Source organism: Heteronotia binoei, chromosome 21 (genome assembly GCF_032191835.1).
Source record: "Heteronotia binoei isolate CCM8104 ecotype False Entrance Well chromosome 21, APGP_CSIRO_Hbin_v1, whole genome shotgun sequence".
In the NCBI taxonomy this organism is placed as follows: Eukaryota; Metazoa; Chordata; class Lepidosauria; order Squamata; family Gekkonidae; genus Heteronotia; species Heteronotia binoei.
The window spans coordinates 101977100-102049188 of record NC_083243.1 but is presented as its reverse complement, the minus strand read 5'-3'; the positions used below and the strand labels follow the sequence as shown (position 1 = coordinate 102049188).

Below are 72089 nucleotides of genomic sequence, written 5' to 3'. Positions count from 1 at the left end.
TGGGGCAGACAGGCAGGCCATCCATCAGGACATAGAGCTGGGTGTCATCAACATACTGGTGGCAACCCAGCCCATATCTCCTGGCAATCTGGGCAAGGGGGTGCAACATCGGAGAGAGCACCATCCCCTGAGGCACGCCACAATTAAGGGAATGTCTCTGGGATGACTGCCCCCCCCCCGATTGCCACCCTTTGTCCCTGACCATGGAAAAAAGAGGACAGCCATTGTAAGGCCAATCCCTGAATCCCTGCATTGGCGAGGCAGTGGATCAGCAACTGATGGTTGACTGTGTCAAACACAGCTGACAGATCCAACAACATCAGTACCACCAAACCACCTTGATCTAGATGACGCTGGAGATCATTCATCAGGACGACCAGCACTGTCTCCACCCCATGACCTGGGTGAAAGCCGGACTGATGGGGGTCTAGGATGGAAGTGTCCTCCAGAAAACTCTGTAACTGTAACGCTACAGGCCTCAGTAATTTTGCCCAAAAAGGGTAAATTCGAGACCGGCCAATAGTGGGCCAGTTCAGATGGATCTAATGTTTTTTTCAAGAGAGGGCGGACCACTGCCTCTTTAAGGGGCCTTGGGAAAAGCCCCTCAGAGAGGGATCTATTTACCATATCCCATATAGGATATCATAGCTCTCTCCGGCATGCTTTAATCAGCCAGGATGGGCAAGGGTCCAGATCACATGTCGTTGGGCGTATAGTACAGAGAATTCTGTCAACTTCCTCCAGACTGAGTGTTGTAAAACAATCCCAAGCCAATCTGGAAAACAGGCACGGAGCCTCGAGTTCACATACTGTTTCAAAAGTGGCAAGGAGGTCATAATGGAGCGACGAGATCTTATCTGCAAAATAAGTCGCAAAAGCCTCGCAGCCAATATCCAATTCCCTACAGTTTGGTCTGCTTTGTGGCAGAGTTGTAAGAGTCCGAACAATACTAAATAATGGTGCCAGGCGTGAATTGACAGATGCAATCTTAGCCGCAAAGTAAACTTTTTTTGTGGCTTTGACTGCCATCTCATAGGACCTCATAAACTCTCTATAAGTTGTTCTAGTTGCTTCATCTTGAGTATGCCACCACCGCCTCTCTAGCTGTCTGAGCCTTTGTTTCATCAGCCGCAGTTCCGGGTTGTACCATGGCGCCAGCTTAGAACGAGGGCACAGAGGATGCTGTGGAGGGATCTCATCAATGGGCATAGTGAGCTGATCTTGCCAGATCTCAACCAGGTCATCTAGAGAGTTGCCAGGAAGCGAGGGGTCCCGCAGGGCCATCTTGAACTGTACTGGGTCCATCAGGCTTCACAGGCAAGTTAAAATATGCTCACCACCTAAACAGGTTTGGAGTGGCACATCCATACGAGCCTTCAGGACATAGTGCTCTGACCATGGCACTGCTTTCGCAGTAACCCAGTCCACTGATATTCCCATCGCAAAGATCAAATCCAGCATGTATCCGGTCTGATGCGTGGGCATTGTAACAAATTGGGAGAGTCCTAGTGTTGCCATGGATGACACTAGGTCCACCGCCTGACCGGAGTTCGCGTAATTGGCATGGACATTGAAATCACCCAGGATTAAAAGCCTCGGGTGTTCCAATGCCCCAGCCTGTTATGGCCTCCAGCAGGGATGGCAAGGCACTTGCTAGTGCGTTAGGCGGTCAGTACACCAGCCAAATTAGCAAACCCTCCCCAACATCCCATGCCAGACCAGCACATTCAATGCCCTTGATCTCTGGAGACAGGAAAGCCCAGAAGTAAGCCTCTCGTATGAATAGGGTCACTCCTCCCTCCCGCTAGTCCGTGATTGGTGAAAGACTGAGTATCTTGGGGGAGCCATTTGGGAGAGAGCTACTATCTCCCCATCTCTCACCCAGGTCTCAGTCACGCAAGCCAGGTTCATTTCCTGTTCACACAGGAAATCCTGAAGGACTGAGGTCTTATTATTTATGGACTTGGCATTGCATAACACCAATGATGGAGGTGAGTAATTCGACCTGACCCCACAACCTGCTACCGTTGGGATGAGATACAGACTGGAAGGGGGTCGAGCACCTTCATGTCTCAGCCGCCTTCCCTTACATCTATGTCTGTTTCCATCGTCATACCTTCTCCTCCCCAGGAGTACTGGGATCCCTAGGCCGGTCATCCCCTGTTGGTCTCCGCAGCAGTCTCAGGACAATATATGGGATACACAGCTTACGACCCTGTGTTATTCTATTTACCTTCCCACTCTGCCCTTGCTGGCCAAGAACCACCCTCCCCGATCCAGTCTACGCTCCCCCTGACAACTAATCTTCCCTAAATAATTAATGTTAAATCCCACCCATCCCTGATTCCTACCAAATTAATTAGCTAATAAACCACTCAATTTATCCAATGGCCAATTAATTCTAAAACGCACCTACCTGTCGTAGGTAGGTGTTAATCAAATAGCCAATAGTACAATCAATTCAGGTAGCCAATTAATTCCAATAAACAATTTCTAACCCAAATTTCTCTACCCAATTAATTAACCACAGTTCTTTTGTCAAGGGTCTAGGCTCCCTCCTACCTCCTTCCTGCCCGAAATACTACTACTACTACTACTACTATTACTACTACTTCTTCTTTTTCTTCTTCTTCTTCTTTAGTTTTACCTCTGGCTACTAGTTTCCAGAGTACTGCCTACTTTTATCTCACTTCTTATAACCATCCTATCTCTTGACCAGCCTCCCTAGCACTTCCCACCTAGCATTTCCCACACAGTCCTTCTTACTTTGATAGTTATCCTCTATCCTTTGATAGTTATTAAGTTATCATTGCATTAGTTCTCTGTCTCCTTTGAACATTTCCCTCAAGCTTCATTCTCAACCCACCTTTTCATCAGATTTTTCTTTCTCAGGTCATAGTTTTATGATGTCTGCTCTGTCCACTTGCTTCTGGGCACCTCCCTTCCCAGCATTTCCTGCCAACCCTTAGCCGTTCCTTATGTGAAGTTCTCCCATCTAAGCTGGCAACCTTCTGCTTCATCACATATACTGAACTGCACGTTTTTAGTATGTTGAGCAAATGAACATTGGGAACTGTCACACTAGCTCAGCCAGTCTCTGGGGTGGATCTTTCCTCTATCCTATCACTCCTCTGAGCAAAAGTTGCAACCTTTGCCACTTAAGATGGAGGAAGGCCAAATCCGTACCAGAGTCAGTGGCTTTGTGTGCATTTTTTGAGTCCTTTAGAAGGGTGGTTATCAGTCAGTGTGGCTTTTTTAGTCCTATGTGATAAAGCTGCATCTACCCAACTCCCTCCTTTCTTGCATCTGGTATGTCTAGCTCAACAAGCAGTGGAAGGATAAATAATCAGGATAATCTTGTTTGTTTCCCCCTGCTCTTATATAATGACCTGAATTGAATACATGAGCTGTGCAGAGAATGGGATGTATTGTACTGGGCAGAAGGTTGGACAGCCTGGTCTTTTGGTCTCTTCCAACTGATGCTATGAATTCCTAAAGTTACAGCAAGGTTCCTGGGTCTGCTAATAGTCATGGGTAGCTGGAAGTGTGTACATTAGAGAAAGGGTGTCAAACTCATTTGTTATGACATAAATGAGATCTTGTCAGGCCGGGCCATGTGTGTCATAAAATGTAATGCCAGGTAGCAGAGATATAAACTTTATAAAGGACAGAGACAAACAAAAGATTTTTTAAAAAACTTAAAACATGCTTAAAATATTAGCACTCTGTCTTAAAGGTGCTTTCTTCATTTCCCTCCCATGCGATCCAGGGAATTGGGTAAAGGAAGCTCTGGCTCTTTCCTTCCTTCCCTTGGGGATGAGGAGGGGGAGGAGCCTCAGCCAATAGAAGGAAGAGAGGCTTGGCTCAGTAGCTCTGCTGTGTGATTGAGAGAATCTGCTGTCAAAGCAAGCTATTCCTCCCCCCCTTCCTCCCCAAGGGAGGAGCCTCAACCAATGGAGAAAACAGAGGCTTTGCTCTGTAGCTCCTGTGTGACTGAGGAAGCCTGGAAAAGCAAGCTGTGATGCAGAAGGAAGCAAGAGAGAGCGAGAAGGAAACAGATGACAGCTATTTGCTTGGGGGCCTAATAGGAGCCCTCAGCATTAGAGCAAGGATTCTGTAATGTATACATTAGAGCAAAGATTCTCTAAGGAATACTTGCTAAGATTGAGATTTTCCAGGGATAAAAGGTACCTGTCCACACTAACAGTTTGAGGTACATCTGTTGATAATGTGTGGTTCATCGGCAGCAGCATAATAAAAACAAGTACTCTTTATATGTATATTGGGAATCTGTGGACCTGGATTAGTACATTATCCATATTTGCAGTATGAATGTGTTTTAAAGTGATGAAAATGGGCTTTCATGAACTCTTTAGACCTCTTTAGAGTATCTGAGAAAAGGGGCAGAAGAAGAGTCATGCATGCCTAAGCTAGTCCAGTTCTCCTGGCATAGTGACTAAAGTATGGGGCCAGTCTCGGATGAGAGCAGATGAGGATGTACATAAGCAAAAGCAATTGTACTGGAAGCCATGGACATGGCATATTGCCTGCAAGCAACATTTCAGTTTGCCACTTCTTTTATCACATGACTGTGATCAGCCAGCTGCTAGGCATTAAAGTTAAAAATTGTGTGTTTTGGTGTATCTTTATGCCTCACTTTCTTTCTGGCTGAATGTTTCAGTGTAAAAGATTAGTTATGAGTGGGTGGTGGGGGGAGATGCTGGAAATCTAAAGAGGGAAATGATAGAGAAATACATGGGTGCCCCTCATGAACTTTTAAACATTTTTTTGAGAATTTCATCTGAGAAGGAAACAATCTAGCAGTCTCCTACCAATGTCATTGAAGTCTGTTTGAAAAGTGGCAATTTCCTCAATATAAGGAGGGAAAAAACCCTGTTTCTCTCTCATTATGGCTCATTGTTACTCTAAAAGGTTAAATTCCTCTAGATCACAGTAGCACACAACTGTGTCCTCCCAAGAGGACAAATTTGAAATGACAGTATCTTAAAGCAATTGTTGCAGCATGGTTTCTGTTTTAGTACTATCAACTCACATTTAATAGCATCTCTCTCACACACGTTTTAAATGGAACATTCTATGCCTCCAGTTTGCACACCTAGTGACTGCCAGTGCAACTCTTTATATAAAAGCCTGTTCCAAAAAATTCTATTGTGCATGCCTTGCATGACCAAGAAACAGTGCCAGGGTCATGCTATGGAGATCAAGGACCAAGCTTGATTTTCATTGGTTGGGATCAATACAATGGACAACAGATCTTTCAATTACTCTCATTCCAATAGAATTCTCAAATGTGATTTTATAGCCAGTTGGCTGGATCCTAATCCTGTCCCATTATTCCACTGAGCAAAGTTTGAAACCTTCTTTCTTCCTAAGGAGCCTTTTGCCAAACTGAATTGCTCTTCTAACAAAGGAGAAATACACCAAGAAGCCTTCCTCAAACATAAGTGGCCTTTCTTCCAACCAAAGAGCCACTTAAGTTGGAGGAAAGCTCCTTGAAGGATGTTTGAATCAACTCCACTGTTGTTCCAAGGCCAAAATGGGCTTTCTGCCCCTGACGCAGTATGGCCTGGCCTTCACTAATAGAGATCCCCTGGAGGGTACATTAATATCTTGTGTGCAAACCACACCATGTAGCTCCTCTCCTGCAGTCTGCAAAGACACATGCTGCACATCACAATTGTGGGCTTTTTGCTACCTGCTTATAATAGTGGGCAGGAGCAGGAAGCTTTCCCCAACACTTTATTTCCATGCAAGACAGTGCTTTACCTATTGATTTCTATCTTTTATGCAAGGTATTCAAGACATGGAAACTTTGCCAGTAAAAATAAAGTGAATGCATAGGGAGCACATGGTCCCAGGAGGAAGAGGAGGAGGAGGTTAGATTTATACCCCACCCTTTGCTAGCCAAAGGAGTCTCAGAGCAGTTTACGATCTCCTTTCCCTTTTCCTCCCCACAACATACACTCTGTGAGGTAGGTGAGGCTAAGAGACCTCTCCCAGAAATGCTCTTGAGCAAAACAGCCATGAGAGAACTTGTGGCTGACCCAAGGTCACATCAGCAGTTGTATGTGGAGGAGAAGGAAATCAAACCCGGTTCTCCCAGATAAGAGTTTGTGCATTTAACTATTACACCAGGTGATGAATCCTCTTTGTAACTGCCTGATCTTTCCCAGGAAAATCAGTTCCACTTTGAAACTGGGGTGTTAAACTAGCGTTGACTAATGGGTAGAGATGGCAGACTTGGTTTGGATTATTTTTGTATAAGCATAGCCTCTCTGTTCCCTGTCTGCAGAATGGGAGCTTTAATGGCCTGTCCTGCAGTGCTGTTATTAAAATGAAAAATTATAAACTGTAACTCTTTTTGCATACCAAAAGTACAGTTGATATGATTAATTATTATACTAAACTTCCATCCAGACAGAATTCTCTCATACTTGTATAGTGCTCTTTGCATGTAGCAGCAAAAACCCAAACCATAGAAACTGAACATTTATCAGGGTGTCAACCCCCCTTCCCCTCCCCCCCAGTATGACGTATTGGTGTTTTCCAGCGGGAGAACCATAGATAGGAGTGGGTGGCAAGCGTTATGTAACCAGCTTGCAATGTACCCACATATGAGTAGAGGTGGGGGAATCATCATGTGTGACTAGGGAGGTGTTTGACAAGCTGTGTGTGAGACTGACTTTACCAAGGACAGTATTTTCCTAGCACTGGAAAGGGCTGGGCTGCTTGCACTGATACACTAGAGCCTGCCTCTTTTCTTGGACAGGCAATGGAAAGAAAATTGTCCCAGACAATATTTTAGTGAAAGACACAAGACAAATCTTTTTTTTTTTTGTCTGGTGCATGCAGGAGCAAGTCCCCTCTGTCACTGTAGTCATGTTTTGTAGGTTCACGAAAGTACACAGGCTTGATTCCATCTTGATCCATTATCTCAGCCATTTATGCTAGTTAAGCTGTGCACAAGTTGTTCTCCATCCCTTCTCATATCTCTAGCCAGCTCCTGGCTCTGCTAATGCAGAGATAAGAGTGCCTGTTTGATCTGAAGAAATATCTTCAATTGCTGTAAAAAAGAGCACCTTTGGAGCTGGGACAGCAATGGGATTTCTGGCATTTCTGTTTTTCTTCCTTGTTTGCAAGCATTGGTTTTGCACTAACCTTTCTTGGGAAGTGCTCAGTTAGATGGCTGTTCTTACTGGCTTTAACTAACCAGACTTACCCTTCTTAAGGTGGGATTGGTTTCCACAGTATTTACAAGCAGGGGTTGTATTGTAGAAAAATAGGTGCTGGAACTCATTAGCATAACTCATTAGCATATGTGGCCCTCCTCCCATCAGCCAAAAGCAACCTGACTCAAGAAAGAAAAGCCCCGGGCAAGCGAGGCCTGCTTGGGCTAGCTAGAGATCCAGCCAGCCCAAGCAAGCCTCACTCATCTGGGGCTCTCCTTGGCCACCCTTTCTCCCAGTCAAAAGGCCAGCAAGCCACACACCACCCAAAATCACATAAGTGGAGAAAGGGGGTGTGGGCTTTTCCAGGGATTAATGAGGGCTGCTGGGGGCATGGCAAAGTTCCTGGTGGCTGGCTGGCTGCCTGCTCTCCTAGTCCAGGGATTGTTATGGAGCTGCACCTACTATTCAATGGACAAGGTAGGTGGGGAGGAAGAGGGGGAACAGTCAGACAGGTTCAGGAGCTGCGCTCTTGTGAGCTCCTACTGAATTCAAGGCCTGCTTATAAGGGATGATGGTCAACTGTGACTCTTGGAAGATACTCCCTCACAACACCTAACATCTCAAATCACTTTCATACATTAAGCTAAACACACATGTCCTGATTTGTTTTCATCTTGAGTCTTGATGTTTTATTTGTATCTGGATTTCCTGCTATTATGCTAGTGTTGTTTTATTGCCTCTGGCTGCTTTACTCTGGTTAATATGGTAATTCTGGTTTTATTGTATGCTTTGTGCACTTTTTCTTGGAAAAGTGTTTTTTTATTATCAAAATGAACAAAAGAAATAAGATCTGCCTTCTAAAATCCTTTGACTGGAAATATCAGAAATTAAATATGAGATGCATGCAAAGCAAATGTTGTACCACAGAGGCCATCCCCCAACAACTCTGCCTATAAGAGAGGGTGGCCCCAGGTACATGTTCTGGTTACTAGATTAGATTATTGAAATTTGCTGTACATAGGGCTGCCCTTGAAGACTGTCTGGAAGCTGCAGTTGGTACGGAATGCTGTGGCCAGGGTGTTGACTGGAGTGGGTTGTTGGGACCATATCACTCCAGTCTTGTTCCATTTATACTGGCATCCAGTTTGCTTCCAGCCTCAATTCAAGGTGCTGCTATTGAAGACCTCTACAGCCTGGGACTCACAAACCTTAAGAGCAACTTCTCCCATATGAACTTACCAATTCACTCTGGTCATCTTCGGAGGCCCTGCTTCAGTTGCCTCCACCATCTGAGGCAAGATTGATGGGCAACTTGAAAAAGGGCCTTTTTGGTTGTGGTTTCAAAACTTTGGCACTCCCTCCCAATGGAGATTCATTTGTCTTTCTCAGTCTGTCTTCCATCAGGGGGTGATGACATTTTTATTTCAGTTGGCATCCTTCAATAACTGTTACTGGTACTCTTCTGTGCTTCTAGTATTGTTTATGTGTTTTTATTGAATTATAGTTTTAAATATTGTTTTAACTGTTCAAATGTTTAGTTGCTATTATCTTGGGGACCTTGGGTGGAAAGGTGTCATTAAATATTTTAAATAAAATAAATAAGATCATGCAGCCAGCTTGGTTGAATATGGTTATATATATATATATCTGGGTTTTCCCAGACCAAATCCAAACACTATCCATCTGCACCTATGTTACATCATACTTTAAAACAAGCCAAAACAAAGCCAAATGATTGATAATCTAATCCAGGGGAGTTAATTCCTTCTTTGCCCCCAAATACAGCAAGTGTGTGCTGTATCCACTCATTACTTCTGGCAACATTTGAATCAGTTCTAACAAGACAGAAAACTGCTTCCATGAGCTGTCAATTTGCCTGAGCAGTCCAAAGTCAGAGTCCAAATAAACACAAGATTAGCTACTGGTGTATGACTGGAACCTAGTCCTACTGGGGTAGGGAGACTGAACAAACAAATCTGTGTTTAATACAAAACAATGCATATAAACTGGCCCCTTAACCTATATTGTCTTAAACATGGAGGCCATCTCGAGGGCCAAGAAGAAATCCATCCTGTAGCTGAATTTTCGGCTTTGTTCTTTACTACCAGATGTGATTCATCTTTGCTAGAGAAGATTGGTAAAGAAAATACAATAATAGTTTTTGATTCTGCTATTACCACTAAGTACTATGACACTGTCTTCTTCCATGCAAGAGAGCCTGTTGTTGTTGAACCATGATGATACTTGGATTTGGTGATTGATAGCAAACAACATTTTAATAGAGCAAAATATTTTATAGCCAAGAACACAGCATTAGTTCTGTCTGATAGAACATTTTTAACAGCTCTATTGCAATGCTGACAGTATCTAATTGTATGGAAAGCTTTCTGGGCCGAGTGCATTTTAATGTCATCCTGTCTGCCAGAGTTGGGTTTTGGCACTGATTAGTTTTTATGGAGAAATGAAAGGCTGGTGAAGGAATAACTAAAAATCATTTAAAGACAAGACAGCTTGTGTAGAATTCCATGTTACCTTTGGGGCAGATTAACCTTGAAAATGTTTTATTGCAATCAGATAGCAACTAAAGTAAACAAGGCAAATTTTCTTCTGGCAAAACCTGTTCATTTGTACAGAAGTTACACAAAAGGATTGAATTTACATGCTGAAGGGGGTTTTTTTAAGAGCCATTTTTAATTAGATTCTATTTATGAAAATGAGGCACTTGCATACAAAAAATTGCAAAAATCTAAAAGATGGATGTTGGCAATCAAGCTGAAAATTGATTGGCAGCTTATTAAATATCAGTAAATTCATCTCATGACTTATGCCTGAATCAAAATGCTGAAAAAAATAATAATTCATTTATGCTTTGTATCAATATTATACCATTCTAAGAGATACGATTGGCTGAGCTCAGCATTCCTAATACCAGAGAGGAAGACGGTATCTGGCAAGCTGCTTTGAACAAGGCCAGCAAAAGGGTCTAGGAAAGGAGGGCCAGAAGTAGTTTTGGCCTGTGGTAGTAGGGAGATAATAAGGTGCCAGGGTAAGGGTAGTGAAGGGAGATGGATGCTAAGGCAGGAAGCTGTAGAAGGAAGCTGTCCAATACAACGATGTGGTCAAAGAGTGAAGGAGTACTTGCAAAGCTGGAGAAGAACAGTTGTTAATGTTATTACACAAGTGGGGAGCAGCCACAAAATTTATGTTTGCTATTGTTTAGGGAAGGGCAGGAAGTAGGCTTGCCAGTCCCCAGGTCCCAGCAGGTGATCCCTGGTTTTGCAGGCTCCTCCCCACTGCCAGCCAGCTGGTTGCGGGGGGGTGGGTGAACCCTGCCCCACTGCCACAATGTGCCTTTCCACCTGGGAAGGCTTTAAAGAAGCTTGGAAACTTGGAAGGTGTGCATGCCTTTAAATTTCACTATAAGCAAGGCTGGATGGGAGTGGGGTGAGCTGGCAGAGCCACGTGGCTGTTCCCAGAATCTGTGAAGCTGTGCAAAAAGAAGGGAAGCCATCCCAGTTCTCCCATTTGTTTTACATTCCTTTTAAGAAGCCGTTTGCATAGTAAAGAATAGACTGGAACCTTTTGTATTCCTGTGTTAGTCTGAAGAGGTTGGTGGGAATACAGCAGATGGTTACATTCAGCAGCTTGTGGGTAAATTGTCCCAGTGAGATCACAAGTGTGCTTACAAACTGTATTTATTTTGGTTACTTTGTGTGTGTGTTAACTTTCAATTAGTGGAAGTGTAGCCAGCTGCTGAGGGACAAAGAAATGAAGACTGTATTTAGGGGAACTGCACTGTATTTTTATTTATTGGTTTTAGGGAATGAGAGAGTCTCCTGGCTCCACCTCCAAGGTCCCCATTTATTTTCTGAGTTGGACCTGGCAACACTAGTGGGAAGCAAGTTTCCTAAAGTCTGGCTAAGGTCTAGGTAGCCTAGATGGGGCTGTTTGAGAGGGTATAACAGAGCCTCAGTACAGTCCTCTGCAACCTTATGGTTCCATAGTGCTGCTGTTGAGCACAGTTCGTTTCTGAAAGCCCATGTTGTGCAAATGAGAAGAATGCTTCCTGTTCATTGCAATTGTGACCTCTGGATGCTAACAGCTTCCACACCAGTTTTTCTTTAAAGTGACTAGCTTCTGGGAACCCTCACATAGAAGATCCTATCCAATCAAGAATGTTGGTTTGTAGCTCTCCAACCAAATAGCACCATGCAAAAATCTTACCATGCACAAAATTCACAAGGATGGCCACATACATACATATATTGGTCTGCTGAAACTGTCTTACCATCATGGTATAAACTTGGGGTTGCGAGGTGGAAATCTGCCTAGCAGAACTAACTAAACAGGTTCTTTCTTTGTCAATACATTACAATTATGTGGGTTACAACACAACCAGATTTTCTTCTGTCCCATTGAGTGAAACATTTTTATGTATCAGACATCACTTCAAATATTACCAGATATAGACAAGAAGTGAGTGCTTGTTTCTTCCACTCCTGGCCATCCATTGCCTCTGTGTACATGCTATATTGAATTTGCCCTATGCAAGGAATATACTTACTTAGAGCAGCCACATGGAATGAAATATCAGTCATCTATATGTCAGGCATCACATTTCAGATACCAAAGAAGACCTAGATTAAAGCAATGACTTAAGCCACTGAAACAAATATAGATATTAGTGCACTTTGCAAGCTCAAATTGGGGGATTATGTCATTGCATGTTTTCACTGAATTGTCTCCCTAAATCTTTAGGCTTCCTTGGGCAACTAGCTGGTCTCAGCTGCTATTCATTTCAAGTATGGTTTAGAGGGTATTCCTACATGGGGCCCTATGGGAGTAGTTTTCTGCAGCACTATTGCTTGGAGAATTGAATTGCATACTGTTACCAAGGTGATGGTACATGACTCAATAGAAAATTATCTACAGCTATTTTTTTTTATCATAATGGTAACAAATGAGAATGCTTATTTCAGATGAAGTGAGAACAGTTGCTCTGATGCAAAAACTCTTTGTTCCAAAATGTCAAGGAAGTAATGAGAAAAATAGCCATGCACATTTGATAAATACCTAATTATAGGTTAGCAATCAAGTATACTTTATACTGAGCCTGTGTGTTTTCCTGGTAGGGCTGTTGCTAAGGTAGGTAAAACATCTGTTTTTACAAGAAGAAAATTGTTCTTTTTAAGCACCCTCCCCCCCAAATTAGAAATCCATTTCCAACTGGTTAGGAATGCTCAGCAGTTTTAAACATGGAGTGTGATCTTCTAAAGCAGACAATATTATGGATGCACCACTCCATTGTGTCTTCAGAAAGAGTCTGATTTAATTAATGTATTATGGATGCTGTAAAATGGAGTCTGCTCATTTGGTTTAACAATCTGGTAATGTCTCAGTGTGCTAGTAGCTACTGTCTGTGAAAGCCAAACATAATTCCTATGCTTAGAGATATCCAGCAGTTGCAGATGGATAGCATCACTATCACATGAACATACTCAAGGCCAATGTTCCCTCTAAGCTGCAGAGTCTTGTGAGCAAAAACTCTACTTTGTGAGCTACTGGCATTAAAATTGTGAGCTACTGCATAACTTATTGTGCTCTAGGGCCATTTTTACTGAGCTAAGACAAAAATGTGTAAGCTGGAGGCTAAAAATCTGTGAACTAGCTCACACTAACTCAGCTTAGAGGGAACACTGCCCAAGGCACATCAATAGTTGCTGGAGAAGACTCAGCACAGACCTGCATGGACTTTGTCTGATACAGTAAAGAGGTTTTATGTTGGAGTCTGACCAGCCATGTGATTCATTTCATGTATCCAGAGTGTTTGGGGGCCTCTGTTGAATAGCAACTCTCCTTACCACATAGCAAATCTCTTTTGAAACTGATAGAGATTTCAAAACATTGTGATACTGCATGGTGGATGTGATTTAAAGGAAATCAAAATCCTATTAGCATATCAAAGCTTCTTGCATGCCTCATCTAGCTCTTTGGATCTAGCCTACATCTTTCATTCTAGAACAAAATTCAGAACAGCTTTTGCTTACAAATCTGGAAAAAGACTATTGTAAAGAAGTTATTTCTGTGGCATGAACATCACAGTCTCTGTGTTTGGTGCATGTATACATACACATTTTACATTGGTGTCACGTTCTCAGGGTGCAGGCAGGCAGGAGTCCAAAGCCAGTCCAAGGTCAAAGTCCAGGAAGTCAAGCAGGAGCCAAGTCACCAACGCAGAATCACAAACCAGAATCAGAAGTCAATGTCCAAAAGCCAAAAGGTCAGGGTGCCAAGGAAATCAAGCAGGTCAGGATCAGGAAGGAGTGTGGATGCAAGCCAGAGAATAGACTTGTTGCTTCCACAAGGTTACCAGGTCCTGGGTAGGAGCTATATGGGAGTCTCAATCAGCCTGCTTCCTGGGTGGCAGTGACTCTGCTAGAACTCGGGGCTGAGAGATCTGAAGCATCGGCGTGCCTCATGTCTTTGCTCTGAAAGTTCTTTCTGGAGCCTACTTCGAACTTGAGATGAGAGGAGGAGAGCTTGGAGGAGATTGATCGTCAACAGCTGACACTGGTGCCTGGAGAGTGATTAATGGGCCAGCTGCTGTTTGTTCAGCTGAGGAACTGGCTGGCAACTCTTCCAGGTCTGTTAACCCTTCCAGCTCCTCCTCATCAGGGCTCATGACAATTGAGGCCGATAATACTGTATATAGCTGCAGTTAATCTGAGATTTATATCAGACTAAATTTCTGCCCCATTTGTAAGTGTCCTTGTGCTGCTAAATTTTATGGTAACTGGTAGAATTTCTTGTGATTAAATGCCATTGTGGATAACATATTATTGCATTTTGGAAAGAACGTGGACTCATTCCATCATTAATTTTACTGTATCATCTGACAGAAATAGTTTTGCATTGATTTTGGCTCAGGATTGTATTTGAAAGCCAATGAGCTTGGAGACTTTGGTAAAGGGCCTTAATAATTCATTTCTCATACTGGCAGATAATGCAATAGGCATATTTCTAGAAACAAGACAGTGACTGCAGTCTCCTTTTTGTTTAAACACTGCATATATTTTTCTATACATTTTAAATTTTCCAAGGAACTCAGGGCAGCATACATAGTTATTCCTCCCTGTCCAAAATCTCATAGCAGCCATGTGAGAGCAGTTGGTCTGACAGTGGTTACCCCTGAGTCAAAAGCTAAGAATACAATCCATGTAACATTAAGACCAACCAAAGTCATGTAACACTGTGAAGCTTTTGAGTTCCCCAGAACCCTTCACCAGGCTAGATGCTACAGTATAATATGGCTTTAAATGGTTTGCGATTTTTCAGGCCACTCTCATCTTAAGACACTTTGATGCTAGGATATGGTGGAATTTCTGGCAGGCAAAGATTCAGGTTTCAGGTTGCTGCTGGCCAGGGGCCATAAAAGCAAGAGGCAATAAAGCAAACTCCATAGCAACAAGTTCCCTCATTCCTAATTTCCCCATTTACTACTGAGTCTTTTCTAGGGAGACTCACTAAATCCGCCAGTGAAGGCTGTCTGTGAAAATTTGAGCCCAGCTGTGACATTGTAGCCACTACATCATATCGGGTTTTGCAGTGAGCTGTGTATGATAAAATATGGCATTAAATGGTAAAAATGAGTTACATAAGAGAATGCAGATAATGGTTAAGAGACTTTCTGATCTTCATAAGAAATCTCCCCCTTAAAGTTTGGATTACTGCAGAAGCTTCCTATGCTGCCTGAAACCTGGGTTTAATTCCAACAGGGCACACAACTTGGTCCATTTTTTTTTAATGGAGGCAGGTGCACATGGGCTTGGCTGTATACAGAATTATAAGGTAAGCAAGTTCCCCTCATATTAAGCATGTCTCAGCTGGAAGCTGGCGTATGGCTAGAAATGTATTGTATTAGAAAAAGCAACAACCAACAGAATTATCTCCTAGAATAAGAATAGGAACAAGGCATTTTTAACCAATAAAAGATGGAACTGCAAAACTGGGCAAAGTGAGAGAGAATGATAATTTGTCAATCAGAGAGGACTAGACTAAGGGCATCAAATCTCAGCCAAATGGTGGATGGGAATGACATTTCATACTGGTAACTGAAGACATGATCAGAAGTGAATATTAATTGGGGGCATCTGCTAAGCTAAATTCCTGAAGGTAGACAGGAATGTAAAGACTGGCTATTCTTCTGAAAACACGCCCACACCACAACCTCCAAAAGGAACTGTGGTAAGTCACAGTATTCAAACAGGAGACATGCTCTCCATATGCTTGATTGGGGGAGCAATGAACACTAATGAATGGTAAGTCAGTCCAGCAAATCTTCTCCACCAGTTTGGATGGTCTACCTGTAATGCAGTTGACTCACTGGGTAGATAGAAGGCAGCCTCTGACTGTAATCAGGCAAAATCTGAAGAGTGCGCCAGCCATGGTGAAATTCTGATTTGATTTATATTCATAGTACTATTAGTCTCTCTGTGTACTTGCTCTTCCAAGTTTATACAACTGGAAATAGATTATAAAAGGTGCTAGTGACAACTCTAATGTAGATAGAATCTGCATTATTAGTCCATGTACATTAGAAGCTCAGAACACACAGCCCAGCCTATATCTGTGAAGGTGTTGTGAATGAACATTTAATTTATAGAAGAACTCTGAAGTTGTACCTTTCCCTTGTCAGAATCTGCTAAAGTTCATGGTAACTTGTCAGGATGCAGCAAGATAGTCTTGTGATGGATGACCACTGGACTAGTGAGCTTTGACTCTGACTTTTGCTGTGATAGTCCCTTCAGCCTTGAAAATATGGGAAAGCACTGATGCCAGATCAGTTTGCACTGTTTAGTGGATGTGTAGAGTGCAAGGCGTCTTGGTATGTCTTTTTCTGCTGCACATCAAGGATTCACCAGTGGCCATGAAACTGGAAGATAAGAATTAACTTTACATATTAAAGAACTTTTGGCAGTTATGCTGTTATTCTTTTATATATATGCTGACTTCCTAATTTAAATGTTCCTCTTGAACCAAAGTGCAATTTGCAATATGTGGCATCCAGTGGGACAAGAAGCATATTTTTCCATTTACAAAGCTAACTGGATTACAAACACTAACATACAGTCCTGATGCTACGGTGGATTATGGTCTCTAAGAAATATCTGTGTCCTTTTGGGGATCCCTAGCAAGAAGAGGGAAGAAAAAAAACAAACAACCTATTATAATGACTATAAATTTAAGGAACGAGCATCTTTTTCATGAGACTTTACAACAATAACTTACAAACTGAGTATGATCAAGATGGGTAGCCATGTTAGTCTGTCTGTCGCAGTAGAAAAGAGCAAGAGCAGCAGAAAATTTGTGGCAGCATAAACAAAATTATTTTTATTAAATTATAGAAATCAGGGAAACAATTCTAGATATCTAATGGCATGTTTTAACGCACATGATGATGATGGAGAACCTCTTTAGCCTCCTGCACTGGAAACAAAGAACATTCTCCCCAGTCTTATGTTGGTGACTTGAGTGGAAGATGCAAGATTTGGGCATATGTTCAGCAGATCTATTTCTTCAGCTACTGGGTCTTGAAGACATGATCCAGTAGATCCAATCCAGCCTAACTAGGAATGAGAAGATGGCCTTTTATGCACTTTTAGTATTAATGAACAGTTAATTTGGTTGTGGATGAAGCATGAAATGAGATAAATTGCCCCAGAAGAGAATATTTAAATTTGATAAATTTAATAGCTAGGGATACCAGACCCCCTGGTGCAGGTGGGGTTCCCGCATTTTCAAGCACTCCTCTCTCTCCCCACCCATTATCTCCCAAACAGGCAAAAAGCCATAAATAAATGTGGCATGCCTATATGACCCAAAAGTGACATAGGCACATCAGTGATGTTGGTGGTGACACTCTGGTTTCTACCATAATTCTACCATAGAGTTTTGCCCAAAAACCAGAGTGTCCCCTGACCCCCCCCCCCCCGGTGGTCAAACGGAAACTCCATGTACTATACAAGTGGGAACCCTCAAGACCATTCAGGAGTCATCTTATTTTCCCCTCTCTATTTCCTGTTTCCTTTTCATGAAAGCCATTATAGGCTCTCCCTTTTCCCTGCTTCCTTCTCTCCTTAATGTTGCCAGCTCCTGGTTGAGAAATTCCTGGAGATTTGGTTCTGGCAGGACTGGAGCGTGGGAGTAGGCAAAAGCCTAGGGCATCAGCTCCAAGCAGGGTGCCCCCTCCCTGCTCACACTGTCCCCAAGTCTCGGACTCACTTCCTGTCCACAGTGCCCTCCAAATTAGGCAAGCGCTGCGGAGGGAAAGTGCCTAGTGTTTTTTCTTGGCTTTAAGGGGTCGGGGAAGCTCTGCCAACCCCTTAAAGCCAAGAAAAAATGGTGTTTCCCATCCACAGCACCCGCTGAACTCAGCAAGCACTGCAGAGGGAAAATGCCAAATGTTTTTCTTGGCTTTAAGGGGTCAGGGGAGCTCCCCTGATCCTTTAAAACCAAGAAAATCGGCGCTTCCCATCCACAGCGCCTGCCAAACTTGGCAAGTGTTGCAGAGGGGACACACTGAGCACCCGGCATCATGACGTCACCTCTGGGTGACGTCATCATGCTGCGCATGTGAAAAATCTACTGGGAGGGCGAGTGTTGGGGTTCTGTCTTGGGCGACAGAACCCTATGTTCCAGGCCTGGGTTGTGGAACCTTGGGACAGTGAAATTTGGAGAGGGAAGGAGCACAGCAGGTTATAATGCCATAAAGACCACCCTCTAATCTGGAGCGCCATTGTAATTCTGGGTGATCTCCAGCCTCCACCTGGAGGTCGCCAATCTTAGTTCCCCTGGAGGAATGGCTGCATTGGAAGGTGAAGTCTATGGCATTATACCCCTCTGAGGTCCTTCCTTGAAACCCACCTTCCTCAAGCCACACTCCCCAAATCTCTAGGAATTTTCTAACCCTATCTTCACAACCAAAAGCCAGTCGAACTCTTCTGTCTTAAGCTTTCCCTCCTTACCCCTGTAACCACAACCTAGGAAAACTGTAACAAAGATCTGTATGGCAGGCCACCGGGTCAAACACACTTGCATGGTCAGGAACCCTCAAAGACTTGTGGGGTGGCATTTCACCCTGTGTCCTCCTCCCAACACTGTTTCTTCTTCCTTCCCCAGCAACCCCCATATAATCTCCCCTTTCCCTCAGCCTCTCCTTCTCAGCCTTTTATCGACCTTTTATCTGTCTCCCATCTATTTGCTATTTATTCCCTTCATTTTTACCCTACCTTTCTCCACAGTGGGGACCAAAGCAGCTCACATTATTCACTTCTCTCCTTGTTTGATCTGCACAACAACCTTGTGAGGTAGGTTAGGCTGAAAGTATGTGACCGGTCCATAATCATCCAGTCAGCTTCCACAGCAAGATTAAGGATTTGAACCTGGGTCTCCCAGACCCTACTATGAAGCTCTAACAAGTACACCACACTGACTTTCATAGCATGACTGCTGTTGAAGAGTAGGAAGTAGCCAGTCCTAGTGGAGTTGTACAAGTCAGGTAGTATCAAGTCATTCAGAGGTTGCTGCCAGACCTAGGATTGCCAACATCCATGTGGGACTTGGAAATATCCCAGAATTACAACTGAATTCCAGATGACTGAAATCTCACCCCCTACAAAACTGACTGCTGGGGGTGGAGCGGTTTAGACATTATGGCATTGTAAAATGTATTTGGCTGATGCCTCTCCCTTCTCCAAACCCTGCCCTCAGACTCCACCAACCTGGAATTTCCCAACCTGGAGCTGGCAATCTTAGCCAGGCCTGGCCCCACTGAGTCCTCCCTCAAAAGTCAAAATTAGTCTGGAAGGGGCCCTGTCCCCTCCTGCCTTTTACTGAGAGAACCAAGCCTGGAATTTGTGGTTGCCTAGCAATGGCCACTGAGAGAATCCATTGCTTAAAGCTACAGGCACTCCATTTATGATTTTTTTTTGGGGGGGGGGTGTTATCTACAATGTGGCTTGGTGGTGGTTGTTTTTTTTTTTTTTTTAGCATTCACATTTTTCTGCAAACCTGGTTGCCAAGTCCAATTCAAGAAATATCTGGGGACTTTAGGGGTGGAGCCATAAGCAAAGTTGTGATAAGCACAACTGAATTCCAAAGGGAGATCTGGTCATCACTTTTAAAGGAACCACACACCTTTTAAATGCCTTCCCTACTTTAGAAATAATGAATGATAGGGGCGCCTTCTTCTGGAACTCATAGAATTGGACCCCCTGATCCAATCTTTTTGAAATTTGGAGAGAATTTGAGGAGAGTCATCAGATGCTATGTTAAACGTATGGTGCCTCTACCTTAAAAAACAGCTCCTCTAGAGCCCCAGATAACCCCAGATCAATTCTCCATTATACCCTATGAGAATCTATCTCCATAGGGAATAATGAATTGCCCAGCAGACATCCCCCCCCACCCCGTTTCTGACAACTCTGAAGCAGGGGAAGCATTTCTACTCATTACTGAACTTCCAACTTCTTCAATGTAACACAGATCAACCAAAGGTTCAAGTTTATCACTGAGAGCAGCCATGTTCTTCTGCCAACTCCCCCCCCCCCCGCCTCCCATTCAGCCTTAAAGACACAGACACACCATCTATTCAGCCTTAAAGACACAGACACAAGAGGAAGCCTTTCCAAGTGGAGTCTGAAGCCTCCGGAGGTGGAAAGGCACATGGTGGCTGTGGGGGCAGGGCTTCTCCATACCAGCCAGTTGACTGGGAGCGGGAAGGAGCCTGAGAAAGCAGGAGAACCCCCCTGGGACCTGGGGATTGGCAAGCTTATAATAGAAAGGTCTGTTTTGCATGCTCACTGCTCCAATCACCACTTTAAAGTATCCTCAGATTGGGCCAACTTGGTTATTAGAATATACAGATTGTGGGGTGGGAGAGACTTGGACTTGATTTTTCCACTTGCTTTAACTACAGTTTGCATGCTTGTATAATGAAATGTGTATTACAGCTCCCCAGGAAAGGGTGCCCTTGTTTTTAATTGCTCACTCTGAAGTACAGCATACTTTACAATTCAATGCCAGACAAATTTAGATTATATGATATTCTGCTTATGCTTATAAGGTACAGAAACAGTGTGATCAAATATCAGCTAAGGTAAAAAAAACTTGAAATAGCATGCAGGTAGAACTTATATAGCTAATCCAATAGAATGGAAGGTGGTATAGTTTAATTCTTATGATCCAGTGGAAAGATTTTGCAATGTACAGAGAAACTTTCCAAATTTTATTTACATAAGTGAAGATGGTCTGAATGATTGGGCTTTGCAAATGATGCCTTGTTTCAACTTGAAACAAAGCATAATATTAGAATAGTCCCAAAGCTAGACAGACTCCTCTGCAGGTGTTATACCTGTAGAAAGGTCTCTATAGTCCCAAAAGCAATTTCCTTAAAGAGGAAGCAAGCAGCTTTCCTTAGGAATCAGTCTGTCATTCTCAAGCAGTAAGAGTGGAATGTTACATGCCTCTGATGTGACAGGCCTCAATGTTATACAGGCCTGTAGCTACGGGGGGGAGGGGGAAGGTCCATTCTTTCAATCCCTCCTTCCAACTGTATGGCCCCTCCATTGGAGAGCCCGCAATCCATCCCCTTTGTTCACCGCCACTCTGAACAAGTAGTAGCATTGCTGCTGGTCTTTTTGTTTTTTTTCTCTCCCTTTCCCTAACACAGTGCACAGAACAAAGGTGGGTGGGGGAGAGTCAAGACATCTCTGTCTCTCTGAGAGAGGGGCACATAAGAAAGGGGTGGGGGGAGCAGAGCTGCTTTGACTGCCCAGGTGAAGGGGGGTTTGCTTGTGGAACTCAAGGCAGCTTACAGTGCCAAGAGCCCAGGGCCACCAAAATGATTGGCCCCACAGCCACCCCAAACAACAAATCTTGCTGTGGGCCACATCAAACAAGAAATCCTGGCTACGGCCCTGTATATGCATATACAACACGATTTCTGGATAGTTACGTGTTTCAAGGATGAAGCCTAGGGTTGCCAAGTCCAATTAAAGAAAAATCTGGGGACTTTGGGGGCGGAGCCAGGAGACTGTGGGGGTGGAGCCAGGAGACATTGGGGGTGGAGCCAAGAACAAGGATGTGACAAGCATAATTGAACTCCAAGGGAGTTCTGGCCATCACATTTAAAGGGACAGCACACCTTTTAAAATTCCTTTCTTCCATAGGAAATAATGAAGTATAGGGGCACCATCTTTTGGGGCTCATAGAATTGGACCCTCTGGTCCAATCGTTTTGAAACTTGGGGGGTATTTTGGGGAGAGGCACTAGATGTTATACTAAAAATTTGGTGCCTCTACCTCAAAAAATAGCCCCCCCAGAGCCCCCAATACCAACGGATGAATTCCCTATTATTCCCTATGGGAATCGTTCTCCATAGGGAATAATAGAATGCCCAGTAGACATTTCCCTCCCCCCACGCTTTCTAAAAGGGGGGAGGGCCTCCAAACCAGGGAATCCCCTGCCCCTTCCCTCACACACACACACACACTTACCAGATCTTCTTCCGGAGAACTCTTGTGAAAGCGAAAGCAAAAGAAAGGGCGGGGCTGTTCTCCCAAGCCCTTCCTGCTCGCTGCCCAGCCTTAAAGGGGCAGACATTTTACAAACGGCTCAGGAGCTCTATAATGAAGCCTACAGGTATGTTCTCCCCCCCCTCCACCCCCCACCCCCCCGCTTCCCACTTCTTGAAGACCGGGAGATGAGGCTGCAAACCCAGGGGACTCCCGCCAGAGCGGGGGGGTTGGGAAGCCTAATGAAGCCCTTCCTCAGGTAAGTCTACTCTGATAAAGGGCATATCTTCTAGCAAGAAATTTTTACACACAAGAAATTATTTCTTGAGATCCTGATTGATTTACAACAGCACATAATTCAAAATCTTGGGCAGTATCCTCCTTAACATTTATGTATTTTTCCCATACTTATTCATGTTCTTTATTGTTCAGTTTTGCAGAAAATGAAGAAATAATGCCAGCACTAAGTGGCTGCAATATTTATTTACTATGCTGTATTTATGCCCCACCCTTCTCTCCAGTGAGACCCCAAGTGGTTTACATTGTTCTCTTTTTCTCCATTTTATACTCCCAACAACTCAATGAAGTAGATTAGGCTGAAAGCATGTGACTATAGTGTAGGGTTGCCAGGTCTGTGTTGAAAAATACTTGGAGACTTTGGGGGTGGATCCAGGAGAGGATGTGGTGTGGGGAGCAGCCTCAGCATGGTACAATGCCACAGAGTCCCCACCCTTCAAAGCAGCCATTTTCAGTTTTCGGTTTCAATGACCTGGCGTTAGGAGCGGCTTGGATCACTGCGTCCAGAGCCGCTCCTAACTTAGGCAGTGGAGTGGTCTCCCTGGCTTAGGAGAATCAGTTCTGGGACCCAGGAGGGGTCCTGGAAGGCAGATGGCTTGAGCTGTGGGACAGGGGTGATGGCAGCGGCTGCCTCCCGATCCTGGCTCTCCATAAGCCTTGCTGTCCCGATCACCATTTTAAATGACACAGGGGTTGACTGCCGGACTTCTACCTTTCTTCTTTTCAACTAGAGAGTCTGCATGAATTGGACAAGCTGCATCATTCTTATGAAGACTGTAAATTCTCTTTCTTTCTAATATCAAACTCTGAGGTATTGCTTCTCTAAGCAGGGAAAGTGGAGGGTTGGGACTGAAGAGGAACTTCGGCAGAGGCAAAGGCTGAGAAAGGAAGGGGGGAACTCTCTTTCTCCTCTGAAACTCTCTCTCTTTCTCCTCTCTTTCCAAAAGTTCCTGCCTAATCTGGTGATGTCTATAACCATTGCATGAGAAGTATGAAGCACACCAGTTTCTAATATAGAAAAGACTTGGTGGCTGAATTGAACTGACTTGTTTTAAACTTCTTTCTGGAGAAAGACTTAGCTTTGGGAAAGTTGCTTGCAAGTATATATGGATAAGAAGGACAGCTGGCATAAGAAGCAATCTGAAGGTTATGTTGAAGTGCTCTGAACTAATTCATGTGAGCTTCAAACAGACATCTAGACCTTTGTGAACTGTGTATACTGGACTATAAAATATAATTAGTTTGTTGGCTGAAGGAAGAATACCTGTGCAGTCCTTTAAAGTGGACTATAAACCTCTGATGGTGGATGTTATAGATATAACCTTTTAAGTCTGGTCCTATTTTTCATATGGTTTGAACATTTTTGGTTTTTTATTTTTATACTCATTTTTTCCTGGTTTTCATATCGTACTTGGGAGTTTTTTCTTTTTGTTTTTTACTTTTGCTATTCTTGTTCTGGGAATATCTGGATTAATTTGCTCTGGTTTATGCTATTTTTTTTCTTTTTTCTCTTGGGCTGTTTGTTTAATTTTTAATTTTTGATTTCACCTGTGGATTACAAATGGGGCATCCAGCCCTGGATTACAATTTATAACCTGGTGCAGTTGGATAAATTTGCTTAGACTTGGATTTTATTGAGCTACTGTTGTCAGAAGAGACGTCATAGTGAACTGTTGTTATTTCAGTGAGTTGAACTGTTTTGGCTGGGTGGCACTAAGGATGTTGTGCTAAAAAGACCTTATTATAAGTTTTATCATTGTTTTGGGTCTGGTGAATTGTTGATAGCAGCTAGAAGGCTGTTTTCCTAAAATCATTGTATAATACTGGTATTGTTTGGCAGATACTAGCTTATCTAATATACACAGGAATAATGAGTTCCCAAACAAATTCTCAAGAGGCAGTATAAGGGCTTTGTGGTTGTGAGTGCAAATATATTAATAAGGATGGAAAATAAAGCTGCGATTGGCTTTAAAGAAACAATTTTTTAAAAAGACAATCGAGAAGGTAAACTACCAATCTCGTCACCCAGTTCTACATCTGGTCAAGGGAAATTTATGACCATGAAGGGAGATATGAAAGAGATGCAAAATACTCTACTAACTGACATAGCACAGCTGACTGGTAAAGTAGATAATACAGAGGAGCAGATGGCAGAGATCAAACAAGAGCTTCTAGAGAACAGAAAACAGACAGCAGAGACCAACAAAACCTTAAAGATATTAGATGCTCAGGTGACAGACAATACACAAAAGGTGGAACAACTGGGAAAAAAACAAAATATACATGATACCAGACTCTTACAATTGGAACTAGATAGAGCTGCCTATATGCTGAGGTTTCAAAATGTACCAGAAGAGAAAAATGAAGATTTACAGAAAATACTAAGTGAGGCCTTGGCTGAAATTCTACAGGTGACTCCTCAAAGGATCGAAGAAGAGTTTGATCAAGTCAAGAGAGTGCCATCAAGTTTTATGAGACGGAATAAATTGCCTAGCAAGAAGCTAAAATATCCTTAATTCCAAAAGAAAGTGCAGATTTGAAAGATACTAAAAATTATCGCCCAATCTCTTTCGAATGTGGACTATAAACTTTTTGCAGCAATACTGGCACAACGCCTGAAGAAAGTTCTACAGTCCACAATACACCAAGACCAGGCTGGATTTCTTCCTAGAAGATATTTGAAAGATAATGTTAGAACAGTCTGTAATATATTGGAATACTATGAGGCCCACCCAGAGAAACAATTGGCATTAATTTGTTTGGATGCTGAGAAGGCCTTTGATAATGTTCATTGGCAATTTATGCTGCAACAATTGAAGGGAACGGAATGTGATGAAAATTTCCTGAGAGCAACAGAATCAATATATTCCTCCCAAAGAGCAAGAGTGATGGTGAATGCTAAATTAACAGAAGCAATTGATATCCAAAAAGGTACAAGACAAGGTTGCCCATTGTCACCTTCTTTTTTTATTTTATGCTTAGAGATATTGAATAATCAGATAAGAGAAGATACAAGTATTAAGGGAGCGGTGGTAAAAGGTGAACAATAGAAACTGAGCCTTTGCAGATGACCTGGTTTTTATACTAGAGCAACCAGTAGACTCAATTGACTGTCTTATAAACTTGATTAACCAGTTTACTGGGCAGGACTGAAGATCAACTACCATAAAACAAAATCTTTGACAAAGAATATGACGATAGAGCAAACTCAACTGCTTCAACAAAAATCAGGATTCTTGTATGAGAAAAGAATCAAATATTTAGGTGTACTCATCTCAAATAAATGTAGTAGTTTAAAAATGGACAATTATGATAAACTACTCAAAGGGATTAAAAAAGATTTGGAAAAATGGCATGATTTGAATTTATCTTTGATGGGAAGAATAGCTTCAATAAAGATGAATATTCTACCAAGACTGTTATTTCTATTCCAAACTATTCCAGTATTTTTAAATAGTGGTTTTTTTCAAGAATTGAATGATGGTTTCTAAATATATTTGGCAAGGCAAAAAACCAAGAATTAAATTAAAGATATTGCAAGATTCTAAACTGATATCAGGTATGGGACTTCCAGACTGGCAACTGTATTATAAAGCTTCTATGCTCCTGTGGGTAAGAGACTGGATACTATTGAATGACAAGGGACAACTGTTGTTACAGGGACACGATCTTAACTTGGGCTGGCATGCGTATTTATGGTATCAAAGACTTGAAGGACATTCTTATTTTAAGAATCATTAGTTCCAGAAATCTTTGTGCCACACATGGTCATGGTTAAAAATGAAAATTAACCAGAAAATTCCAAGATGGGTATCCCCAGTGGAAGCATTCACTCCTCCAAATCTTTTAAAACCTAATCAGAGTTACAGATATGACGATCTGTTGGGAAAAGACAATCAATTGAAAACCAGAGAAGAGCTAGAAAACATGGACATTAAAATGAGTTGATGGTTGAGAATGCAAGTTGAATCTAGGTATGCCAAAGACAAGATGGTAGGCTTTAACAATATTCATTTAACAAAATCTTTCTAGGTCCTCAAGAAAAGCTAATCTCTAAACTATATGCATACCTATTACAGATGAAGAAGCAAGATGAGGTAGTAAAAGATTGTATAGTCCAATGGGCGAAAAACTTGGGTCATAATATCATGTTAGAAGAATGGGTTGTGGAAATTCAACATTAAATTAACTAAGTCAGTAACCTTTAAATAAAATCTGTATAAGATGTTTTATAGATGGTACATGACCCCACAGAAATTGTGTAAGATGTATACTAATATATATTAGATGTATACTAATATGTCTAACAAATGTTGGAAATGCGCTAAACAGGTGGGTTCTTTTTATCATATGTGGTGGACATGTGAGATGGTGAAGGACAATTAGAAAATGATGACGGAACTATCACAGAAAATTATGAAGACAAAGATTCAATTCAGACCAGAACTATTTTTATTTAATATATTTCCTGAGGACTATTCCAAAGAGATGAGACACTTGTTGGCGCATATTTCCACAGCAGCCAGGATTCTTCTGGCACAGAGATGGAAACTTCAGGAGACTCCCACGAGAATGGGTTTGGTGGGAAAAATTCTGGAAACAGCAGAGCTGGACTACTTATCTCAGCTGTTGGCTGGGAAATCTAAGGAGGAAGAAAGAAAATACTGGTTGAAATCCTATTTTTGGCTAGATAATCGACTCTTAAGATTCTTTGGTGTGAACTTATATCTCCTTTCCCCTGTGTTCTGTACTATAAGGTTCTCTTTGTTGGAAATGTCAATTTGAATAGGTATTTTAATAAGAAGACTTACAATATAAAAATATAAAAATATCCCTTTTTCCAGATTTGCCTGGAGAAGAGAAGATGTCTAAGGTAAGACAGTCTTGGGGTTCTTGTTTTTATTTTAGTTGGTAAAAGGACTTTTTAAGATTCAGAGTCCCTTTACTTATCCAGATTTGGGTGGTGGGTAGCTTATTTGGAGTTAGGGTTAGGGGGTTCTGCTGGGGGAGGGGGCCTGGGGTGGGGTGGGGTTGCCAATTTGCCCATATCTTACTTTCGTGAGAGGACTTTTAAAAGAGCAGTGTTCTTTTACTTTTCCTGATTTGGGTGGCTTGGATTTCTTGGGGTTAGGGTGAAAGTTTTTTTAAGGGGGGAGGTGTTGGGAAAGTTCCTGTATTGTTAAAAGTTAAGTTTTTTACTGTTTTAAAAGGATTCTGTGTTTGATTTGTTGCTGCTGTGTTGTGCTGCTGTTGTTCCTTTTCTCTTCTGGTTCTGGTTCTTTGTGTGGGGGGGTGCTGTTTGGCCTAATTTTCATTGTTTAAAAGGCCACTTTTTAACAGTTGAATTTGTGTTGGCCTTCTGTTTGGATCTATTTTCTATTGCTGCAGGTTTTGCATCCTCCTGTCCTGTTGTCCCCCTTTTCCTGGTTCTGGTTTTAGAGGGGGTTGTTGTTGACTGATTTGGCCTGAGGTTTCTTATTGGTGAAAAGGCCACTTTTTAAACAGTTGAGTTGCTTGGCCTTTTCTGATTGTGCTGGTTGTTTTGGGGGGTGGGTGGGTTAAAAGTTAAGTTTCTTTCTGTCACGTTATGGTTTTTTTAAATTACTTCTGGTTGGTGTGGGGGTTGGTGAGGGTGTGTGTGGGCTGGGTCACTTTCATGTTTTTATAGAGTTATTTTTGGAGTCTAAGTGTGCTTTCAGTTTGGCTAGGGGCACTAAATAGGCTGCCCCACTAATAAGGGTGTTTTTAGGGATTGTGTTTTTTTGAAATTAAAAAAAAATTAATCCAGTTTAGGGCTTTATCTTCTTTCAAAATTCAAATAGGCCAGATAGGGGTGATTTAAAAGATTTTAGGTTTCTCATAAAAGGCAGCATGACTACTAGGCCACATCAGGCTCCCTTTTAAAGAGACCAGGGTTGCAGTGCATCTTGCTTTCAGCCACTGAAAGCTGGTGCATCCTTAGATTTCCATAGGGTAAACCACAGCTTCTCTCAAGTTATAGGGGACACCTGATTTCTAGTTTGCAAGGAAATCAGGTTTGTCCCAGGATCTAGTTAGGAGAAGTTTAACTAGGAGGATATAACAAGGATTGCCTTCATCTCAAGGTAGTCTTTTAAAAACTGTAGCCAGGTTGAGGCAGGATCACCTAGTCTCCTAAACTTTACCAGACTACTACTACCCCAACCCAAAGAGGGACAGGTTAGGGACCAAAAACAAACAAGTTTTGGTGGGAGGGTTTTTAAAAAGAAGTCAGGGCACCTGTTGGTTCAGGGTACAGTGTAGTGAGTTAGATTTGTAAAAAACCCCACTCTCAGTTCAGGTTGTGTGAGACTGGCCAAGGGTGACATGAGTGACAGGCAGCAGAAGAGGGGCCCTGGGGGCAAGGCCAAAGAGAAGACTAGAGGGGTGGGGGGAAGGGGAGGGGGAGGGGGAGGACCCAGGCCTCCCCCCCACCTGTGTGTAGGGCCACTCCACAGCTGCCTACCAGCACTCCAACCTCTGGCCAGAGTGTGATGAAGAAGAAGGATCGCCTTGGGCCCTTCATCGAGGCTGCTGCTGGGACACCCCCAGCAGAGGTGCCATTAGGTGCTGGCACTGAGCAGGGGCCTGCTGCTCGGGCAGTCTCTCCTCCAGCTGATGTTGCTCGGCCACAGCAGCTGGAGGAGGGGCAGCAAGAGCAGCCCTCCTTGGACATGAGCTTTGGGGACAGTTTTCTGTCCAAAACCTGCTGGTGCTGTGGTGCCCAAGCAGCCAACACCACCCAGCCAGGAGGTCTGTCCCATCGCGACTACCTACGCTCTTCAGGAGTACAGGGAAGGCAGGCATCTCTGCCTGAGATGTTTGGTGGGGGACGCACCTGTGTGCCAAGAGGAGGAATCAGGTATGGCAGGAGGGTGATCGCCTGGAACCTTGCCAGGTCATCGCCCATGGGCTTCCATTTTCAGTGGTCAAGAATCCTGGGGTGCTAGGGTTGCTCGAGTACCTGGCGCCCTGGTACAAAGTTCCTGCGAGAACCACCATTAGCAGGACTATTGTGCCAGCTGTTTTCAGGGCGACCAGATCTGTGCTGAAGGAGCATTTGTCCCGTGCTGCCGGGTGGACTGTTCATTTCACCTCAGATATCTGGAGCTCCCAACATGCGTTCGAGGGGTATCTCTCTCTGACTGCGAATTGGTGGCAACCCAGAGAGCTGGGGGCAGTGCAGTGTGGGGGTGGCAGCAGTAGCGGCAGGCAGGGTCAGGGCCGCCAGGCCGGCTATCGCTGGGCCTTGCTGCACGCCAAAGCAGTTGACATGCCGCACACGGTGGACACTCTCAGAGCCATCCTCTCACAGCAGTTAGAGGGCTGGGTAGGCAGCGAGGACGTCGCCACGGGCTTCATGGTGACTGATGGTGGCTCCAACATCAAGGCGGCTGTCCAGCATCAGGGCCTAAAACGCCTTCCTTGCGTGGCCCACCTTCTCCACCTCGTGGTTAAGGATGCATTGGTCCAGACGAAAAGCCAGGATCATCAGTATCTAGCCGCAACCCATGAGTACCGACTTCTGCTCCAGAAGTGTCGGCACATCACGGGTCACTTCTCATGCAGCAATACAGACTTGTATCGGCTACATGAGAAACAAACACTGACAGGTGTGCCAGGGCACTGCCTGATTGGTGACGTCAGCACATGCTGGAACTCCACCTGTGCCATGGTGGAGCAGAGAGCAGCACTGGATGCCTTTGTCTCTGAGACTTTCGGGATGAGAACCATCTCACCCAAGAGGATTGGGTGGTCATTTCTCAGACTGTGGAGGTTCTTGGGCCCTTCAAGACCCACACAGAAATGCTCTCGTCTGACACGGCGAGCTTCGCACTGGTCGTCCCCATGGTCCAGACGGCCTGTGAGGACCTGGCGTCGTTTCTAGTGCCAGCTCAAGGCCGTGCAGACGTTCTTCCAGTGGTGTCCGCCCTGGTTGTTAGGCTGCAGGAAGGGCTTGAGGCCCGCTTTCAGACTTTCACCCAGGATAAGGTTTACATGATGGTGACCATGTTAGACCTGCGCCTTAAGGGCACAGTCGCCGAGCAGGCCAATGAGCTCGATCGCTGACGAGATGAGCTCTCCCAGAAGGTCGAGCGTTCCAGAGTCAGGGCGGGCCCAGTGCCGGTTGAGGAGGAGGGGGGTAGAAGCAGCTCATCTGCCACTTCCACTGCTGTTGTTCATCCCCAACCTCCCCAGCTAGGCAGTGTTTCCCACCACTCACACCACGAAGAGTGCTGAGATCGAAGACGGGTGCTGCGATGGTGAGGGACTATCTTTTGGAGCCCCTCGAGCCACAGGAATTATCTCTTTTGGACTACTGGATCACGAAGGAGGAGGTCTGGCCGGCCCTCTGCTCCGTGGCCAAGGCGTTCCTCTCATGCCCACCAACGAGCTTGCAGAGCAAGCATGTCTTTTTGCATATGGGCGACATTGTCTGCCCACATCGCAATTGCCTGCAACCCTGGACAGTTGAGCAGTTGGTCTTCCTGAAGGTCAACTTGCCTCTGTTCGGCTCCCCGAACGTAGACTTTGAGAGTGAATGAAGTGAGCACCTACTTGTGCCTATATTCTCTCTTGGCCCGCGCTTGGAAGGTGGTTGTAAAACGCTCCTCCACTAAAAATAGACTAGAGTCCAAAGACAGCCCAAAAACTCACTCACAAATTGATTGGCAGTGCATCCCCCCCTACCCCTCATCCCTCCCCAAACCAAAAGTGAATGCTGGTTTAAAAACTGCAAAGCGATCCAAATTTCCCCAGTCCCCCATCCACACATGCCTAATAATACTGAAAGGGCCATTGCAGCCCCCAACTGTAACCGACAGCACCCACAGGCCCAGCCCGGATAACCCAGGTTTTTTTTCAGGGGAAGGAGGAAGAAAAGGGAGGTGCCAGTGATGATGACAGGCAGCCAGCAGCCATACCAATGCTGAGGTCCCTCTAATGGGACAGTGATGCTGGTTGCCTTCTTCTCACACAATCTGAGGCCCTCCCTATATTGGGGTGCAATTCTGGCTCGCCTCCTCGTGGTGCACCCTGGGTAACGCAAAAGAGCTTGGACCAGCCAACCATCCATCACTCAAGGTGAGTCAAAATGCTTCTTGTTTGTGTCAGATACAGAATGATGTGGAGCTAGGTGTGTGGTCCACCACTTCTCTTGTTTGAGAGTTGTGTTGCTTGGGGCAGGGCTGGAGAGCTGGGATCTGTAGATTGTGTGTTCTGTGGCAGGGAAGCTGGCACCTGGGTGAGAGACCCAGAGCCAGCATGCTTGTTGTGCTTGGCCAGCTCTCCCCGTGTTGTTTGGAGCAGGGATGGAGAGCTGGCATCTGGGTTTGCTGCAGCCACGTCTGCAGAGCAGACCTTGAGCAGATTGTGTTTTGTGTGGCAGTGACACTGGCAACTGGGTTTATATTGGTTCCAGGCCTGCAGGGTTCATAGAGTAGATAGAGGGATGTAGTGCATTTGGGTCCTATAGAGATTATCTGGTGTGAAGTTAGGTTTGGCTTTGGGTGCCCCAGGAATTGGACCCCCTAGTCTAATTTTTTTTTTGGCCTTGTGGGTTTTGTGTGGGACAGTGCCCTGAAGCTGCACAGCAGTTTGGGGGGCTCTCCTCAAAACCTCCTGCTCCCCAGAGCCACTTTTCCCACGACAATTACAGTGAGGAAGTGGCTCTAATTGTTTTTTTCTCACCATTGGGAGCAGTGTTCCTTTTGGAGTGCCCACAGATGGGTGCAGTCTTTTTGGGCCAGGGGGGGTTCATGCTGGGGAGTCCCCTGAAGCTGTCCTGTAGGGGCCTCTCCCTCAAAATCCCCTCTGGCCAGAGCCACTTTCCCCACAGCAATTATAGTGAAGGAAGTGGCTAATTGGGATTTCCCCATCATTGTTGGCAATGGGCGTTTTGGGGAGCCCAAAGACAGGGACCCCCTGGCCCAATCTTTTTGGGAATTGGGGGTTTTGTAGGGGAGAGTCCCCTGCAGTTTTTGGGGCTCTCCCTCAAACCCCCTGCCCTCCAGTAGCCTCTAATTATGCCCTATGTTGCCATTGATTTCAATGGCCCATAGGATATAATGGTGGAATAGGGGCACCCTCTTTGGATACCCCTGGAATGGGATCCCCTATCCCAATCTTTTTGGGACTTGGAAGGTTTGTAGGGGAGAGTCCCCTGCAGGTCCCCTGCAAATTTGGGGGCTCTCCCTCAAACCCCCTTCCCTCCAGGCAGCTTCAAATATACCCTATTTGCCATTGATTTCAATGGCCCATAGGGTATAATGGGGCCGTAAATAATAATAATAATAATAATAATAATAATAATAATAATAATAATAATAATAATAATAATTTTATTTTTGTATCCCGCCCTCCCCCGCCAAGGCAGGCTCAGAAATATATTCAGAAATAGCTGCGCATCTACCGTATATGCGGCTATTCCGACTACGGAATTCAGAAATATACGGGATTCCGTATTCCCCCCCCCCCGTATACTTCCGAATCCGTGTACTACCGAATTTTTTTTTTTTTTGCACATCCCTAATTAGCACCTGGCTCTCCCAGATCCTAATCTGACACTAATCATAATACCACACTGGCTCCCTGGCTTAATTTACTGGTATATTATCAGTAGTTCACATGATCTCTTCATAGAGATGCTTTGTGGTAGCATTTTCTAATTATTACTGTTGACTAAATGAAAAGCTGAGATTTGTTTTATGATGTTTTAACCTTCTAAGCTACAACTTTGTCTTTTAACCTTTGCTTTCAATAAGTATTAGTTTCTTATACACAATGTAGTATTTTGTATTTGCATTATTTGAAATCCTTTTTGAAGACCCTTTTTTTTGGGGGGGGGGGGAGGGAGTTTAGGAATTCTATAGGAAAATGAAGTTTAAGTCCATTACTTATGAACATATGAAGCTGCCTTATACTGAATCAGACCTTCAGTTCATCAAAGTCAATATTGTCTACTCAGACTGGCAGCGCCTCTCCAGGGTCTCAAGCTGAGGTTTTTCACGCCTATTGGCCTTGACCCTTTTTAGTTGGAGAGGCCGGGGATTGAACCTGGGACCTTCTGCTTACCAAGCAGATACTCTACCACTGAGCCACTGTTCCTCCCCTTGAAACTACCCAAGGCTTCATCCTATCAAGGAGAGGTTGTGATTGATGTCCACCAATCTGGTGGTAACCTTTGACTCTAAGTTCTGGTGTGAGGGTTCCTGTCACTTTGGAAAATATGGAAAAGCATTGGTGCCTGAACTGCTTGCGTTCTTTTCTGGTTATGTAGCGTGCAAGTGTCTGGTCATGTTTTGCTCTTTTGAGAATCAAGGATCAACAGGTTGCCATGGAACTGGATGATAAGAGTAAGCTCTGTATATTAATAGGGGTTAAAAGTCTGGGGAAAGGACTTTTGGAGGAAGAGAACTTTGGGCATCCAAGTCCTTATTCTTTGTGTATATGCTGACAGTTCCTATTCAAAATATTTTAAACATTCCTCATGAGCCAAATCTTTATGTTGGAGTATATGTTAAATCAGGAACACTTCCCCTTTTTGTTAGTGAGGTTTAAGCAGATTATTCAACTTTCTGGATCTGGAAACTGTGTCTTCTCAGAATGGCAATATACAAGTCTTCCTGCCAATTTCACATGGACACAAGGATTTCAGTCTAATGGCCCAATGGATATCACCCCTTCCTGAATTTGAGGGTGGTTTTTTTTTTAATCCCACTGATTTCTTTTCTACTCCTACTTCAAGCAAATACCCACCTAGCTCTTCAAAAATTACCCATGCTCTGGAAATTATAGCTCTCATTCTTAGTTTATTGGATTGTAGAATTTCATTTCGCTAATTTGAGATTTGAAATAGAGTAGTACTTAATCCAATTCTTACTCTGAGCCAATATTTGCTGGTGTCAATACCATAAACTCCATTTCATTAATTTCTTGGAAATATATTTCTTTGTACTGGCAAGATTCCAAAGAGACGCCATCTGGGTATGCACAGTATACCAGTTCATTGAATCAACTGTGTCAAATTTGGATTAATGAGTTATATACATATTGAACAACATACATAGTTTCAGGGATAGAATTCTAAGAAATTCTGAAGCTCAGATTGCATGATATCTCATGTTTCATTTTCCTATTTTCCTTTAGCAATTTCCTTGAGGATCCAGATGTACATAAAGCCAAAATGTTATAAAGTAATAATAACCAGTGCTATAGTACCATCGCTAATTCCAGTGTTTCCAGCCAAACACACACAAAAAAATTAGAAAAAAAACAATGTGTAGATGCTAATCTAGCTGTACTTTACGCACCTAAAATGTTTAATGAATGTCAGTCTCCAAATGCTAGGCAAGCTTCACTTAGCTGGCATTTTAGTAGGAATGATTTGGGCATTCAAAGAAAGGTATCCATTGTCAAGTTAGCATCCATGATAGTGGTTAATAAATTACACATGGGACAGAGAGTGTATAGAGAGAACTTTTTCTCCCTCTCCAAAATGCTAGAACAATGAAGTTAATTTGCAATAGATTAAGTACAGACAAAAAGAAGTACTTCTTTACTAAACAAATCATTAAAATGTGCCACCGTGTCAGTTGGACATACTGATGCCACAAGCACAGCTGGCTCTGAATGGAGTTAGAAAAATTTTGTCAGATAGATGTATCAGTGGCTACTAGCCATAGTGACTAAACGGAATTTCTACATTCAGAGACAGAAAACTTCTGAATACCAGTGCTAGGAGGCAACACTGGTGGAAGGCAATGGCCTGTATTCACTGTTATTAGCAGGCCCAGAACTGGGGGAGGCTCTGTTGGTGCACACTTCTCACAAATCCTACACTTGTTCTAAAATCAGGGATTTAATTGGTGCTTCCCCTCTTGAAAAAATTCCTGGCTATGGGGCTGGTTGTTAGTCCTCTAATGGAAGTAGTTGGTCACTGTATGGCATAGAATGCCAGATTAGATGGACTACTGATCCAGCAGGGCTTGTTTTATGTTCTTGTTTTTAATATGATTCCACGCTCTGTTCACAAAGGAACCAGGAAGTAAAAAACAATATGCAATTGCCTTGGTTGCAGCTTAATGTATATTCATGGTAATATTGGCAAGAATAGGAAAACAACATCCAGAACACTAATCTACTTAGCAAAGTTTTAGATGGCCACTGAAAAACACCAAATTGCTTGTTACATAAACTGCTCCCTGAACACAGTTGCAACTTCTCGTAAGCGAACCTAAAGCTGTCCATGTTTCTTTTGGGACTTTTGAGCCTAAGTATACAAGGAACAAACTTGGTACTGTATTTCCAGAAATGGAAGGAGGCAAAGAACATTCAAATAATACATTTTTATTTAGGATAAAAAGAAAAATGTAAATTAAAGTAGAGAGACAGACTAAGCAGTTGGTCCAGCAGAATATCATATATACCCAGAGGAAGCTAGTACACAGTCTAGTCACATGAAAAGACATGGCGAGGGGGTGATGCTGCCTGAATGGGGGGGGGGGGGACTTGATCCAAGTTGATCTCTGAGTCCTAAGGGCAGTCAAATCCACACTGCTGATCAAAAGGGTCTTTTTAAATACTTTTTGTCTGTTGGACCATTGGGGTTTGAATTTGGGAGGAAAAAAATCCAATTTTTTGGTAGCACTACAAGGGGTGGGTGAAGAAAAGACAAAAAACTAGCTTGGGCAGTGGTAAAAATTGACCTAATTAATGTCCTGCTTCTCTGGGCAAAGCAGAATACCTGCTTTCATTCTGGGTGTAATTGATTAGTTTATTATTCTGGGAGGGGCGCATTTCATTCACAGATATCTGCCCAGTACCAGGCATCCAAGATAGGCCTTGACAATAGATGCCTTGGGTCTCTTCTGGGCTTGGATGGCATTTTATTTCCCTCTATGTATCGCTAGTTTTAAAGTTCTCTTTATTGGCAGAAAATACGCTTACCAAAATTGGGAAGGGACCATAGTGGCCATTTTTCTTTCTCTAATACATCAGAGGTACAAGATTCCAAGGGTAGGGGCCTTCTGAATGGCTTTTCCCTGGTGAGGGGAATGTATTCTGAGCAACTTGTCCTTTTTTCTATTTTTGTTGTAGTAAATTTAAGTAGTTTACTTTTTGGACATTTTTTGGACTTGCTGTTTACAGTATTTAACTCTTTCTACTACTTTTAATATGAGAAATCCAGTTATGTCTTATGCTTTATATTAGTAAAGTTCTAGTAGCTAGGACTAGATTGCACCTATTATGGAGAAATAATCCCATATTCTGGTTACTAGAACCTCTGTTTCTATATCTCCAATTATGCACACATAGAATTGCAAATTGAAGAATTGCAGATTTATACCCCGCCCTTCTCCCTGAATCAGAGACTCAGAGCGGCTTGCAATCTCCTATGTCTTCTCCCCCCACAACAGACACCCTGTGAGGTGGGTGGGGCTGAGAGGGCTTTCACAGCAGCTCCCCTTTCAAGGACGACAACTGCGAGAGCTATGGCTAGCCCAAGGCCATTCCAGCAGGTGCAAGTGGAGGAGTGGGGAATCAAACCCGGTTCTCCCAAATAAGAGTCCGTACACTTAACCTCTACACCAAACTGGTTCTCCACACCAAACTGGCACAGTGCACCACAACATTATGAGAAATGGGGTGTACATCTCCCATATCTCCATCCAGCCCTCCAGACTCTGTTTGAACAAGGCATATGAGCAACTAAAGTAACTAGAATATTGTTACAGTGCTTTAAGCCGTTTTATAATTAAATACAACTTATGCCAATGATTTGTCTTTGTACTAGTACATTTGCTCAAGCCTTCCTATGGCTATCAAGAGCCCCATGGCGCAGAGTGTTAAAGCTGCAGTACTGCAGTCCTAAGCTCTGCTCACAACCTGAGTTCGATCCCTGGCGGAAACTGGGTTTTCAGGTAGCCGGCTCCAGGTTGACTCAGCCTTCCATCCTTCCGAGGTCAGTAAAATGAGTACCCAGCTTGCTGGGGGGAAAGTGTAGATGACTGGGGAAGGCAATAGCAAACCACCCCGTAAAGTCTGCCGTGAAAACGTTGTGAAAGCAATGTCACCCCAGAGTCGAAAATGACTGGTGCTTGCACAGGGGACCTTTCCTTCCTTTTCCTTTCCCATGGCTATAGTTTGATAGGTGGAGGTTCAACACCAACACTATCTTGAAATCCTTCAAAGAATGGTGGCATAAAAACGTAAAAGATAGACTTCTGATAGTTCTGAAAAGGAAAACAAATAATTCCAGTGCCTGTGATAGCATAATGTACATTATATGAAGAAAGAGACCTACAAAGACTCGCAGAAAAGGGCAGATCCCAATTCTCTCCTGCTGTCTCCTCCTCTCCCCTCTTGCTTGAGCTCTATTCACTCTTCCTCCTTCCCAACCTTCTGTTCTTTCCCCTTTGCCCATCCTGCACTGTCTCTGCTTCTCCCCTTTGCCAGTTCTCACCAGCCACCCACACTTCCTATCCATTGACCTTTACTTCTGCCCAGCAGGTGAGCTTGCCTGCTTGAAGAAGCTGTTGCCACCACAGCATTATGGACTGTTATACCCACTATACCATTGAAACACTGGATTATTTAATGTCTGTGCATGCATCTCTTGAAGATTTTGGGATGACTTTATCCCTATTCTTTTTGTAACCATTAAAATTTGTCTGTGTGACTATGGGGATTCTGCCCTAGATTGAAAGATTTGTGTTTTAGCTCTGCCTGTCCCTGTTGTGCATACTTCTCATAGAGGAAACATGTGGCTATTAGATATAACAATATGAAGCTGCTATATGCCAACTCAGACTAATGGGTCAGCTATGCCACATCTATCTATCTAATTGGCCACTGCATTTCAAGGTTCCAAACAGAGATCTTTCTCAGCCCTGCTACCTGACAACAGGCTCTTAAGTGGAGCTGCCAACACCTCTCCACTTTCAGGTTACTCTCTATTGCACTATGACTTCTGGCCCCTGTCCACATTCTATTTAATAGGGTTTATATTTAAAGCTATGAGAAATAAACCAAGTAATTTGTGAGAATACTAAAATGGCCCCAAAATGCCACAGATCAAGCTTCATTATTTCTCAGTGCAGGACTAACATTTCACCAAATGATGCTGAAAAATAACACAATACATAGGAGGCACACAGGAAGTCTTCTGGCTGCCATGTAAGTACGTTTAGGGGAATGTTAGATTCTTAAAACTGGGCAGATATCTGGCATACCGTATCAGCTAATTTAGATCACATTTTAAAAATAATCTATTTTGAAACAAAGTTAAGTGGATAATGAGACTATTTTGTTTCCTTTAATTTAAAGTCTAGTTTTCAACGTCTTATCCAGCTTCACTCTGAAGTATCCCTCTCCTCCCACAATGGGGTCCAGTCACACTTGATCTGAAGCCAAGATCTATGTATGCCAAATTTGTGCCCCCTGGACAATTGATGTAAATGACAGCAGAGTCTGCAGCAGCCCTCAAATATTTCTCATAGATGGAGTTTTGCCTTTACTTGAATTGGTTAATTGGTCCCAAATTCTGTGTTAGAAATGATATCCTTTAGGAACAGTATTGCTCCATGCACAGACAAGCTATTACTGGGGAAGTTTCCTCCCTGTGTAAACACCAGGCAGGATTGGGAGAGATCAGGGTCAAAGAGCCACTTCAAGCGTCATCCTCACAACGTGGAAAAATCATCATTGCTTAAAACTTTGTTTAATAAGGACAAGGGAACTAAAAGTTTATACTTATCTTTCGCGCACAATGTCAAGCGTCCCGAGTGCGTCCTTGGTAGTCTGTGGGGCGATTTGTATATGTCTGAGAACCTCGAGACTTGAGAACCTCACACACTGTTTCTGCTACGCATTGTATTGACGGCCAAAGTATATGTTAGGTTGGAGATCTGTCAATCCAGTTCAGGCCTTTAAAAAAATAAAACGCGCGGCGCGGCCGCTTTGCAGGCCGCGGCAGAGGTGGATGTCTCTCTTCCCCCACCCCCAATCGTTTCCCAGTCTAAATCACACACTGTTACTTGTTTTCACGCAGGGGAATGAGGGCAATTAAACGGTAGGAGTGTGGGATGTGTGTGTTAAACATCCTACCTCAATCAGCAGCCTACGGCTTGGCTCACATGAGCAGCTGGAATACTGCAGCTCATTTGGGGAAGGGTGGGGGAATCACTCGCTTTTAGTCACGGATCTCCCGCCCAGTGCATGCTTTGGCCCTCTGCGCATCTCCTGAGCCTCTTCCCTGCCTCGGGCAAAGGGCCGCTGCCACACATCACCTTGGTTTGATTTATTCTCCAGGAAACCCCCCAGGCGGGGCTGATGCATTAGCAGGTCCCTCCTCCGCTTCGCCTTCCGGAGTCGCTCTTCCCTTGTCTCTGCTGCGGCTCATGATCGCGGGGGTGTCGTCGTTACTTCAATAATAACAATGTTGGGGGCGGGGGGGGGGAATCCACCCTTGAGCCCTACACGTCAGGCGGAAGGAAAGCGGCCTCATCTTCTTTAAATGGTATGGCTTGTCATCCGAGCATGCTCCTGTGTGGGCAGGCGAGGGGGTATAAAAAGCGGGGAACGCGGCGCCGAGAGCACCAGTAAGCAAACGAGGCAGTTGGGAGTGCGGGCGGGTTTGGTACAACGGAGGCATTGCGGTCTGTGTGGCTAAGAGCTCGCTGCTGCCAGAAGCGGCTTATTCCGTGGGCTCACGCGGTTGGGGCTCGAATTTGTAGAAGAGGCGACCCTCGGTGGCTTTCCCGCGCTTTTGGTGCCTCGTTCTCTCCCGCCGAGGAAAACTCAAACAGCCGGGACTGAAGCCCAGCATAAGCCGGCAGGTGGTCAACAAACACCTTGTGCCCCCTCTGCTCCACGTTTTCTCCCTCAGCGAAGATGATGGCAGCGGCCGCAGCAGCCAAGCCCGCCGAGTTGATGGGCATCAGCTCGAGCTACCAGGCGGTCATGCCGCACTTCGTGTGTATCACCGAGGAGTATCCTCAGCCCATCCGGCCCGCCAAGCTGCCCAAGGGCAAGCTGCGCAGACCCCGGCAGTCTCGCTTCAAGACACAGCCGGTGACCTTCGACGAGATCCAGGAGGTGGAAGAGGAAGGGGTCTCCCCCATGGAGGAAGAGAAAGCCAAGAAGTCCTTCCTGCAGTCTCTCGAGTGCCTCCGGAGGAGCACCCAGAACCTTAGCCTGCAGCGGGACAAGCTCAGCAGCTGCAGCCGGCTGAGGAACAGTCTGGACTCCAGCGACTCCGACTCTGCCCTCTAAAGGGGAGCGGCAGCTTGGCCCGGCTTGCAGGGCGCCCCTTGCCAACCCAAGCTGGGAGAGAGAGACAGGCAAAAAACTTGAGCCGCCCTCCTGTGCGGGGCTTCGTAGTGAAGCTGGCAGATAGCAAACCCAGGAGAACTTCGCAGAGTATCGTTTCTTAAACCGGACGAGGAGGCTATTTCCAAAGGGATTCGCTGCGGGTTGCGTTTGATCGTGTCCCCCCCCCCCCCTCCGCCCCACGACTATTGGACGCTCTTGCTTGATTTTGTATCATAGATCCAAATTCTAACAGACGGGAGGACAGAGATTTGGAAGAATGATCTTGGACGGATGATGTTTCTTTGCTCCCCCTCTAAAACAAAAAAACTCCGATAAAAAAACCGTGTGAATGTGCTAGATTCAAAGAACAGTTTGCAAGTGAGGTCAAGATATATTTTTTAAAGAAAGTGCTTGTATGTATGTACAACCTTGGCTGTTTTTTTATTTAAGAAAAAAAATGCACATCCCTTTTCTAACTGATCAGAAAAAAATGAGATGTTTTATGAATGCAGTCAGCTGCTGTACTTTATATTTATTTTTGCATTTAAACTCTTGACTTCATTAATTTAATATCTTTCTATCTGAATGTCTGTAATTATTTCCACGAAAGAGAAATAAAAATGATATATTTGCACAATGCCTTTGGGCGCTTTGAAGCTGCATTTTAATCTTTTTAACCTTCTGGGCAGTATTGTACTGAACCCTAATCTTGGGGAGGGCAAAGAGGTGGGTGCTGTAGGTTTTGGAAGGAGAACTTGCAGTATGCCATTAGTTCATTCTTTCCTCCACGGTATTTTTAAGCATAATATTAATAACCTAGTCAAAATTAAAGCTCCTTAGAATTTCTCTTAAATATAGTGCAAGTAAAAACTCACTGTTTTGATTAAGGTTATCAACTTTTTTTCTGATTCGAATAGGTTAAATTCTGAAACTAAATGTAGTACAACAATGTAATAGGTGAGGCATTTGAGGAGGGAAGCCACAAGCTTTTATAGGCAGAGTTGTTTCTTCCTATCCATTCGGTCTTCTGCACTCCCCTTAGGGACTTTCATTTCAAACTGGTACGTTTGGGTTGGACGCATGTAAATAAAAAGTCCACATGTAAGATGTGGAAATTAAAAAATGACTGCTATTGCTCCAGTTTCTTAAATGTAAGAATACTAAGCTTTGTTTTCCACCCCCAACTTTTTTTTTCTTGGAAAACACTAGGCCGTGTCAACTTACCAAATATTATCAGATGGGCTTTAAATTTGGTGTGGAACTCTAGAAGCTGGGCAGAAGGAAAGAATGCATGAAACAGCCCCTGCATCTCTAGAAATCTATTATGTTAAAGAATGGAATAGAACCTGTAAAGTGGAAGACTGAATTCTGCTTGTGAGGATTTGGGGAGGGAACCTAGCTTAGTAATGTCAAGACAGATTTTGCTGTCTTGCAATGCTCAAGGGTTTGCTTTTGAAAAGAGAAACTGAGCACTTTCACAAACACAATGAATAATGCACTTTCAGTCAACTTCCAGTGCCCTTTGTAACAGGATTTTACTTTATGAAATGGCAAAATCACTTGCCAGTGGATTGAAACTACATGCCCTCAAAAAGTCTGGAGGTAGAAATAGAAGTCAGGAATGAGATGCACTGGTGGAATTGAGGAATGTAAGTCCATTTAAAAGGCAGTGCTGCAGAACTGGACATATGGAGTATAGACTAGAATGGCATTAGATGATACAGCTCAAGGCAAAAGCATGGCATGCACAATGGCCAAGTCTGAAGAACAATTGAACAGTATTAGGAAGGTTGTACTCAGACTGCAGTTCAGAATGCATTACAAAAATTCAAAATGCATGAAACGCTTAGAGTTACTATGCAGGAAGAAACATAATCTGACTTGCAAGAAAATGAGACCACAGGGAAGCATTTTCTTCCTTGACAGTAATGTTTCAAGAGACATCTTAAAATCCAGCAAAGTTACAATGCCAGGTTTTCACTCACCATAGCAGTAAACTTTAATGGATGCTTAATGTATGTTTTCTTATACCACCTACACATGAAGAAAACAAAACCATTATGCTAACCTGGAAACTAATCTGTAAAATAATCAGTTTTCATCAGCAGATTTCTAGCACTGGTTGGACTCAATGAAAGCTGCTTTAATTAGGTTTTTTCTTTAATTAATTAGGTTTTTTCTTTTTTGGGGGGGGAGTCCAGTTGCTTCTTTAGCTCAAAATACAGTGGTATTTTAGAGCAGGCTGATTATCACTGACAACATTTAGTGACAAGGGAAAATATTCAGATTGCTGTATATTGATCCTTCAAGTTATATGACTTAGCAGATTTATCACTGTTAAAAGCCCAACTACAAATTCCATTGCCTTATATTAAAATGTAGGCAGTGTTTCTGCTTGAATAATAATAAAGCTAAGCTTTCTATTTGACTTGGTGTTAAAAGGAGGCTGTTTACCTTCCTGTCTCAGCTGCTGTGTTTGTGTATAGCTGGGATGCCATCAGCAACCAGACAGGAAAATCTGTACTTTCAGACTGCAGACAAAAATGCAGCATTAGGTTATGACATCCCCTGCAGGAAAAGAAGTTACATTTCCTTTATATTTGCAGTAATTCTCTTTGAGATCTAGTTAGGAACTGATCGTGCTGGGAGAGTTCTAGTAAAGAACCTCCATATTCTTGCAGGATGAAAACTGCATTTTTAGTTACCTATTATCATTCCACACCCACACCTCTGGTTGGGACATTTAGCATCTCTTTTAGACTAAAAACAAGATTACTGTTGAGCTGAACTGAATGTTTCTTTGCACGAAACATTCCCTTGATTTCTCCAATTTTCTTGAATAGATCTCTTGTCCTTCCCATTCGATTATTTTCCTCTATTGCTTTGCATTGTTCCTTCAGGAAGGCCTCCTTATCTCTCCTTGCTGTTCTCTGGAAATCTGCATTCAGTTGAGTGAATCTTTCCTTTTCACCTTTGCCTTTCCTTCTTTTTTCAGCTATTTGTAAAGCCTCATCAGACAGCCACTTTGCTTTCTTGCATTTCTTTTTCTTTGGGATGGTGCTGATTGCTGCCTTCTGTACAATGTCACGAACCTCCGTCCATAGTTCTTCAGACACTCTATCAACTCTAGTTCCTTAAACCTATTCTTCACCTCCACTGTATATTCATAAGGGATGTGATCAAGGTCAAACCTGAATGACCTAATGGCTTCCCCAGTTTTCTTCAGTTTAAGCCTGAATTTTGCAATGAGTAGCTCATGATCTGAGCCGCAGTCAGCTCCAGGTCTTGTTTTTGCTGACTGTAAAGAGCTTCTCCATCTTTGACTGCAGAGTATATAATCAATCTGATTTTTGTGTTGCCCATCAGGTGATGTCCACGTGTAGAGTCGCCTTTTAGGTTGTTGGAAGAGGGTGTTCGCTATGACCAGCTTGTTCTCTTGACAAAACTCTATTAGCCTTTGCCCGGCTTCATTTTGTTCTCCAAGGCCAAACTTATCAGTTGTTCTGGTCACTTTTTGACTTCCTACTTTGGCATTCCAGTCCCCTATGATAAGGAGGACATCTGTTTTTGGTGTTAATTCTAGAAGGTCTTATAGATCTTCATAGAACTGGTCCACTTCAGCCTCTTCTGCATCAGTGGTTGGGGCATAGACTTGTATTACTGTGATATTGAATGGATTGCCTTGGATACGTACCGAGATCATTTTGTCATTTTTGAGATTGTATCCCATTACTGCCTTCCTCACTCTCTTGTTAACTATAAAGACCACACCATTTCTTCTACGGGACTCTTGGCCAAAATAATAGATGTAGTGATCCTCTGAGTTAAATTCACCCATTCCTGTCCATTTTAATTCACTGATTCCCAAAATGTCAATGTCCAGTCTTGCCATCTCTTGTTTGACCACATCTAGCTTACCTTGATTCATAGATCTTACATAATAATAATAATAAACTTTTATTTATATCCCGCCCTCCCGCCGAGGCAGGCTCAGGGTGGCTCACAAGACATGCTGTGTACCATGATTACAATAAATACGATTAATACAGTAAAATACAGTTAAAACACAGTTAGATAAATAAATTAAAACCACTATAAATTGAAGGTGCTACAGTACAATACATATATATCAAGATGGCTAGATGTCACTTTCAGGATTCCACCTTATAAGCCAGTTGAAAGAGGACAGTTTTACAATCCCTGCGAAACTGATTGAAGTCCCGCAGGGCTCGCACCTCCTCTGGTAGCTGATTCCACCAATAGGGAGCCATTATTGAGAAGGCCTGCTCCCTCGTTGTTTTCAGTTTGGCCTCCCAGGGATTTTTAGAAGATTTTGAGAACTAGATCTCAGTGCTCTCTGGGGAACATATGGAGAGAGGCGGCCCCTAAGGTAGGCAGGTCTTCGGCCATATAGGGCTTTAAAGGTGATAACCAGCACCTTGTAACGAACTCAGAACACACTTGGCAGCCAGTGCAGTTCCCGCAGCCTAGGCTGAACATGTTCCCACCGAGGTAGTCCCACTAACAGCCTGGCTGCCACATTTTACACTAGCTGCAGTTTCCGAGTTCGGCACAGGGGCAGCCCCATGTAGAGGGCATAACAGTAGTCCAACCTCAAGGTGACCGTTGCATGGATCACTATTGCCAGGTCGCTACGTCCCAGGAAGGGGGCCAACATTCCACGTTCCAATGCAGTATTGTTCTTTGCAGCATCGAACTGTTCTTTCACCATCAGACACATCCACAGCTTAGCGTCCTTTTGGCTTTTGCCCAGCTGCTTCACTCTTTCTGTGGTTACTTGAACGCTCTTCCCCAGTAGCATGTTGGGCACCTTCTGACCTGAAGGGCTCATCTTCCAGCGCCATATCTTTTAGCCTTTTGTTTCTGTTCATGGAGGTTTCTTGGCAAGGATACTGGAGTGGTTTGCCTGTCCATCTTGGCTGGCCCTGCATGGCATAGCCCACAGCCTCATTGAACTGCACAAGCCCTCTTGCCACAACAAGGCAGCGATCCATGAGAGGGATAACCCTCCATACATACAGTTATAAATCTGATAATTATGTATAACCCTACATACATACATAGTTATCAGATTTATAATTGTGGATACAGAATCTTTCCCCAAAGCCATAGAATATGAAACATAACTGAGACGAGTTTGAGAAAGAGTGACTAGTCCAAGGTCATCCAGGATGTGTCATAGTAGCAGAAGAGTTGAACCTAGCTCTGTGGATCTTAGTCACTCTAACCAGTATACACACTGCCCTCCTTCACAGGAAACTAGATTGATGTAATATTCAGTCAAGTCCCAACAATATATGTGTACTCCTTGCATAAAAAGATGTTTCTGTGCAAACATCAGCAACTGCATTTACTTCAGTCCCAGTCTCAAAGGTTGGGAGACATTTGGCCCCTCACCAAAGACTCTTGAGTAAACTTAGCAGATATGGGATATGAGGATGGGTTCTCTTATGGATTAAAAACTGGTTAAATGACAGGAAGCAAAGAGTAGGAATCAATGTCAGACAGTTCTCACAAGAGAGGGAAGTAAGCAGTGGGGTCCCACAAGGATTGCTGTTGGGACTGGTACTATTTAATGTATTCATAAATGAACTGGAACTAGGGCTGAGTAGTCTACTGGCCAAGTTTGCAGATAACACAAAATTATTCAGGATGGTGAAAATCAAGGATGACTGTGAAGAACAAGATGACCTCCACAAAGTGAGTGAGTAGGCAACAGTGTGGCAAATGAAGTTCAGTGTTTGTAAGTGAGGTGATGAACATTTGGGACAAAAAATTTCAACCAGGTATAGGCTAATGGGGTCTGAACTTGCTGAGACTGAGAAGGGAAAAGATCTTGGAGACATAGTGAATAGTTCAATTAAAGTGTCAACCCAGTGTTCTGCTGTGGTGAAAAAGCCAAACTCTATGTTAGGGATTATTAGGAAAGCGATTGAGAATAAAACAGCTGATATTGTAATGCCTCTGTAAATATCTACGGTGCAGCCTCATTTGCAATTCTGTGTACACCCTCATTTGCAATTCTGTGTACACCCTCATTTGCAATTCTGTGTTCTTGTCACCGTATCTCGTAAAAGACATTGCAAAGCTGGAAACAGCACAGAGGAAGGCAACCAACATGATTCAGGGGTTGGAGCACCTTCCCTATGAGGAAAAGTTGAAAGGTCTGTGACTTTTCAGTTTAGAAAAGATACAGCTAAGGGGGAACATGGTAGAGGTTTATAAAATTATGCATGGGTGGAGAGAGGACAAAGAAATTTTTCTCCCTTTCCAAAAATACTAGAACTCTAAGGCATCCAATGAAACTGAGGGGCAGTACGTTCAGGAGACACAAAAGGAAATACTTCTTTACACAGAGTGATTAAAATGTGGAATTCACTGCCAGAGAATATAGTGATGGACACATGAATAAACAGCTTTAAAAGAGGGTTAGATTGATTGTTGCAGGATAAGGAGGGCTACTAGCCATGGTGTTTGAGAAGAAACTCCACATTTAGAGGCCTTAATCCTCTGAATTCCAAAGTCAGGAGGCAACATCAGGGGAAGCCTCAGCCTCTATGCCGTTGTTGGCCATTCAGAGGAACTGGTGGGCCACTGTATGAGACAGGATGCTGTACTAGGTGAACCATTGATCTGATCTGACAGAGCTCTTCTTATGTTTTTACCAGAAACACACACCAGCAGTAACTGTTTTGTACTGTTGTTCTATTATTATTTGTTTTCAAATATACAGTAGAGATGAAAATTTGAAGGATGATGCCTTTCATAATGTTGTTGCTTGAACAAACTCATATTAAGTATCAAAGAAATGAGCACAATAATATGTGCAGAACTTTACTGATGTGCCCTTGTATTTTCTACATTCTTCCTAAATTCTCATTTTTCATTTAACAGTTCCACTGGTTCACTGTTTTATCAGGGTTCTGCTTTACGTAATCTGTTAATGCACCATGGATGTGGATTAGGCTAAGTTAAACTTCAGTAGCAGTGATAATAAAGCAGTTTCTGTACTTTTTTGGTATTTTTGTATTTGTGTGCATGTCTATCTACATTTGCAAGTCATGGTGACTTCTGGTGACTGACCCCGACTGGGGGCCTGGAGGATATTCAGAGATGTGGTTGGATAAAGCCTGCCTGCCCCTGTTGTGCTGGCTGCTGGTTTTTCAAGGATGTCTCCCATCCAAGTATTTGCCAGAGTCATCCCTTCTGAGCTTCTGAGATTTGACTCAACTGAAAGAAGTGAGTGAAAAAACTTTGATGTTTTTGTTAATCTGAAAAGCCACTGACATTTAGGATCCTTTCAGATAATGAAATTAAGTATAACAAATGTACTATTAAAATAATCTTCTAACAATTTAAAGGACTGAAAACTTCAGTTGGCAATATAGATGCAAGAAGCTGCAAACTAAAGAAGAAGAAGAAGAAGATATTGGATTTCTATCCCGCCCTCCACTCCGAAGAGTCTCAGAGCGGCTCACAATCTCCTTTACCTTCCTCCCCCACAACAGACACTCTGCGAGGTGGGTGGGGCTGGAGAGGGCTCTCACAGCAGCTGCCCTTTCAAGGACAACCTCTGCCAGAGCTATGGCAGACCCAAGGCCATGCTAGCAGGTGCAAGTGGAGGAGTGGGGAATCAAACCCGGTTCTCCCAGATAAGAGTCCGCACACTTAACCATTACACCAAACTGGCTCCAAGAAGGGTGGAGAAGAGAGTGGTTAATAGTTAGGCCAAAAGGCCCAAGACTTAAGAGTGCTTTATTACATCACAGAGTACAGATGAAAACAAAACCCTCAGTCAAAAGAGTATATCCTCCAAGTAGTCAATGTAGACCACACCCAAGTATAGACCAATTAGCAAAGTGGATGAATACAAACCACATCTTGTCCCTTCTGTGTCCATGCCTGATAGGCTCAGAACTGTATATGAATTCCAACCCCACAGATTTTCATTGGACTCTCCCTTTGAAACTCTACTGCTGAAGTGTTGCAAACTTAATAGTGCCATAGTAAGCAAACCTGCTCAGATGCCTCCTGATGTGTTCTCAGTGGGGCTTACTCCCAAGAAAGGAGTAAGTCTACTGTGGAATATCCAGCAAGACTAAAGTGCCTGCCCACCCACTCACCCAGTTTTTTTAATTATTTTCATTTTTAAAATCTAATTTGTGTTCATTTAGAGACAATCTAGTTCAGCCGATGTAAATGAGAGAAAGCATCACCAGGATGTGACCTGGTGACCAGCATAGATAGATGTTAGTGATATCACACTTAGTCACACTGTCACTCAAGCTCAATAGAAACTGGTGGTGATTAACTCACTGTTGAAAATAATTAATGTACACTGTTCATATTCACATTTTTAATGGAGATACAAGATTATTTGTTATTTGGGTTGCAACAGTCTAATGTCCTTCTGAGAAATGAACAGTTGCTACTGATTTGTCTGTGGGGATCCAGATGTTGTATCTCCAAGAAAACCTTATTTCAAGGTTGTTGTATTGTTTGAAGTTCTCTGGCCATGGTGAGTTACTTTATAATAGGGGTGCCAAACATGTGGCCCAGGGGCCAAATTAGGCCCCCGGAGGGCTCCTATCAGTCCCCCGAGCAACTGGCTGTCATCTGCTTCCTTCTCCCTCTATCTTGCTTCCCTCTGCATCAGAGCTTGCTTTGCTTGCTCAGTTGCACAGAGCAAAACCTCTGTTTTCTCCATTGGCTGAGGCTTCTCCCTTGGGGAGAAAGGGGAGGCAGAGTTTATTTTCCAGCCCCCCCCCCCATCGCATAGCAGAGTTACTGAGCCAAACCTCTCTTCCTTCTATTAGATGAGGCTCCCGCCCCTCCTGGTTCCCTGGAAAAGGACAAAGCTTCATTTGTCCAGTTCCCTGGATCCCATGGAAGAAATACCAAGAAAGCACCTTTAAGACCAATAAGTGCTAACGTTTTAAGCATGTTTTAAGGTTTTTTTAAAAAATCTTTAATTGTAGTAGTACTTTATTCACGGTCATCCGACCAGCTTAATACAAACAGAAACAAAATCATAAAAACAAACCCATCACCTCTTACACAAAATTCCTTATGCCAACTATTACACATATTGTTAAAAATCATAGCCAAGATTTACATTCTCAATTTCCCTCCTTTCCAACTGAGCAACATAACAGAAACGGGCAATCTTAGTTGAAACATCAGAGTGAGTGTCAGACAGGAGGAAGGCAATCTGCTCATCCTCCGGCCTACCCGCCAAGGACCCGAGAATTGGAGAGATTAATCTTGCCCTCAAGTCATTGTAATTTGGACACCGCAAAACGATGTGGAGAGTTGTTTCGACCTCATTGCAATTACAGGGGCACAATCTTTCCAGATATGGGGACCCAGCGTAACGTCCCAAAAGCACCGAAGAGAAAAGTGCGTTGAGTCGTGCTTTTGAGAAAGCTATCCGATATTTTGGGATAGTGATGTTGAAAAGATACCTGGCTGGGGACAGTACTTCAGCTTGCTTCCCTAAGAAAATGTGCGCAGAAAGACTAGCTCTAGCAGATCTCAGTTCCAGCTCAACCAACCTCAGGCGCAAAAGTTCTTTCGCATCCCTCAGTTCCATCATTGCTAGGGACTCAGGGGAGAGATCACAGAGTCTAAAATAATCTAGACACCTTTTCTCCCAAGTTCCCACAAAAGAGTCGAAGAAAATCAGATGGGGAAGGCCACCTGGCTTTGAGAGAACCCTCAAAAAGTAACAAAGGGTGTTTAACCACATAGACGTCTCGATGCTTGGGACGCCAGATTCCAACCTGATGGCAGTGTTTGGCACACAACTGGGAACGGACAGAAGCTTGCGCAAGAGTTTGGTTTGTACTATCTCCAACGGCTTGGTGGTTGAATAAGGGCCAATTTCAGCGCCATAGAGCAACTGGACCCTGGTCTTTGCAGTATGCAGCCTTAGTGCTGCAGGCAAGAATTTGGCCCCTTTAGAGATGTAAAAACGGTAGATGGCATCAGCTGTTCTTTGCGCAGATTGTGCAACATAGTTCTTATGTGCCACACGCTTTCCCTGATAATGAAAAATCACCCCCAGGTATTTAATAATTTTAACTTGCTCAATGGGTTTACCATTTAGAAACCAGCAATGAGCCTTGAAACGTTTGGTGAAGACTAAAACCTTGGTTTTATCTAGATTAATTTCCAACTTTTCCTGCAGACTGGTCTGGGTTAGATGGCGAAGGGCCCTTCGCATACCAATCTGCGTCCTGGATAGTATAAGCACGTCGTCAGCATACGCTAAAACTGGAATATGCCGATCGGCGAGCTTGGGAGGATGTAAAGCCAAATCATTAAAGGAGGTTAGAAGTGAGTTTATGTAGAAATTGAAAAGCAAGGGGGCGAGCACACAACCCTGTCTGACACCCTTGTTCACTAAAATTGCTTGGGTTAGATGGCCTTGAGATGAGCATCTTATCCTGATGCCCGAGTTGCTATAAAGGCTAACCATTAGCAACAACAGCCATCTGTCAATAGACGAAGCTGATCTTTAATTGTGTTTGTCTGTGTCCTTTATACAGTTTATATCACTGCTACCTAATCTGTAATAGGTACACACATGGCCTGGCCCAGCATGGCCTTGCCCAACCCGACATGGCCAAGCCCAATAAGGTCTCATTTATGTAAGATCCGGCCCTCATAACAAATGAGTTTGATACCCCTGCTTTAGAATATTATCAAAATGTCATTGTCATTGAGTGCGTGTGTTGCGCATCTATTGGCTAGTGTCTGTAACTTCACTGATGCTGAATTCTTCCATTTCATTCTTCTCTAATACATTTCCTTTCCTGTTTCCTTCTCAAGAAAGGTAGTTTTCTTCAGAGGGATTAAATAAGAGAGAGGTTTTAAATTAAACACAGAAGAAACAGCCCCTCCAGAGTCCGCTTGCGGAGAGGACGGGACAGAAAATTAAAGTAATAAATAGATAAATAAATAGAGTTTGCTGCTGAAATGACAGTGTTAAGCTTCAGTTCTCATGCAAGTCTGCTCATTACAAGCTGACTGCTTATGATCTTCTGTGCTGATGTGCACATCATCCAGATGTTTTTAAAAGAAATGGGGCAGCAGCCAAACTAGCTTCTCTTTGTAGCACGGTCTCCCACCTAGGTAATCCATTTGCATGGGGACTGTACTGCCATCTTTCAAATGCTAAAATATAGAGGAGATATGTACTTTAACTGATCATCTAAGTAGAAGGAACCAGCTCTTTAAAAAGCTGAGTTAAATGCTCTGTGGTGCTTGTGTTGTGTATAAGTGTATTTTGTATTCATTTGAATACACAGAGAGCTCCTCTCCATTTTTTCAAACCTAAACAGTTTGAGCCTGACACTGAATTCAAACCAAACAAGATATTCCTTGGTGATTTATGGCTCTCTTTCTCCAACCAGGACTGTCTCTTTTTTCCAAATATTTGCATGGAGGAGGCTGAAGTTATTTATTGGGATTTGGCTGGAGGGGATGTTTTCTCTTTGTCTAATTTAAAACCCCTTTCTTATTTAATCCTTCTGAAGAAAACTACCTTTCTTGGGAAGGAAAATGGGTGGTGAGGAGGAGGAAGCACAGGAGAGGAGAAAGAGCACCATATTTTGCAAAAAGACGTTGAAAACAGCTCAAAGCATATTATTTATCTGCTCATTTCTATTGACTTTGAGTTCTGGCAATTGTGTCTCTGAAAACTTTATGAGCTTCTCAGATCTTGTACTCATCCCAGAAAACTCTACAGGAACACCAAGCTTCCTAAGGGTGATTTCTTAGCACAATTCTTAAGATAGTTAGAGATAAGAAAGCCCAGTTTATTCTTTCTTTAAAATAAAAGCTGGGTTTGGTTACTGCTTTAGTTTAATTTGTCACTGTGCCCTTATCCAGAAATGGCTGCATTTTATTATGAAGCAACAGAAATACACCAAGTCATCTGTGATCTTATTCATCCTCATAATGTTCCTATATGCTATATAGGGTTGCTAAAAGACCTGGAGAAAAATATGTCCTGTCCAGCTTAATGTGTAGAAATGGGCAGCTGAAGTTTTTCATGGCATGGAGGTAACTACTGTCACCTGGTAAATGGCATCGTATTAAGCTTTTATTTAACGGACAGGACAATTTTTTCTCCAGGCAGCTGGCAATGCTTGTGGTAGAGTATTATTATTTCCATTGTGCAGGTGGAACAGTGAGCCAAGAGATCATGTCTTCTTTAATGATGTAGCCAGTTAGAGGGAGGGCAATAACAGAGAAAAGAAGGTTGTATTTACAATTTCAGGTTTCATTAATTAGAAGAAACACTCACACACTAATTCTGAAAACTATGTAAAAAAGTTTGTTGGGAGGGCATTTTTATAAAGCTAATATAGAACAAGTCTGGAGTCTATGCCACCATGGGTGCGGTCAGACGGTACATTAACCACAATTCATCCACGCCCCCAATGCGGAGTTAAACGGGATGTCCAGACATCTACAACTGTCAAATGATGTGGAGGCGTCATCATCCCGGCTTGTGCCGCATTTATATCGGGATAATTTGACAGCGGACAAAGTCCAGTCCTTTTTGGAAGACCCGCGACAAGGTTGGGTTTTCACAATGTGGATGTTTGGCGCGGGATACAGGCGAGATGGAACACCACCCTTTCCCCAGTGCTCACAGTCGTAATTTGTGTATTCTTCCACTCACCGAACCAAAAGGCATATCCCTCAAAATAATACAAAATTAAATGCCAAGGCATTAAAAGGAAGGAAATGTAACCTTTTCCCAGATGTATAGAATATAAGAAATGCGTTTATCTTTTTTTAAAAATCAACTACACAACAAGTAGTCCCCCGCCAAAACTTGATTTGAAATCCACTGGCTGGTTGACGGAACTACTTATTTTCCCGCCTATCGCTCTAACCACTTTTGGCCGCCTTGCAGAGAACGTTTAGAACACGCTGCACAACATGGCTGGAGTTTGTGGCTTATCATGGAGGAGAGAGGAGGTTTTGGACTTGCTTGCACTCTGGGGGGAAAGCTGGGTGCAGAGAGTGCTCAAGCAATCTCACAGAAATATTGATATCTACGAGGAGATTGCGAAGGGGATGGCAGCAAGGGGCCACAAGAGGATGGCATTAGAGTGCCATACCAAGACCAAGGCGCTTCATTCTGAGTACCGAAAAGTCATTGCAGCTAATGCGAAATCGGCATCCAACAAGAAAAGCTCCCCGTACTTTGAGGAGCTTGACGCCATTCTACATGAAGAGGTGGACATTCATCCGAACCGTGTGACGCAGAGCACTAGACACCAGAGCTCTTGCTCTAGGTTGGAGGGGGGCAGGGAGGTGAGCCTCCAGACTCCATTCTTCTGTTTTCCCAGGAGGAAAACACTACCAGAGACACACAGGGCGAGGCTGCAGGAGAAGCTGTCATGTCAGGTAACAATTGTGATTGTCCCGTCTACCTGTAAGCATCCCCATGTTGTTGGGGGGGGGTTTGTCAAAACAGGGTTGGTGGCGGTGAGATTGGGATGGAAAGCCGTATTTTCCCAAGGATTGGGTGCTGTGGGGTATGGGGAATGGGCTTCACATTTCTTTCGGCGGGGGGGGGGGGGGGTCGCATTCAGCGGTGCGACCAACTCCGATGGTGAAATTGAGCGACTTCCTGTGACCGCATTGATGCCGTGTCTCTCAGGGTCTGCGGTAGACCGCTTTTGGTGGGAACACTTACCAGCCCTCCCATCAGAGAAAGCTCTGAACACTCAAAAGTCTAAGACAAGAGCTTTGGTGCTGGTTGGCACGCATGTCTTGCCATCTCTTACTCTTTGAGTGATGCAATGGCTCAGTTACTTGACTATCAGGAATTTCTTTGGATTTTCCTGCTTGCATTTCATCTTGCTTAACCAGACACCTATTTTCCTTACTTGCTTCCTCCCATAGTTCCTTCCATCCTTCCCTTGTTCCTTCCTTCCCTTTTATCCTCTCCCTCCCCCCTCAATTCCCCCTTCGTGTTTCCCACCCTCCCTCCTCTCTTCCTGTCTCCCTTCCTTTCCCCCTCTCTCCTTCCCTCTAGACCTACTGCCCCCCCCCATGATCACATGCTGATTTATTTCTTTTTCTGCAAGTTCCTGCAGTTCGCCAGCAATGGATGCTGTGGAGGCAGAGATCCTGGATAGTGACACCATACAGGTGGACTTCCTGGAGAGTTTGGGTGAGTTTAACCTGGTATGATTACTTCTCAGCCACTCTGTTTCTAGGTGTCCTAGCTGTTGAGCTATGTCACGCGCTGTGCTATAATGTGTGTTTTGACCAGTGGTTGACAATTTGGATTCAGCTTTCCATGCTCCTCATCCAACACACATGGTGCATGATTAACTCTAAGTAAGAATTGTTTCACATCACTCCTCCAAGACTTGGACTAAGGGAGACTTAATTCTCTCTACAGAACACACAATCGCACTGGACCTGGTTCAGGTGGATGTGAATGGGAGTGTTGGCACGGGTGAGGGGCTTGTTGAAGGTGAGTTAGCGAGGGTCGTCCTTGCTAAAAGCTGGGTTAAATGTTTACAGAATTTAGATTGGTCTCTTCCCCTGGGGCTCTCGGGCTGGGGGAGGTTGGGTGGGAATCATCATAGTCTTTAACCATGCCCTTTGAGAGGTGATGATTTGGCTCAGGACTCACATCTCGAATTAGGGCAGCAAAGCACTGCACCAACTGTCTGATGTTGTGAAGGGCATTCATTTCCCAAGACACTCCTCAGAACTCTGCTGCAGCATTTCTAGCTGATGTCTCAATTGCACGTTTCCCTGGGCCAGACATTTTACCCTTGTTCCCTTGTCTTTCCCCTAGCTACTGCCATTTCCACACCACCACCAACTATGCTGATGAAGGAGAAATTCTCTGTGAATGAGAGGAACCCTGACAGTAAGTTTGCAAGTGGAGTAGGTGATCTGACCCTCAATTAAAATGGCTAATCTTGACTGATATACTGCTTTTAATTCCATGTCTGAGCGATGACAGGCTGAATGTCACAGACTAGCGGTAGTAGAAGCAAGTTTCCAGAATACAAAGTCTCAGTTTTGCTCTCCTTTCACTCTGTCCCAGGTGTGGGTTTCTCCCCTGACGGCCTCACATGGTCAGGTATGGTGGACATGCTTTGTTTCTGGGTATCTCTGATGGGATAATCCCGGCCCTTGCTGGCACACTTTTTTAAGACTTGCCTAAAAACCTTCCTTCACCCCTGTCCATGTTATAGACTCTCTCACACTCAGCCTTCAGCAACCATGCTCCAGGACTTTCTTCCCTCGAACACCTCCATAGCTGGCTATTGGGTTTGGAATGGAAAGAGTTTGGGCAGATTTTTGTTGCCCAAAAGGTGACCATGGGCTAACCAATGAGAAGTCCAATCCTCATTATGATTTCAGCCTGTTACTCATGGTGCACCATCATTCCATCAACCTTTATTTATGTCTTTCTCCAATAACTTTCTCTTCACCCCGCGCCCAACCTCAGCCACATCACCCTGGACATGTCCTACAGAAGCACAAGAGGACGTCAAGACCCAGCCTGCGAACCCAGTCCCACCATCTCTCAAGCACAAGCTTTAGTAGTTCTCACTATTTTTCAGTGCAATGTCAGAACCTGCTATGTGGAGTTCTATATTTGCCCGACAGGTTTAACAGGTAACTATCATTTTATTTAATTTCAGAGATTCCACCAGGAACACTAATGTCTGAGTTGACCCCTAGGTTATGCGAGGCAGTTTTGAAGGCTAGGAGGAAGAAGGTTTCGGCACTTCACAAGGTGGGAGAGCACCTCGCGCAGTAGGCCGCTTGTGACAACAAGTCCATGATCACGTCCTCATGACAGGAGCACCTGGAGGTTCTAGAGGAAATACGGGCCTCTCGGTAGGAGCAGGGAGCCTCTAAGGAAACCATGGAAGTCTTTATAAAGGCTGCAGTCGGGGGCGCGGCATGCTCAGCTGAGAGGAAGACGCGTTTTGTTTGAGCTCCCGGCAGATTGCTAAAGGGAATTAAGTATTCCTTCTTCTGGTGATAAAATAACAAAAATAACAAAGCCTTGAAGACATTAATATAAGCTGGTGATAGTTGTGAAGTGGGAGTAAAGCCCTCTGGAAGTTGGCTAGAGGATAAGGTTAAAATTAATTGGCGTGCTGAGAGAAACGGCAATGGCGACTTCAGACTCAGAAGCAGAGAGTGAAGATAAGGTAATGAAACCAAAAGACTTTCAATTAGAAGTTAAGAAAGCAATCGAAGGTGCCAAGCATAGCATTATCAAAGCAGTAACGAAGATAGTGGATGAAAAAATAACTAATTTAGCAGAGGCTGTTGAAGCCATGGCAGAGACTGTGAATAGTGCATGGGAAATGGCGCAGTTAAATGAGAAGAAAATTAACTTGTTGCAAAAACAGTCCAGGCAGCTGAAAAAGCAAAATAAATACTTTAAAGATAAACTGATGGACTTGGAAAATTGGGCCAGAAGGTCAAATTTGCGGTTGAAAAATATTCCAGAAACGGAGGACATGGATAGTGTGATTGAATGGATAGCTAAAATGCTCCCGGACTTAGGAATTTCAAGGGAAGTTTTGGATCGTATTCATCAAGTTGGGAAGCAGACAGCTGAGTGGAGGTGGCCGAGAGATGTGGTCATGTGCTTTGAAAAATATATATTAAAGGAGCAAGTGCTTAAAGGCATGAAGGCCCTGGATAGGCACGATAAGTTACTGTATAATGATAAGAAAGTGTTGGTTTTTGAAGATTTATCACAGGAAACAATTAACAGGAAGAAAAAGTTAAGAATGTTTACCAAGGTGCTGCAAGATAAAGGAATGAAATACAGCTGGAGAATGGCACCCTTTGCTCTGAAAATGGTGCATGAAGGAGTAGAGTTGTTTGCAGAAGATCAGAAGCAGATGGAGGAGCTATTTAAACGTGTGGGACTGCAGCTGCCTAAGGATTACAAGCATTTCCCTGACTGGGAGTCGGAAGGGGAAATAGTTTGGAAGAGGGAATGGGGAACACTCAGAAACAGAAGAAGAAAAAAAAGAAGGATGAAAAAAAGACTTGGGACTTCAGGGAAAGGACTAAGACTAAGAAATAATTAAGGGAAGATGGACTAAGGAAGAAGGAAAGAAGATAAAAGGACCGGAATAGCTCAACATGAACAGGTTTTTTGGGGGTTTTTATTGTTGTTGTTGTTCTTTTTGAGTTTACAGTGTGGGAGAGATGTCTTTTTTCTCCCCCCCCCCCAATATGGATGTCAGTGGTAGTTGGATGTCTGATGTGTTTAGTGGTATGAATGGGAAGATGAGGTGTAGATGGTGGCTGATTGGAATGATGTTGGTATGTTTGGATGGTGTGATTGGGGTATGGTTGGATGAGTGGGATCTAAGGGGTGAATGGGTGGATGATGAATGGAGTAAGAAGGTGAGTGAATGCATATTGGGAAGAATTCTTTATACAAGAGATATGCCACGAGCATTGGCATATTGCATTTCTCTTGGATGGGTAGAATCGGTGATGGGGTGTAGGTGGCGGGTAGATAAGCAACATCAGGTGGGGTTGGTTAAGGGTTGTTGGGGTTTAGAATTCCAGGCTGGTAGAGAACAGAAGAGATATGCGGAAGAGCTATGGTTAGGTATAATATGACAAAAAATGTAAATGTTATATGTACAACTCTTAATGTTAGAGGGCTAGGAAATCCAGTGAAACGGGCAAGAGTTGGGAGATATATTCAAGAATTAAAAGCAGATGTGGTGTTTTTGCAGGAGATATATAATGGGGGAGAAAGAGATGAATTTTCCTGGATTTGGGAAAGGTAAGAAATTTATTGCTCCAGGCTCCTCGAAGAGCAGAAGGGTGGGAATAGTATTTAATTCTAAAATAGATTTTGTTGAAGATAAAGTAATGAGAGATAAGGATGGAAGGTTTATTTTTGTACAGGGTCATTTGGAGGGAGAGCCAGTGGCTTTAGCTTCTTTGTACCTCCCTAATGTGCATCAGTTGAATGTATTGTACAGATATTTGCAGAAGTTTGAAAAATTTTCACCCTATACTAAAATAATAGGGGGGGATTTTAATATTAATTTGCAAGGGAAAGGCAATGTTAAAAAAAGAAAGGCAGAGAAATTTAAAAGAGTGTGCGGGAAATTTGGTCTGCTAGAATTATGGATGGAAATGTTTTCTAATGATGATGTGTATTCCTTTTTCTCCGCCGTTCATGGAACTTATTCAAGATTGGATGGAATCTTAGTCTCTCAAGAAATGAGGAATTGGGTTAAAGATATGGAGATTGGAATGATTAAGATTACTGATCATGCCCCTGTTTCAGCCTTTTTGCAAATAGGTCATTGTAATAGATCTTACAATTGGAAGTTTAATCCATGGTTAGTGGCTGATGAAGAAAGTAAGTGTAATATTAAAAATGCAATGGAAAGATATTTTGAGGAGAATAGGAAATCAGATACTTCATTAACAATAATATGGGAAGCAATGAAAGCCACTATTAGAGGTGTGTGTATACAGAATTTGGTGAGATTGAAGAAAGGTAAAGATAGGAAGATTAAAGAAGTAGAAGAAGAAGTTAGAGTATTGGAGGAGAAATTTAGGAAATCTAAGAAGAAGGAGGATAAAGAACAAGTAGTTAGGAAAAGGGAAGAGTTGAATGTATTGGATGTTAATAGGACTACGTTAAAATTATGGTATAACAGACAGAAGTATTATGAGTTCGAAGGGAAAGGAGGAAGAATTTTAGCAAATAAAATTAAGAATTTTCAGGTAAGGAAAAATATTAAGGCAATCAGGAATGATATAGGGTTTTTGGAAACTGAACCTAAAATGATACTGGAGAATTTTATAGAATTTTATAATAAATTGTATGCAAATAAAGGGATTAAAAATGATGATATAGAAAAATTCTGTGAGGGGTTGGAATTTTTAGAATTAAGGGAAGATAGTAGGAAAGAATTAGATAAGGATATAACGGAAGAAGAAGTTAAGATGGCTATAGATTCTATGAATATGCAATCTGCACCTGGACTGGATGGTTTTAATGCGGTATTTTATAAGCATTTTAAGGATATATTGGTGCCTCATGTGACTGAATTGTTTCAAAGAATTTTGGATGGATCTCCTACACCGCCTACATGGTTGGAGTCGAGATTGGTGTTAATTCCGAAACCTGGGAAAGATCAGACTTTAAGGGATTCATATAGGCCAATTTCTATCACCAATATGGATTATCGAATATTTGCAAAGGTTATGGCAATGAGACTTAAAAAATGTATAACACAATTGATAGGGAAAGACCAATGTGGGTTTATGCCTCAAAAGTATTTAGTAGAGGCAGTTAGGAAGGTGATGTGTATGGTTTATTTAGCTAAAAATAAGGATTTGCCGCTTACGCTTCTGGCGTTGGATATTTATAAGGCCTTTGATTCTGTGGATTGGAAGTACATGAAGATTATATTTCAAAAGTATAAGTTTGGGGAGAAATTTCAAAATATGATTGAGGCAATATATTCTAAATCTAAGGCGTTGATAGGAGTTGGTGGATCAGTAGAGGGATATGTTCAGGTAATGAGTGGTACGAAGCAGGGATGCCCTTTATCCCCTATGTTATTTATTTTGGCATTGGAACCGTTAGTGAATAAGTTAAAAAAGGACAAAAGAATTATAGGCTTTGAAGTTCCAGGGAAAGGGAAAATAGATGGGAATCTCTTAACAATGTATGCAGATGACATGATGGTGACAATTAAGGATGTGGAGCCCGCAGTGGCACCCTTAAAAAAGATATTACAGGAATTTGAGGAAGTGTCAGGGTTAAAAGTGAATTTTTCAAAATCTTCAATGATGTGTGTTAATGTAAAACCAGGGGTACAATTAGCAGCTTCAAAAATTCTGGGTATTCCCATAGCAAATAAAATGGTGAAATACCTTGGGGTAAATATTCCTAGGAATATTAAAAAAATATTTGAGTATAATTATAAAAAAATCTGGAGTGGAATTCAAGTTAAAATGAGAGACTGGAGGAAGAGGAAAGAATCAATTAGTACAAGGAATGCTATGGTTAAAATGTTTCTAGTTCCTAGGTTGACTTATTTATTTTATGTATTGCCTTGGCATATACCAGAACACGTACTGAAGAGATGGCAAGGAGATATAGATAGATTTATTTTTGCATCAAAGAAACCAAGGACAGCTAGTAGGTATAGATATTATGGTATTAAAGATGGGGGATTCCCAATATAATTTACTATTATGATGCATATCAATTAAGGCATTTAATGACTTGGTTGGAGGGAGAGTTAGGAGAAGAGCTGAACGGGATAGAAAAGGAAAATTTAGAGGTAGTAGGAGGAAAGGAAAGTTTATTTGATAGAACGAAAAGGAGGAAGAAGATAGGTGATAAATTATCAACCTTTACAGGGCCCAGTAGGGTATGGGAGAAGTGGAAAAAAGAACTCACTCCGGAGATATCATCTATTACTAAAATGTGGTATTATGATAAATTTGCTCCATTAAGGGGATCGTTGTCAAAGGAAGTAGGAGATAAACTGAAGAGGATTACGATTCGTGAATTGAAAGAGGTTTGGGGTATTGATGGGGTGAAGAAAGAGGAGTATAATATTTTGAATAATATTAATTGGTTGTTAAAAAGTCAAATCTCCTCATTGTTGAAGGAGGAAGAACTTAAAAATATTGGTAAAAGAATTAATACTCCCTTTGAAAAATTGGTGAAAGAGTATGGAGAAGATAAGTCAAAAATAGTTTCAAAATTGTATAAGATTTTATTAGGTACAGGGAAATCCCCGAGAGAATTTTTGAAGGAATATTGGGAAACAGATATTGGAGATAAAATTTTAGATGAAGATTGGGAGAAGATTTTTAGATTACCTCCCTTTGTTACAACATCTAGGTTAATGCAGGAGCAGGGATTGAAGATGATACAGAAATGGTATTATACACCCATTAAGATGTATTATATTTCTAAATCAGGGAGTAAAAATTGTTGGAGGAAATGTGGAGAAATTGGAACTTTCAGTCACATGTGGTGGGATTGTCCCTTAGTGAAAAAATTCTGGGTGCAGGTTGGCATAGAGATGACAAAGATTATGGGAAGAAAAATAAGTATATCTAAAGCAATGGCAATTATTAATTTGGATGGTGTGGGATTAAGATCAAAAGAGGATAGTAAATGGATTAATTTGATGTTAGTAGCAGCAAGACAAGTGATAGCAAGGAATTGGAAAGAAGCTGAGGAACTGACAATTAATCATTGGAGGGATAAAATGAATAATATAATAATATTGGAGTATTTAACAATGAAGATACGAAGAATGAACGGATTAAAGGTTAGGGATCAGGAGCAGGGTTGGTTTAGAAAGATGGTGAGGTATTTGGAAAAGTTTAAACAATTTAAGACGATTGGTTGGTTAATAAGAAAATGAATGAATAAGATGTTTAAATAGAGTGATGGAGTTGTATTTGAATGAAATGTTAATAGTTATAAATATATGGAATATTATAATGTATCTATGGCCTGGGACTCTCACAGAGGTGGAATGGTGTTGGAATATATAACAATAAAATTTATTAAAAAAAAAATAAAGGCTGCAGTCACCACCATGGGGGACATCTCAAAAACCTTACTTCCCTTGGTCCAGTTGATAACAGCACGTCAGCTGGACTTCAATGGAAATTATGCCACCTTGAACAGGGTGGGTGATGGCGGTTTGAGAGGTGCCTCTTTAGGTGATGCTGCCCGAGAGCCGGGGTCCCCTAAAGACTCCAGCATTAACGGCAAGAGTCAACGCTCCAGGCATGCCCCTAAAAGGAAAACCCCCTACACGTCGTCAAACTGAAATGTCATGATGCTGGCACAGCGGAGGTTGGCTATCAAAAGTCCATTGGCTATAGAGCAATCATGTCATTGGCAAAGTGATCTTAAGATTCCTCTAATGTCATGCCATGTCAATGTTAATGAGTTGGTGTCATTTCCCCACAGCTCATGCAGGGTTTGGCATGAAGTGAAATCCGCAATTGTAGTGGGTTTCTGAAAATAAAGGTTCCTGAATCTGCCATTTCGTAGTAGGTTTTTATTTAAACATCTACATTAAAGGCTGTGGTTGTGAGTGGGCATGGCATGGCCCCTCACTAAGTCACAGAGATTGCAAACTTCACCCTCTATGAAAGGGGGGGGGGGGTAATTCATGTTGAGCTAATGCATGACAAAAACCGGTCAGAGTCAAATTCAGGAGGTGCTGCGAAGACCACCACCGTCTGCCTATGCACTCCTCATAGACTGAGGACAACTCAACCAGATATCGGACTTTCCAGACACCCCAAATCCAACATTTTAACCATGGGCGGGGGTGCCTTTCGGCTGACCTGTGAAGATTTTTCCTCCTCCTCCTCTTCCCCCTGCTCCTGTGACCCTTTTTCAATCTCCTCACTTCCGTGGTTTCCTTTGGTTGCTCCCTGAAGTTCCCCCATTCTCTCTGGCCTTTTGTTGACATACCTTTCAAAACCTTTTCAAGGGAAACTTTTTGTGGGGTGGCTTGACATGGCCTTTGTAGGTAATTCACATGCCATCTTTTGCAAGGTGGGAACTCATTTTATCCAAACTAGAAATGAGGGTAGGCTGAGTCACACTGGAGTCAGAGTCAACATTTCAGGACACACTAATAAAGAGTTATCCGTGGCCGGGACTGGGGGTTGGGAGAAGATGACCCGATCATGATGATGCCCATACATGCACACCTGTGGACATAGAATAATAGAATCATGGCATCATAGAGGTGGAGGGACCTCTAGGGTCACCTGGTCCAACTCCCTGCACATTGTGGAACATTAAGAAATACTTTTGCTTTAATCCATAGCACAATCTCTTGGGGCCGCAGAACACAGCTCCACACCCTCCTCTACATGACAGCCCTTCAAGTACTTAAAGATGGTGATCACATCACCTCTCAGCCGCCTCCTCTCCAGGCTAAACATGCCCAGCACCTTCTAGAACAAGCTGCTTTATTCACAACATCATCTCTCGTGGGCTCTCTAAGCTGCGTTGTGGAAAAAAGCATCACTACAGAAAAAAAGGAATTGACGCTTCAAGCACCTTGTGCTACGATTGGGAGGCAGAGGTCGGCTTTCTGCAATCCAGTAGTGCAATGCGAGCGGGTAGGGTGGAGAGGCAGATGTGGGAAACCACTTTACCCCATCGCTGAGTGGGTGACCACCATCTGGGACAGGAAAGCTAGGGAAAGACCACGTGCAGCATTGCCTGTGAGTAGAAAGCTGAGCCAAAGAGAACATTGACAGACTCAAGGAATGCATTTTCATTGGGAAAGGGGAGATCAACGACCACCACGGTCAGGATGATGGTGCAAATGGTGGCTTGAGAGCTCCTAGGATTAGATTGGCTGGCAAAGAGGGAGTAGATAGCTTAAGGGTCCACATTGACGGGGGGAAAAGGGAGGTTTGTGGACTCTGGGACACGATAAATTGGCAATAAAGGAAATTTAAAACCTCCAAGGGCACATTGAAATGTGCAAAGTGAGATTGACAGCAAGCTGGGTCAAAATATTAATTTATTTTAATAAACACTTGTAACACCTGGGGATTGAGACAAGTAAGCAATGGGGAAGGTCCACAACACCAAAGAAAAACTAAAAACCAATATTGGTGACAGGCGTGCCTCACCCGCTCGTAGCTCATAGGTTGCAATGACGTTGGGACACAGGGCGGCACAGCACTTCCGTAGGGGTTCAGTGTCAACACCATGAAGCCACAATTCATGATGTATTGCAAGGCATGTCAAGCTGCACACCTACACACACTGAAAGTGTGCAGTTAGCGCTGCATGGATGGCACGACCCATCTCCAGCTGCTGCTCATCCACATGGTCGTCCGCTCCTTCTTCGTCATCATCCTGAACTAACACTGGAGGGGTGTTTTCTGGGAGCATCACAGCCTTATGGCCTCTTGCATCACAGAGGTTGCATAAGATGAAGCAGGAGGCCACTATAGCATTGACATTGCTAATGTCCATGGGGATCTCCGAGTTCAGGCAACGCCATCGTGCCTTCAACCTTCCGAAGGCACATTCCACGACATTTCTGCACTTGTTATGTGCCACGTTGTACCCAGCCTGCTCTGGTGCCAGGTGCCCAGTGTAAGGTGTCATTAGCCAACCTCTCAGAGGGTAGGCTGCATCAGCCAGGATCAGAGAAGAAACCTGCACATTCTGGATTGTCACCATGGGATTTCTGGGAACTCAATCCCCGGAATCCATCAGGTCTATCAGGTTGGAGCAGCGCAGAACATAGGCATCATGGCACTTGCCACTGTAACCTATTACCACATCCATGAAGCGACCGGTGTGGTCCACTGTGCCCTGAAGAAGAATGGAGTAGAAACGCTTCCGGTTGATGTAGTCGTCTGCGAGGCGCGGATTGGTATATGACACCCATCCACGGCTCCCACACAATTTGGGAAACCCATTCTCGCGAAAGCTTGCATAATCTGGGGGGGGGGGGGAATAGTGAGCTACCGGAGGCCACCCAACACCCAAAACCTTCCCCATTCTCAAAAAGAGATCCTTTTCTCATTGATCAGGAGGAAACAACTCTCCCCCAAGCTCAATGTAAATGTAAGGTTTGACTATGCCACAAATTGCACATGGCCATCATGATGGGAGTGCTCGAGCACGTGTTTCTGGAAGATCACTTTGATAGGTGGCCGCCACAAGGGACACGGCTGTGAACTAATTTTTACAAGAAATGAACCTGCACTCAGCATCACTCCATCAAAACCATGAGGGCTGCGAAACTTGTCCTGTCACTGTTTTAGCATTTCCGCCAACCCTAATTATGATACTGTGTGCTGCGTGTTGCACCATCTCCCTAATCACCCTTCCCAACATCTCCCAAACAACATGACCCACGGCACACCCAGTCGTGAGAACCAAGGTAGATTGCACAGTCAAGCAGATCCTCCTCCATAGCCTGTGTGACCTCCCTGCCTGCCACCGTCGAGCGAGCCAGGCCAAATTGGTTTCCCACCAGTCTGTAGTTTGTGGTGTTGGCCAGCCACCAGATTGCAATCACAACCCTTTTTTCAACAGGGACTGGCTGCCGCATGCACGTAGTCTGCTGCTCCAATCTTGGTCTCAGGCAGCAGACCAGCCACACAAATGTTCCCCTGCAAACAACACATGGCATTTAGTTTCTGCAGGTTCACCAGTGAGCATGTTCGAATGGATCTCTGGCCCACTCAAGAATTGTTAAACATGATCCCTCATGATGGCATCTCGCCGCTCCCCTCACCCCAATCATTAAACACGTGGTGGTGATCCACCTTTCCCCATACATGTGCAGTTCTTTTACAAAACTGCACCATCATATGTTGCCTCCCAATTAGCGCCGTCAACCCCAAGGTCAGGGCAGGGAATACCCAACGCGTGAGAGCTCACCCTTTAGAGAGCAGGTGAGGGGAATATGTGATGTCCAGCACATCATTCGCCATGAAGAAAGACTCCCAGGGTTTACACTGGATAAATCATCCTTGGGAACCTGCACGGGGGAGACATGAACTGGGGGCAGCCAATTTTTAGCATGGCAGGAATTGACTCCTGTAAGACCAATCATGAAGCTTAAAGGACATCGGCTTCTGGAGTAAACCTGTAGGTTCCACGAAGAAAAGAAACCCCATCCATCATTTTCACAACTGGAGGGAAGGCTTAAAAAAGGAGTGCATCCACCAGGATGGGGTGGGACATTGGGAGGAGAGACCAATCCTGGGGTGGTGGAGTAATCCTTTAATGCACACAGCATCATGATACTCCGAGACATTGGGGACCCAAGGGAAGGGGACTGATAGCGGCGTGTGTCAATCTCAAGTTGTCAACTGTTAGCACGCACATTTACCTGGACATCCTAAAGTTGAGTATCCACTATTCATCCTCCCACACATATGTGGCAAAGACACGCCACCACTCCGTGGACTGTGGGTAGGACCACCATCTCCGGTGACATGTCAACGCTGCGAGTCAGCAAACATTTACAATGTTGGCGAGCCATCTAAGCCGTCTACGCTGCCTTCGTAGGTAGCCGCAGGCAGTCGATAACCTCCCTCTCCAGGCACTCGCTGGCTCATCCAGACCATTGCGTAGAGCCAGCATTAGAGTGAATATCACAGACAATGTCTTGGCCAACAGACTGAGCACAGCGGCCAAGATTTCCAACTCCATCTTTCAAATTGAGGCAGGAAGCCTTGACGGCTATGTGGAGCGCGAGGTAGAAAACATGAACCAGCGGATTGATCTATAGAGTTGGAAGACTGACCAATCAAGTAGATGACTCAACTGTGTTGTGATCAGACGTCTTCTGCCACTATTAGCATCGCTATCATTCCCCACCAAAATTCCTGGGTTCGCACATCCTATCTTTATAGCCAAACGCACTTTCGTTACTTGTCTAATTGCACAGCGCCGAGTTACTGATCAGTATCCTGCTGCTGCGCGATCACCTGAGCGAGTGCCTTCATGAATGATCGCTCGCAAGCATTGTCCAGGGAAGACCCATGGAGGAGTGAAAATTTGGGGAGGGTGGGGCATGTAATTTGAACTATTGGTTATGGGGTTGCCACCGCATTGCATTTCCAATGTTAGGCTAGTCAACATTTCCCGCGCTCTGGGTGCACTATTAATTAGTCAGAAGTGTGATAATCAGGGGACTAACTAAAATTCGGAACAACGATTGCCCATAGACTGAACATTCCTGTCCATAGAGAAAGCCCACCTGCCCATGGGGAACAATGGGGACTTCATTTCACCATAGAGAAAATGGAAATCAAGCTTCCCCTAAGCCTACCCCATAGACTATACATGCCTGCCCATAGAGAAAGCACAGCTGCCCATAGGGAATAATGGGGACCATATCTTACCTTATTGAAAAAGAGAAATTAAGCCTCACCTAGGCATAGTGCCTGCCCATAGACTATACACGCCTGGCCATAGGGAATAATGGTGAGGCTTGATCTCCCTTTCCCCCTATGATGAAATGTAGTCCCCATTATTCCCTATGGGCAGGTGTGCTTTCCCTATGGGCAAGGGTGTATAGTCTTTGGGCATGAGATGTTGTGACGGAAAGCAATGGGTTAACCATAAACTGAAGATGCACAGGGCTGCATCAGGTGACCTGAGGGTGGGGGCAAAGTGCTCAGAGCTCTCAGGGAGGGAAAAGAAGTTGAGTGAGAGAAACTGCTGAGGCAGGGTTCAGTCAAGTTGGCTTCTGACAGAGAAGGTGCCTGTCAGAGAAGTCTGTCAGTGGGGACCTGACAGAGATTGAGAGGGTCAGTTCGAGCCTGCCAGAAGGGCTGAGAGGGCAGCTGATCCTGTGAAGGAGCTTGAGGCGGAGACGGGGAAGTCTTCCAGAGACTACAAGCTCGACAAAACCGGCCAAGAGGGCTGTGTGTGTGAGTCAGTTAAGACCTGAACGGTCACAAACACCTAGAGACAACTCTGAAGATCTAGAGAGGTGGTTGAGGGAGTGGATGTGGGTCTGAGACACCAGAAGGGCTGAGAGGAGAGACTCCAGTTGAGGGGTGAGACTAGACACATCAATCCCAAGAGGCCAGACCTTGGCTAGAGGTGGAGAGTGAGTTAAAGGGAAACTGTGAACTGTGTAACTGTGAGAGACTCAAGAAAAGATAAAGTGAATGTAAAGCCTGAAACAACTGAACAACGTATTAGCCTGTGTAAATATCTCCCATATCCCCAAGTTAAGAACTTTGTGTTACAATAAATCTGTGGTTTAAGTTAAAGTTCTCAAGAGCCTATATTTTGTGGGAAGAACAAACAAAGCTGCTGTGGTCCCATCAAATAAACAAGTAAAATACCCCGAAGAGACTGAAATAAAGAGGTCCAATGAGGCCGTGAGGCGGGCGCTGCTATAGATGTCCTTAGGTGAAGAATAATTTTCATGTTTCCCTTTGGCAAAACGTAGTCTCCATTAGTCCCTATGGGCATGTACGCTTCCTATATGGGCAGGCGTTTATAGTCCATGGGCAAGCGCTGGTTCGAGTTCTTGATCGGACATTCCCTTCCTTTGGCGCACATCACTTACAAGGTGGGTCAACCCGACATTTACAACCAACGCATCCTGTATGCATGGCAGCATGTGGCCCCCATCCCCCTGCTAACAGTTATTAAAATGCTATCCACACCTGATGCATTCAGAGGTATTTTGCCATTGCCTGTTACTGAGTGCGGGTCCTCCCATAATGGCAACATCTACCTCACTAAACCTATTTGGGATTGAAGCATCGGGTTTCTGGTTTCCTCAAGGTGTGAATTCGTATTCCTGCCATTTTAAACCATTTAAGTTAATGTGGCCTTCTGCAATGCTTTTTAGACCCCCCCCCCCCGACACACACACACACTTTGAAGATCCAACATGGCACACATGTTGTGATTGGAAATGATGGATAAATATTTCAAGTTGCTTGCCCTGACATCCGAACATCTGAGCTTGCAGGACATGAGTTGTTCTCTGCAGTTTTGCACACATCTTCCTTCCATGTAGGCCTCAACATGACTCGTGCACATATCCTTTAAGAATTTAAGTCATCATATCCTTTAAGAATTTTTTTTAAACTCATTTGATCTTAAATGCTTATAATTCAGAGTTCATGGAGAAGCTTAGGGCAGGCAGGGTGGGGGACCGGACCTTCAAGGAAATGCATGGTTTCATGTAGGCTGCTGTGAGAATCCTGGGAGACGTCTCAAGGTCCCTGGTCCTTCTAGTGCAGGTCATCACAGCTAGACACCCATTTTTCTTTGCGAGCAGCTAGGGACAAGCCCCAACTTCAGATGTAGTTGATGCGGGTGACATTCCATCCAACGATATGGGTGGGCCCTCAAAGATTTCAAAAGGCGGAGGGAAGGTCTACCAACATTGAAAGCGTCCCCCCAAGAAGAATGTGCCTTATTGGCCCCTCATGAAGGGTGTCTCATCATGGTTCATGTCCCCTGACCCCCATTCCTCTTGGCCAGAGTGGATGTGCAAGTTCGTTAAAACAACACGAGGTTCATGACCATAACAAAAGTGTGCTTGAAAATGTTTCCCCATGAGTCGTAGGGCACAGAAAAAGTTTCTATATTTCGGAATGCTGCACAATTGTACCATGAATGTTAAGAATAAACAGCTTTGACACATTCAAAGTTAAGCAAGTATTTACTGGAAATACAAATCAACAGTGTTGGGATAGGCATTGGCACATACACACCTTTTTTTACATAGTGCAGACAAAAAAAATAGAAGTTGGCAGTCAAGCCTGTAACTCAGTGCTTGGGGTCTACAATGTAACATGTGGAAGGGTTCAGGTTCTTAGTGGGTAGTTTGGCCTTCCTCTGAATTGTCTCCATGCCTGGTGACCACCTTGCCTTTTTCCCCACCCTCCAATGGTGCGCGGCACACTTTGCTAGCAGCCAAAGCCTCCTCCTCCCTTTCTTCATCCTCCCCCACCTTCTCCACTCAATCCTCCTCTCCCCTCGCATCCCCCTCTCCCCGCCTCTTCACAACTCCACCACACTTTTCCAACTTTGCACCAGACTTCAGACACTGCTGATGCAGAGACACATCCATTTGTCTCCTCGGATCTCTCTGGCGCAGACGTTGCATCCCACACTGCATGAAATTCAGCCGGTACTCATGGAGTCTCGCTGTAAGATAAACAGATAGGGGGGTGTTGGGCAACGCTGACAGACAAGTAGCATGACAGGTAGTTTCTGGCAGTGGAACACTGGATGGAGGAGGAAGTCAGCTTATCTTACAGTCATGAGTTCAGCTCAACCATTGATTTGAAACTGGGAGGTAGTGGGTGGAGTAGATCGGAGAGAGATTTGGGGGTAGTGCTAGCCAGCATTAGAGGCGGTGGCTATGACAACGGTCCCACCAACGGAGATGATTGGCCCAGGGATTCCAGTGCTCCTGGGGAGGGGGAGGTATGGTGGTGGGAACAGGTGACGATATAGGGGAAGGGGGCTGAGACCAGTCAGTGCTCGACCACCTTCCTGTCTGTGTCCCATCCCGACGGTGACAGGTAGTGGGGCCAGTTTGGATGACTTGCCTCCATCATTGGTGTTATGCAATGCCAGGTCCATCAACAATAAGACCACTGTCCTCCGAGAGTTTCTACTCGAGCAGGACGTGGACCTGGCTTGCGTGACTGAGACTGAGACCTGGGTTCGAGAGGGAGATACGGTGGCCCTCTCACGAACAGCTCCCCCGGGTTACTCAGTCTTTCACCAATCGCGGACTAGCGGGCGGGGGGGAGGAGTGGCGTTGTTCATACGAGAGGCTTACTCCTTTAGGGTGCTCCCGGCCCCAAAGATTGAAGGTATTGAATGTGCCGGTCTGGCGTGGGAAGTTGGAGGGAGGTTGGCGATCTGGCTGGTGTACCATTTGCCTAGTGCACCAGCCGGCACCTTACCGTCCCTGCTCGAGGCTGTGGCAGGCTGGGCGTTGAAGCACCCAAGGCTGGTGATCCTGGGTGACTTCAACGTCCATGCGGATGACCCGGCCTCCAGTTCGGCGATGGACCTAGTGTCGTCCATGGCGACGCTAGGGCTCTCTCAAATTGTTACATCTCCCATGCATCAGGCCGGGCACACGTTAGACCTGATCTTTGCGGCCGGGGTCATGGTGGACGATATAATCGCAAAAGCGGTGCCATGGTCAGACCACCTCGCCCTTAGGGCTCGTGTGGACGCTCCACGCCAAACCTGTCTAGGTGACGAGCGCATTATGGCTCGCCCGCGAAGCCAGATGGACCCGGAACGGTTCCCTGGCCCTCTGGCGATTCCCTCAATGACCTGGTTGAGACCTGGCATAGCCGGCTTTCCAGAGCCATTGACGAGATCGCACCCCGACGCCTTCTGTGACCCCAGACTAGGCTGGCGCCGTGGTATACCCTGGAACTATGCCAGCTGAAACAAGGCCTCAGACGGCTAGAGAGGCAATGGCGGCATACTCATGACGAAGCGGCTAGAGCATCTTATAGAGAGTTTATGAGGTCCTATGAGATGGCAGTCAAAGAAAACATACTTTGCGGCTAAGATTGCGTCTGCAAATTCGCGCCCGGCACAATTATTTAAGATAATTCGGAACCTTACTACATTGCCACAAGGCAAACCAAATGTTAAGGAATTAGAGATAGGCTGTGAGGCATTCGCAAAATTCTTTGCAGACAAAGTCCAGTCGCTCCGCCGTGACTGCCCCACCATATTAGATACAGTATGTGAACTTGAGGCTCCGTGCCTGTCTTCTGGTTTGATCCTGGACCGTTTCGACCCGCTTGACCCAGAGGAGGTTGACAGGATCCTCTCTACTGCACGCCCAACAACTTGCGATCTGGACCCGTGCCCCTCCTGGCTAATTAAAGCTTGCCAGGAGCAGCTGAGATGTCCTATACGGGACATCATAAATAGATCTCTTTCGGAGGGTTCTTTTCCAACCCCTCTGAAAGAGGCAGTGGTCCACCCCCTCCTGAAAAAAGCTACATCAGACCCGGCTGAATTGGCTCATTACTGGCCAGTCTCAAACTTGCCCTTTTTGGGCAAGGTTATAGAGAGGGCTGTGGCGTTGCAGTTACAGAGCTTCCTGGATGA

The 72089-nt window shown here is 43.9% G+C and overlaps 2 protein-coding genes across 2 annotated transcripts in view; one reads left to right on the top strand and one right to left on the bottom strand.

Annotated features, from left to right (window-relative positions):
- Positions 1-39621: 39621 nt before the first annotated feature.
- Positions 39622-41027, top strand: C21H11orf96 (chromosome 21 C11orf96 homolog). The gene has a single exon (XM_060262820.1). The coding sequence runs from the start codon at positions 39971-39973 to the stop codon at positions 40349-40351; it is 381 nt and encodes a 126-aa protein (XP_060118803.1). The 5' UTR covers positions 39622-39970; the 3' UTR covers positions 40352-41027.
- A 28608-nt stretch (positions 41028-69635) lies between these two features.
- LOC132589624 (uncharacterized) overlaps positions 69636-72089 on the bottom strand; it is a 6893-nt gene continuing 4439 nt past the window's right edge. The window contains exon 5 of the mRNA XM_060262369.1: positions 69636-70142. Within this exon, the coding sequence (XP_060118352.1) occupies positions 69955-70142 (188 nt within the window). The 3' untranslated portion in view covers positions 69636-69954. The remainder of the gene's footprint in view (positions 70143-72089) is intronic.

What these genes read in the sequence shown, in the direction of transcription:
- C21H11orf96 (XM_060262820.1), top strand. Translation starts at nt 39,971, where the DNA reads ATGATGGCAGCGGCCGCAGCAGCCAAGCCCGCCGAGTTGATGGGCATC.